We start from the raw sequence: 72,089 nt of genomic DNA, 5'->3' as shown, positions 1-72,089 counted from the left end.
GCTGCCGGTCTGGTGCCTTGCTCAAAGGCACGATAACTGAGTTTTCTGAATGAGCGGACAGTGTTTAGTAGCAAATGCTATTCCAGGGATTTGAATCATTAACTTTCTATTTAAACGTGCTGAAAACAGGCTGTTGTCATCCAAATACGTTTATGCTAATTGGTCAACTCCGCAATTAGTCTGAGGTCGATTCAAATGGTATGAATGGAGTGAGACCGTTCTGGGCTATGAGGCTTTATTAGGGGAGAAGTAATTTGGATATGACTGAAAGCAAACGCTGCCATTAATAGAAAAGAATAATCTGTGACTCTCAGTTAATGAAGCCATTTACGCGACATATGGTTGGTCACTGATAGCCTCACAGTGAGCCGTAGGGAGCCAACGTGACATATGGCTTTAAATAGCTAGCTAGCTAGTTAGCCAGCAAGGTTGTGTTGCGACAGATGGTTTTGTTAAAACGCAAGAGCTGGATGGCTAAAGGAGAGCTGTTTAACTCAACTGTTTGTGGATTTACAGCTAATATTATCTGTCGAGTTTCGGTTTATTTGACTTTTTTGCTCTTTTTGTTTCATCTCTTTCCTCCATGTTTCTTCTTCTGTATTTTATGTTCTCTTGTTACCTCTGTCTTTCCCCCCCTCCCCCCACCAGGAGTGTGAAATACACAAATTACCACATAATGTGGCTCAGGAGGTAGAGCGGGTTGGCAGTTTGATTTCCAACTCCTCCTGTCTGCTTGTCAAAGTGTCCTTGGCCCAGATACTGAACCCCAAATTGTGCCAGCACCTCGCATGGTAGCTTGCCACCATCGTGTGTGTGTGTGTGTGTGTAAATGGTTGAGTGAGCAGCAGAAACACTGTAAAGCTCTTTGGATAAAAGCATGATATAAATGCAGCCGTTTACCATTTTAAACTTGCGATTAAAGACAAACATTTAACTGTAATATCTAGTTTCTTGTTTTCTTTGGCAGCTGCACCGTCAGTCAGTCAGTGTGATTTATTTATGTCTTTTTATATGTCATGTCACATTTTTAATTCATGACCTTGTTTTTGTCAACAGTGCAGCTGCTCTTGTGGTGGATTGTAAATATATAATGATAAAAAAATACCAATCTTTGGTCTTGAATCTATGAAAGACTTTTTCATTAAACCTGTAATAAACCTTCTGTTTCTGTAGGTTAAGTGTTGCAGAAAAAGGTATTAAAACAACCACTGAAACTTACTCAAACTTCTCTGCTGTCACTTCATGCTCTCAGTCTGTTCCAAACAGTCATTGCTTAGCTAGTACATGACTAAATATATTACTTTATATTAATTAACGTGCCCTTCTTATTTTAATTCCCTGATAGAGCAGGAGGACTTGTCTACTTTTTTTTTTAGGTTTTGTCATAATAAATCTTTGGACCTCAGTTGGAAAAAGTTTCAGATCAGCTCAAGGAAAAACTTCTCTTTGGTGTCCAAAAAAGAATCAGCAGAGCAGCAAAATGTTCTTTAATGCCGTCAAAAAAGGAGTTTAGCAGTTTACAGTGCACACAAGGTTCACCAAACTCACTCTGAGTTGTCAGTGCTGCTTTTTTTATACTATTAGTCTTGCATATTGTCCAACTTCTTCATACTGACCAATTACACCATTAGAATCTCTTTACATCACCTGTTGCAGGTTTTAGATGGGCCTGGACATGTCTGGGTATGTTTGATTTTGTCCAGACATGTCCTTTTATTTTTTTTTAAAGTTATTTTTGCCATTTTACACCCTTATTCCTTTCTTGAGGTTATTTTTTTTTAAATAATGAAGTTTAATACAAACACACTTTGTCTCATCAGTGCGATTATCTTTATGTTTTGTGCCCGTACATCAATCACAAGTTTCTGTGAGGCGTACATACAATATGACTGGTATAATGCTTCATACTGGTAATAACTGCATGTTGTTTTCCTTCAGGTAGGTCGTTGTCCTCACCTCACCTCATCCTGGTAATATGCTGCATCATGAGAAACAGTGTTTGTTGGTCCATTAATGTGGCATGATGAAATAAAATCCCCTTTATTCCTTTTATGACTAAAATGAAAAAGCCATAATTGCTCAGTGACATTAACTTTTTGCAGTGGAGAGAAGCGTTTATGCAAAGAAAGCTCATACATTCTTTATTAGCTTGTTTGGGATGTCGTCCCGTGGACAATGTACTCACATAGGTCAGTGTCATCACAGTTTCTATCGTATAAACTTGTTCAGGAGCAGAAAGAAGATGGCAGGAGAGCTGCCTGCTGCATTTTTTATAAAGCGACACTCATGAAATGTTGATTATTATGTGTCAGTGCTTGTCACACCACAGACAGGGAGTGTCGGGGGGGAGGGGTGGAGGGGAGCGCGTTGTCAATAAAGCTTGTAAGTAAAATTTGGCTTCATAACAAATCTCTTTACCTCAGTGACATGATGGGACAGTTTCCTTGTATTGCAGCAGTTTAAGCTTTATGGATCCACCGCAGCTTTCACTTTAATGAAAGGTTTTATAATGTGTCAGACTGAGACTGAAAACATAATCACTGTTATTACGTCTTTTGGAGACGTTTCAGGCTTTGGATACACTCACGTTATTTGTTAGTAGATCAGTTGATTGTTGGTTTGGATCTGCACACGACATTTGTTGACGGTAAACTTTATCCTCTAATGCTGGAGCTGCAGCTTCAGACTGAGCAGAACTCTGCAGCCAAACACGCCTCTCACATCACTCCAGCTTTAACATCCTCACACCGGGTTACCAATTCCATTTTAAAATCATGACTTACACGTCTTACGAGTACATCATCGAGCCTTTGACTTCTTACCGTCCGGATAGGCCTCTCAGATCCTCTGGGTTCAGCATGTTAGCTGTTCCAGAGTCCAGATTAAGGTCAAAAGACGGTGAAGCTGTTCTGGCTCCTCGGCTTTGAAACTGTCTTCAAAGCTGGTGTTCAGTCTGTCTCAACTTTTAAATCCTTAAAACACATTTTTAAAGTCTCATTTTCTTGTCTGACAACTAGACTTATTTGTTTACATCATGCAGCTCTGTTGTGTTATCACCAGAATCTTATTTTAATTATGTTACTTGTTTTTACCTTAAGGATTATTTTATTTCTCAGTGTGTTTATGCTATTTCTGGTGTTTCCATATCTGTGACCGTCTTTTAGGATGTGCTCATAGCCTGAAAAGTGCTATACAAATACAATTATTATTATAAAAAGTTTATTACAGTTATAATTTTGGGACAGTTGGTCAAATTAGCCACCCACTGACGATAATATAATGGTGCTTGACAGTAATAAATAACTACAGATATGATCTGATTGGGTGAGAGTTTGGGTGAGAGGTTTGTGGGAGGACCTTGTACATCGCTGAACCATGTCAGCTTAACGTCGACCAGTGACTCATCACTCAGGGCTGGTTCCTGTGGTCCAGCCAAAAAGTAAGAAAAGCTGATACCATTATGCAACTTGACATATTCAGGATGTGCTGATAATGAGCTTCACAAATAGAGATAGTGAGACATGAACATGAGCTTCATTAATTGGACGGGGATCTCATTATATCATGAATGTACTAAACTCCAATGTCACCATTGTCTCTATAAGTTCCTTCAAGTGTGCAGCGTTTTCATGATTAAGAGTTTGCGTGTGTCAGTGCTGTGATTAAAAGTGGATTAGCTTGTCTTGGTTTGACAGGAAGCAGCATGTCTGCCTGTTCTTAGAAACCTTTTTGCAATTTTTTATTTATTTTAACGTTTTTTTCCCTTCTTCTTCTTTTTAGTCATCCAGTGAATGTCTCCCCGCCAGGAAATAATCCCTCAAATTAACGTCGAGACGTCACGTTCACGTCTTCTAATTTAGGAAGTCGTCAGTGAGTTAAATGTAATTATAAGTGGCACACGTTATAAAACGAGTTTAAGAGGAAAGAAGCTAAACAGCAGTAAATACGAACGAGCTGCTGCAGCTGTAACAAATCACACTGTTCTCCTTTAAACACAAATCAGGCTTTTACATGATAATATGATGTGTGGATATCGTATGTGTGGATACGAGCAGAGCTACAGCGTGTATAATTGACAGCATCGATTATACACGCTGTGTATAATGTGTGTGTCTCTATTGTTTTACCATCTGTTAAAGGATAGTTTTTCCAAGTCTGTCCTGAAACAATAATCAGGAGCCCAAATGAACATTTACACGTTTTTTTTTTTTTTTGCTGTAATCATTCCTCCCGTTCATACTGACCATTAGAAGATCCCTTCATAATGCACTTACAATGGAAGTGATGGGGGATTCCCTTCAATGCATTTGAAGGGAGTAATCCAATGATCAGTATGCAGAATTTGGGCACCTGACTGTTGTTTCAAGGCAGACTTGAAAAACTGTGAACCTGTCCTTTAACCCTCCTGTTGTCCTCGGGTCAAATTTGACCCGTTTTCAAATGTTTTTTATATCACAAATATAGATTTCTTTAATCACATGGATGGTTCCATACCACACACTTTGCATGTAAAAGTAATGATCACTACTTTCATTGAATTTTAGGTGTTTTATTAAAACTTATAGCATCTGTAGACTTTTGTCCTCTCGGGTCAAAATTGACCCGAAGAACAAAAGTTGCATGGTTGATGGGAAGACAACAGTAAGTATCATCAGTTAACAGGACTGATTCTGTTGTTTGTCAGTCAGAGAAAGAGTTTTACACACGTGACATAAACAGTGGCATGCATGTGAAGCTGTGCGTGTTTGTAACATCTGGAAGACAGTAACCGTATCTATTATGCAAATGCACACTCTGTTACATCCATTTTAATGTGTGTAAAAGGTTAATGTCAGGGTTTTTAAAAAAAATATAAACATGAAATATATTTAAATCCTCTGTGTATAAATAGTTCCTCATCCGCTCACTGAGAGGACGGGCGCCAGGAATATCTGGCAGAAATATCGTCACGTGACACATCTCTATCGAAGATTCGCTCATTAGTTGCGGGTGAAGGTGCATGAAGATATCTTCCACATGTGAGGATTTACCACTTGTGACACACACACACACACTGGCAAGCGCACAAATGACAGAGAGTTCAACCAATTATAATTTTAATTACTTTCCTTTTCAGGGTCATCATCATTTAGTAAATCTCATTATGTTCATATCCAGCTGGACGGATTAAAGCGAGTGAGCAGGTATTTTATGTCTGCTGCTAGCTGCTGAATAAACACCCACTTGGAATCACTTGTTTGAAAGCCTTGTTTAATTTCTTTACAGGGCGTTCTGGTCCCTTTTCACTCCTTCATTGGCTTTTTTTTCACAACAGTTGAGTTATTTTTGTGCTGGTCAGCACTGTTCTCTACTGCTGGCTGCACAGAGCAGACAGACTCACTTGTTTTCTCACCATGAGGCTCGACTTCCTCTCACTGAACACCGGGAGGAACCGGCCGGTCGTCGGATCTCGCGTTGAATCACCTGCAGTGACTCACGACCTTGAAACAGCAGGGACGTCCACGCTCGGACATTTGACATCTCAACAAACAAGCAACATTTTACAAAGTCTGTCGTTTGATTTCAAACAGTGTTAATTTTACATTTGTAAAAAGAAACATCATGAGCATCATCAGCATGACTCCGCCACCTCTGAGAAACAACGACAGGCTGTTTAAACACTGCAGCAAAACCAACATGACAGCAAAGAGGAAGAAGAGATGGAGATTAAGGAATAAAGACAAGGAGATGTGAGGAGAGAGGGATGAAGAGGAAAGGGGGTATTAATGAAAGAGGAGTCCAGTTTGGAAGGAAAACGTGCAGCTCACTTGGTGTTCGATGTGTTCGAGTGCCAAACGCTCATCAATTCTCCAACTTGGACTCTCACTTCGACAGCACGGTGACACCGTTCACCGACCAACCTGGAAACGTCCCATATGCCGGATTCCCCCAGCAGCGCATGAACGCTGCATGATAGTTTTGGCTGAAATTAAAAGACAAAACTGTCCAATGGCAAAAATCCCAGGTACTGATGCATCGCCAGAATCAACTGATCAGCTCTCTCCTCTAAAAGTCTCTGCGGAGCTCTTGCTAAAAACAAACAGCAGAAAATTACTTTTCACAGATAACGATGTGTGTTGTGCACCATTTTTCAGACAGAACTCGCAGTGCAAATGTGTCTGAATTTAACAAATGTTCAGCAGTGGAAACCGACTTATTGAAACTTCTAGAGGCCACTTTGTGTTGCAGTTTTAGTCGGACTTCAAATTAAATTATTTCTAAATACGAGGATGTATCGGTCTGCTAGAGGCCCTTGTCGTGCATGTGTACTTGTAAAAAGGTGATTAGAAACATGGTTACCCAAATACTTGGTAAAATAATTAGCCTTCTCCAGGAAAAATCTACCAGTTTCTCTAATCTGCTTGGAGAAATTTATCTTGCACTAACTTGCATCTAAGGTTTGTTGTAAAGCAGAAACCCCTCAGACAATGATCCCCTTTTCATGATATAAGGGTTTATTCCTCTTGTGACCCTGGGAGTTGTGTTCTTGGAGTTTTTTTTGGACTACAATGCTCTAATCAGTGAAACTGGGGCCCTCTTCTGGACCAGTTCTGAGTGAGGAACTTGCAAGCAAGTGCCCAGAGGCAGGGGCCTTAGTGTGCTGAACCCCAGTTGAGAAAGTAACCAACACGTTTAAGTTTTCAAGTCTCCCTTTGATGTCCCACTTACTTTCAGAGAGAGGTAAAATCGGCTGGAAGGTAGACGAGACAAGAGCACATACCTGGAACACACACAGAGCTGTAATCTCACAGGAACAGCATGTTCATGCTTGTCTGCACACCCAGATAAAACACATTCCCCCCCCCCCCCAAAAAAAATAGCAAAAAGAAATTTCAAATTGGCACATTTCCATCAATTGTGATGTTGAACATAACAATATGTCATGTGGTGTTTTTTATGCTGCAGTTTTTATTCTTTAGTTTGGATTTCAGTGGAGCAGAGGTCTGTAATGGAGATGAGAGCAGCGCTTTAGAAAAACAGTTTCTAGGATTTCTGTCAGCTTGTATTTAATCTGTTGTTCATCAGTGTGAAAACTAGTTCACCATTCAGACAAATACCAGAACTGAATACATTAAATACTGTTTAGAAAGTTGTTAACCACATTGGTAATGGAAACACTGTGCAGTTTTTACACAGACACAGTGCAGCTGCTGCAGTACTCACACTATTATTTGCAATATTTGCAACAATGCATATGACAATTTCTGCTATTTACAATATTTGCATTAATGTAGTTTACTTTATGATCTGTTGCTCAGTGGGTATCACTGCTTTCTTTTTGCACAATACTATGCTGTGCAATACTGTACTTTACACATACTGTGTATTGTGCTGTGCAATACTTGAACTTATTTAATTTAACTCTTTTTTTTTGTGAAGGGTGGACTAGCAAAATAAGAATCTCATTGCATGGTGTTTGCTGTGCACATGATAATAAACTTGAGTCTCTGGTTTCTATTTACTCTTACGTCTGGGCTGAGGAAGAGAAAAGGTGAATTATTAGTTGGGTGATGATTTAATTTTGGCTCCAATAAAGGTAATTAGGAGGAAAATTGTTTGATTTATGAAGTGTCAAACTCCAAACCGACAAAATATGTCTGTGTGAGGGCGGTTTAAATGATGATAAATTTACCTGCAAGCTGCTCTTTGCCTCTCCGAGCACAAGTAACTCTAATGGTGGCTTTATGGCTGTGCTGAAGCAAACCAAAGCATACAAGTATTATTCATTAAATTTTATAATTACCGTAACCTGTATTTTCTGCCTCTTCTCTCATAAAGACGGCGATGCTTTTGACAGTGGTGTCAGCGGGGAAGCGGAGGGGCGAAGCAGCACAAACTGCAATGACAGCAGAGAGACAAAACATTTAAATGTGGTTTAAATATTCTTCAGCTGGAATGATAATTGGATGACAGAAATGCGTGTAAACGAATCCCAGTGAAAACCTCGGAGAGGTGGAATCCCACAGTGATGACAAAACAGAACAATCATTTTCTTCCAGCTTGTGCCTCATTTTCACATATGAGTGATTGTCTCCCCAAAAGCTTTTTTTTAAAACCAGAAAAGTTTAGCTGGAGGAACAATATTTTTCTTCTTTTCTGTCCCATTAATTATCTTGCAACCCCTCAACTTGGCTCAATTATTGGTACCTAAAAATAGAAAAAAGCAAAAAAGGCAACTGATAGATTGGTACAGATAGAGAAGTGTGACAGGTTCAATACAAGAACATGAAACATGAAACAGAGATTTATACACAGGAAGGCTAGAAAACATTCATCCAAAATAAGTGCAATGTTAAAAACTAGAAAAATTGAAAAACTTTACCTTAAAGGGCAGGTTCACAATTATTCAAGTGTGTCTTAAAACAACAGTCAGGAGCCCAGATGAACATTGAAACATGTTTTTCTTGCTGTAATCATTCCTCCTGTTCATACTGACCATTAGAAGATCCCTTCATAATACACATGGGGGACAAAATCCACAGTCCTCCTTCTGTGTAAAAATGTATTTAAAAGTTTATCTGAAGCTAATATGAAGCTTCAGCGTCCAAATGAGTCAAATCAAGTAGATATCTTTCAACGTTACAGTCTCTTTAGTGCCAAAGTTGCTCTTTTTGTTACTATACTTCCACCTGCAGCTCAACAGGGAAACACTGTCCGAGGAAACACAAAGAGAGAATCTGATGCTAAAAAGACTGTAAATGTGTCAGATATCCACTTGATATGACTAACTCAGACTGACGAAGCCTCAAATTATCTTCAGATAAACTTTTAAACATTTTTTTTTTCTCCAAACGAGGACTGAGGACATTAATTACTGGGATTTGTGGCGACACAAATCATACAGTTTCTACACTCACCACAGAAGTTAAGCATGGAAAACCAGCCTGAACTGATTGGCCAAAACAAAAACGAAACTTGATCTGTTTCTAATCTCAACACAGCTAACCCACAAACAGTAATGAGTCTTCCGCAGTTTAATTTAATTTCTGATGTTTCTAGTTACTTATCCTCTGGGTGACGGCAGCAGAGGACACTGAAGCCCTTTGTTGTGTTAATTAAATCTCAGCAAAACAACACAGATTACAAAATAGAATAGCTCAAAGCTTCTCAGAGGGAGAAAAGTGTTCCTGAGAAACCCTGTTTACTCTGTTTTTAGTCAGATAGTTTGTACATAATTGGCCAGAAAACATTTCACTGACGTACGGTTGATGATCCGTCAGTGTTATATTGATCTGAAAGATGAATCATCTTGTTGATTTAGTCTTCACCTTCTTTTCTTTAACAGAAACGATCCAAATGTGAAACAATTAATTTGACGATGTTTCAAAATGCTACACATAGCAGCTGTTATTCTTCCTAGTTGGTTAAAGGAATATTCCAACATTTTTGGAACATTTACTAAGCTGAAAATTGTGTGTTTGGGCTCATGTGATATGTGATATAAATTGTTCCTCTTCAGAGGTGTAAAATATGGAAATTCATACAAATATCTGCTCAGCAACACAAGAATCTGTTATCTTTCACACAACTTTCCTTCATTTCTCCTGCTGATTTATGTCTCAGCAGCTGCAGTCCGGTGTGATATGACTAAAGCAGCCAGTTATAATTAAGTAGGCCGTTCTATCATCTGCTTACAAAACAATCTTGTGAAAGGAGTTTAATAGTTTTACCAAAAACCTCCCTTTGATTTTTCATAAATCACTCAGCCGCTGCTCTTTTTGCTAAGCTGACAAAATCAGGATATTTAAGTCATATTTTCTAAGTGTTTAATACTCTTCTAAATCCACTCAGCAGCCAAAAAACACTTCAATTTGTGCTCCATTCCTTTCCAAACATGCACAACGCTGGTCAAAGCTCTTATTTAGCTGCACTTTATACAAATTAATAGAACTGTGGCTCATTTACATTTGTAGTTCCAGTAAATACCCTGCTAAATTAAAAAAAAATAATGTGGCAACACAATAGTCTGCGGCCCTCACTAATTTGCAACAAGCTTAGTAAATATCCCCCCACATTGTCTTTGCAAGCAAGCTAATCACCAACACATTCAAGAATCAGCTGGGCTTTGTTCCAAGTGAGTTAAGCCTGATTTGGACCATTTCCACGATTTTTAAGATCTGAGACAAAAGCCGTCGAATCTAAGCTCATGTCCGTCATGACGGGTCGTTTAGTTTGAGAACAACGTGAGCTCCGCCGTGTGCTTCGAAAGTTTTCGGACGTTTGATCCTAAAAACAAGACGTGCTTGCGGTTGGAGTCTGAGACGGGAGACGAGCCGTGTCGTCCGATGAGAGCGCGACGAGAAACCGGAAGCAGGAAGAGACAGAGGCGGCGGACACATACGCAGTGACTTTTCACATCACAATCACTGACACCACTCACTAATATCTCAACACTATCACCAAAGAAGAACGTGGATTATTCAGCAAAATCTCTCTGTTTCCCTAACCATAAATATACCATAGTTGATATGCAGAGATATTATAGGAAGTAAGAATAAGAATAAAAAAGTTACGTCAGTGTATTGATTTAAACTTTCTATCTTTTCACGGCTGCTTTAGAGCAGCGTCCACACATTTTCCCCAGAAAACTGACTTTCCCCAGTGGAGAGTTAAGATGGTTACCAAGGTGCTGAGTGATGCTCATGACCTTTTCATCCTTTAAAAACAGTCTTCATATATATAATTTCAAAAAGGACACGGGTAAGATAAGCAGCCTTCATTCTTAACAAACATAACACTGACAAATGTGCTGCAGACTCGCTTGCTTGAAACTGATCCGTTGCAATGGTGAAGTGGAGTGTGTGTGTGTGTGTGTGTGTGTGTGTCATCTAGGAAATGAGTTTACATTGATGGATCACACTGCACAGTATCAAACACACTACACACACACACACACACCGACGGAGGCTGCCTGCTTTGAAAGGCTTATTGAATGACAGGCTTCCCATTGCCGGGAGCAGACACACCACACCGCTAGATAAGGAGTGTGTGCTTTTTACATAAGCGTCACTGTATAATGCTATTTCCTCATGTGCATAGAAAGATGAGGAGTGTGTGTGTGTGTGTGTGTTTGTGTCTATGCGTATACTGTATGTGGGTGTTTCTGAAGATGAGAAACAGAAGAACAGGTTGCCACTTTAATCATGTCAGCCACCTGAGAGAAAGAAAGTTACACAAGAAAAACAACAAAAAAAGTTCCAATAACCCTTTGAAAATAAAAAAGTGAACAAGTATATTTGCTCTGGAAGGATGATGATGATCAGCTCATGTGAATTCACTCATGTCATTTAACTTCTGACAGACTTTTTAAGGTTTATGTGGAAACTTTCACTAAGTGATGCATTGTACCACTTCATTCATTGAACAAAACACTCATACACAAATAGTATAGATATAGGAGGGAGGAGGACATTTGTTATGGTTTGTTAATGTTAAAAGTAAAGTTAGGCTTTGTTGTTTTAGAGAAGAGTGAGAAAAAGAGAAGAAAGCATGCAAACGAGATGAGAGCATGAGCGAGAGAAGTAAAACTTTATTTTTTGATTGTTTCATGACGTTCTAATGCAGAAATAAATGTCCATCAAACCCTCGGCAGATAGGTTACCATGGAGACAGACACTCTGAGGAGTTTTCAGTCTCTTTTTCTTCCTCTGCCTTTTCATTCATTGATTACATCTCTAACTCAAACATCAGAATCATACAATAGTGAAGAACAACAGGACGACTTCAGTTGTAAAGCCTGAAACCAGAACAATGGAGACGCTTTAAAGGACGGATTCACAATTTTTCACATCCAAATGAATATTCACACAGTTTGTCTCTTGCTGTAATCATTCCTCCTGTTCATCCTGACTGTTAGAAGATCCAGAGGAAACACAAAGATGGAGTTTGATGCTAAAAAGACTGTTGTGAACTGATCCTTTAATGCCTACGGTGTTGGAATGAGATGTTCAACAATCACATATGGGTGTAATATTCTGTAATGAGCACATCGTTTTTAAAGTGTCTTCACAAAGCTGAGAATAAGGTTTAATTTTCAAAATATGGAAATGTAAAACACATCTCAAGCACGGCTCTTCAGAGACAAGAGACTAAGCAGCTAAACAGGTGGCCCATCATCAGACTTTTCAGTTTTGTATGTTTAAGCATCAGTGATGAGATCAGATCTGACTCACCAGCGGATAAAATAAGTCTTATATCTGCTCTGGGTTTTTACATTCCTGGAGACGCAGCCTGTGTGAAGACGAGGGCTGGTGGGATGGAGCGAGGTGAAGGTGAGATTTCCCTTAATGAAAGGGAGGAAGAGAGGAGATTCATTAAAAGACAGAGGGATGGAGCGGCTGCGGGAGAGGAGGTGGTAGGATGAGGAAGAGAAGAGAAGGGTGCTAATGAAGACAGGGAGGAGAAAATAATTTTCTAATTAACACTCCTCCAGTATGATCCCACCGGAGTTCTCTCTGCAGACATCTTGATACTTCTCTCCATCTCTCCCTCTATCCAAACCTCCATTCATCCCTCCTTCCCTTTGCTTCTTCACTTAATACGACTTTTCTCTTGAACCTTTAACAGTTAAAGTTAGAGGGTTAAAGGTTAACATCTGTCCATCACAGTGATGGAGGAAGTATTCAGATGCTTTACTTAAACCTGCAGCGTGGAACTTTTACATATGAATGAATGAACACCCTCTACATTCAAGCTGTTGCCAAACGAGTTCACACAATGCTGATTAAGTTTATCACCACCAGGTAAATCTCTCTGTATTTCACAGTATAGCAGCGTTTTTAAATCTGGTGTAGAGACTTCCTCCAGCCAAGCGGCTAACTTCTGGTTAGCCGCTTGGCTAATTTAATCGTACAGCTCTTCTAGACTTTCCAAATGTTATCAGACCGAATTGATCAAATTCTGATGGTGAAACGAATCATCTTGCAGGGGTTGAGTGAGTTTTTTTAAGTAATGAGAGCTCAACAGGCTGCAGCGGTGGCAGCGGGTTGGTGGGGAGGAGGGGGGAATATGGAAGACGGAACCGTGTCTTGAAACTATTGAAGTTTGTGTCACAGTTTCAGTTTTGGTTTCAGAGTCATTACACATCTATTATATACACTTAGCTAGTTTAGTCCAGTGGTTCCCAACCTAGGGGTCGGGCCCCTCCAAAGGGTCAGCAGATAAATCTGAGGGGTCGTGAGATGATTAATGAGAGAGGAAAGAAGAAAAAACAAAGTTCTGATACACAAATCTGTTTTCAGTTTTTGGACTTTTTCTCTAATCTTTGATTTTTGCTGAAATATTGGATCATTTGAACATTTATTGAAATGAAAGCATGTGAGAAGTTTAGAGGGAAAAAACACTATTTGATGGAGCTGTTAACAACTCATAGAAATCTGAAATGTGACCCCGACTACACACTGCTTTGCTGGAAACCACTGGTTTCATCTTTAACAATGTGTTGTATTTTAAAAGCTTGTTATATTATCCATTGTGTCAAATCTTCATCTGGAAAGTAACTAAAGCTGTCAAATAAATGCAGTGGAGTAGAAAGTACAATATTTCCCTCTGAAATGTAGTGGAGTGGAAGTATAAAGTAGCATCACATGGAAATACTCAAGTAAAGTACAAGTACCTCAAAATTGTACTTGAGTAAATATACTTAGTTGCTTTCCAGCACTAATCCATCATCACATTTTAAAAGTCTTCTGTTTCCTCCTTCCTTCCTTATTCTGTCCCTAATCCCCCTCGTTTCTTCCTCTCTTCCCTCCTTCCTCCCTCCATCTCCCCCTCCTCCCATTTTTCTTTCTGCCTTTTCATCTGTGTTCACTCCGTCCCCATCGCACCCCCCCTTTGCTCTCTCTCCTGTCTCCCTCTCTTTCTCCTCCAGGAGATGACAGGCTGAAGCAGGTTGTTATTAATCCAGTCTGTTCTCCCTGGGGTTTGTACAAGCAGACTGACATGAGAAGTCTCCAGGAGAAGGCAAACACTCTCTGCACTGACACACCAGGGAGGAGAGGCAGAGAGGAAGGGTGGAGAGGAGGAGTTAAGGAGGGGATAAAGGACCCCGAGTGATACAGGAGGGAAGGAGGTGAAGTAGGGATTAATTAGTGAGCAAGAGAAGGACAGGGTGACAAAGGCAGAGGGAAAGAATATGTGAGGAAGAAATTAAAAACACCAACCTTGGCCAGACAGTAACATTGATATTGGATGATGCTGCCAAAAGGATTTGCTTTCTTAATACCTCTGCATGGTAACTACAGTATGATTAAGGTCAGGGAAAGTTCTAACAAATAAACTAAAGCTATAGTTAGGGTTAATGTCCCTTTACACAGGGTGATTTTGTTCTGTCTGAGACCAAAATTGACAATTGTGAGAGAAACGTGGTGAAATCATTGGTCATCAATCCAAAACGATGTCCTGATGACCGATTTGGAGCTTCGGAGACCGAAGACGGTCTGAAGCAGAACTCATAACTCAAATGTGACAGCTGCTATGACCCATGTCTAGACATCATGACATTTCGTAAGTGCGGTTTTTAAAATAAAGTTTAGGGAGAAAACACACTTGTTCTCCTTAAAACATCTCGCATGTTCAAACATCAGCTGATGATGTGTCTCTGTGCTACGATTCGCCACATGTTCATCTCACAATATGACAGCTTCAAACTGATATCAGACACACAGATTGTGACCAAGATTTTATCATAGATGTCCTGCACAATGTGACATGTAATAAACTTACATCATCATTCTTATTACTCAGTCTAAAGGCGCCTTTAGGTAACTAACACACTTTGTCAGTTGCTTTGCAGTTTGATGGGGAAGTAGAGGTAACTTTGCAAATGGAGTGATTGGTGGTTGGATGGTTACTGTGCATCACACAACCACAACGGCCCTGGTTTAATCCCAGCTAGAGATATTTCTATCATACCCATAACTTTCTACCCCTGTTTCCTGTCTTGCTCTTCACTATCCCCCGTCCAATAACAAAGCTTTTGTGAACGTTGACCACGTTTAACATCCAACAGTATAAAAATAACAAAACCATAAAAAGCCATGAGACATGTCCCCGCTCCTCTATGGATTATACTTAGTTCAATAGATCAATTTAACCATTTTAAGCCGTAATTGAACGTTCCCATGTTCCTTCATGAGTTGAGTATCATGACCCCGAGCGCTGAAGCCATTTTAAATCCTCTCAATACTCAGTACACGTGCATGAATCCAAACAAAAAGATTTCTGTCCTTTGATCATGGAGAAACCATTTATTTCTCATCGCATCATCCCAGTATGACAAAACCATGGAGCTCTGGCAGAGCACAGTATCGGTAAAACTGAGCTCAGCGGAAGGCTTAAGGTATTGAATTCCTCATCTTTCGAAAAAAAAAAAAAAAAACGCAGACCTGTTTTTCCCCTGGTCTAAATAAAACGTCTGCATTTAGACGGCATACCACACAGTTGAAGCTTCTCCAGCTGAAAGGAGTGAGTGTAGCAAATATGGCTTTAAATGTCCTTGTTTTGCTCTGACACCTAAATAAAGGCATCTCCGTTTTGGATGAAAAGAAGCAGAGTACCTTGGTTTTCTTTCAAAATCAATTTAGATCTATTGCCTTCTGAAAACCCTTCAGATGTATATTGCAGTGTGTCAGAGCAGCGGAGTCATTTTACATCTTCACAGAATACATCCTGGCAGTTTCTGCTCTGAATCATAAACCCACTCCTCCTCTCCTCGCTTTCATTCGCTTTCCTGAGGTATTTTGAAAGCTCTTATTTTTCTCTCAAGAGAGACCACTGTCTCACCTGAACTTTGACTTCATTACTACTTGTTGCTCACAGTGTTGATGCCAGAGCTGTAGATTTGAAAGTTGGACTCAATTCACACTTGTATCACAAAAATGAAGACATGAGGCTTGATGTGGACTTGACCGGCGTGGGACTTTACATGACTTGAGTCTGGTAAAATCTAGTAAAATCCCAGAAAAACCAAACAAACCCAAAAATAAATGAACAGCTACAGCAGGTCATACATAGCTACACACCTTAAATATTTAACTATTAGGCCTCTGCACTGAAAAGATTTGATCTTACTTACGTAAAAACACTTTTAACACACCTTTAAAAGGAAATACTCAGTTCAATACTCGACAATCAGAGACCTGAAATGCTTGCAACTGACTTGAAATTTGTCTGCGAAGACTTGATTCGGACTAGCCTCAAGGACCTGTGTCTTAATTTGAAACTTTTCTTAAAATTACATGAGACTTGACTTAGAATCGCCTAAAGATTGCCCGAGCATTGAGACCTGACTTGAGACTGGATGAGACTGGATCCAAGAATTCTTCAGACTTTACTTGGACTTGTCCTCATGAACTTGAGATCCGATTTGAGACTGCTTTTGAAGGCACTTGAAGGTCTCTACCCTCAAAGACTTGACACTGGACTTCAGACTCTTCTTAAAGAGGATGTATTCTGCACCTTTCCAAGAAACCCTCCTTATTTATCTTAGACTGGTCCTTTTTTCAGCCCCTCGGTTCAGCCTCTATCTGAAACAGGCTGTTTTAGCTCCTGTCTCTTTAAGGCCCCGCCTCCTGATGAGCCCACTCTGTTCTGATTGGCCAACTTTAGGAAGCTTCCTCAGGCTCTGCAGGCTATGTGAACAAACAACAGTAGTAGGATTTCATTTCTTTTTCTTATTCTTTACTGGAAATCTAAACATCTCAAATACATCCATACATGTTGGAGCCTGAATCCAAAATATAAAAATGGACAACGTGAACAACCCATGGAGCAACCTTAGCAACAAAAGGCCGCAGAACAATCGTTTGTGACAATCTGATGTCATCATGAGGAGGAAGTAGATCTTTGCAAACAAAGCATTTAGAGCAGGTTGGATCCCTGGGTTTTGACTTAAAGGCTGCATACGTTCACCTAAAGTTTTAGGTTTTGTTTAATGTCCGACATCATGACAGTATAAAAATAACAGAAAATCATAAAAAGCATGACATGACCCCTTTAAATTACTTGACCTGACTGACTTGAATTGCCTTGAGACATGAGGTTTGACCTGAGGCTCGATTTGTCTTGAGACGTGCCCCAAAATACCTAAAAACAGCTCCGGTCTGTGCTAGTTTTGATATCTCAACCACAAATGTCCAGGTTACCATGACATTTGGTATGAGTGTACAGCACATCTGCAAATCTGTACATGGTATTTTCTGTACATGGAATTCTGATGGTTGGATTTTGAAATAAAGTGAATTTTCTGAAGATATTGACAGTTATTTTGGTAGCTCTTCTTGTAGCACCACCATCAGACCAAAGCTACAGTAGATATGTGCATTTCAGCACTTGATTCCAACTGTTTTGACTGGATTAAAAACAATATTTGTCAGGCCTGACCGGCGCTGTAGGAGCTGCTACAGAGTCATCATCTGCATTTATGTAACACAGTGAAGTGTGTGGGCGTGTGTTTTGTTTCTTGGTTTTTCAATTTGTCACTTGTTGTTCTGTTTCTGTGGTTTGAAAATGTCTCACAGTTTTGTTTTGTTTTTTGCTTTGCTCGATAACCAGACAGACACCTAATCTATGAGGTGTCTAAATGCACCAATATCCTTCAGTATCATGTTGGACAAAACATCATTAAATGGAGTTTATTGTGAGACACATGTTTAAACACATGTTCAACCAATGGAAATGCTGCATTTCTGCAACCAGAATAAATATTTGATTCGTCTCTTTTTAAGCTCTTGTCTACTCGTTGAGTTAGACAGTCTCACAGCTATTCGCTCCCATGGCTCCTCTGCCACTGACAAACAAAGGGAAATATATAGGACAGGTTAATGGGGTTCAGGTATGGCTTGTTGCCTTATCAGGCTCCCCCTGTCTTGCTGGACACAGGGGTTTTTGGTGTGAAGAGGAGACAATATGGGAAGAAAAATGAGGGTGAGAGAAAAACAGGCCATAGAGAGAAACAGCAAAATCATAGCTCTGTCAGTCTTTCAGTAACCACTGTTATTCAGTCCATATTTAGCTTTTACTGCAGCCCCTCGCTCACTCGACAATAACTTTATATTTTGTTGGTGGAAAATGGCTCCACATCATCTTCTGCATTCACTTAAAAAGAATTGTCTCCTGAAGTCTTTTGAAAAATCCCAAACAAGAAGCGTTTGAAGCCGAGCGTGAGCCTTAAGGATGTTTCTTTGTACTGTAAATGCGGTAGGAAGGAGGGAAACGGCACAGCAAAGCAGCTCATTTGTAACTTCAAACTTTGCTGTAGAGAGCCAATTTATGTCCTGATATTATTCATAAGAACATTTTAATAAGCTTTTGTAATTTTGTTAGAGGTGCAAATGAGAAAGTCTGGATTCCAAATTGAGAAATCCCAGCGTTTGAACAATGTAACACACAAGAACAATAAACAGATTTTTTTTGTTTGTTAATCAGATTCTTTATCAAATATCACCTGAAGGGCACCTGAAACTGTATATATATCAGTTTATAATCACACACATGCATATCCATCAAAACACACACCCTGAAACAGGTGAAAGTCATACAGGACATTTTTATTAAAAACAAACATTTAAGATCACACTCACAATGGCCTGTTTGGTTGTGTAATAGACCTTTTTGACATCAGACATTTAGATTTGTCGTAGTAGATTCAAGATTCTAAATCCAAAGACTAACATCATTGTCATCCACACAGAGCAACAAGTTACACTATTAGACACTTTGCAGTCTCTCTGCATTGCTGTTAAAGTATATTAAAAGGGAGAAATATAATAACAGTATCAGTTATATACAAAAATACAATAAATGCATAATAATAAAGGTGTACACGTTTGTATGTGCAAAAAAAAAGAGTGAACTGTGCAAACTTGGCGTGATAAAAGTCTTATGGTCACAGCAGCATAATAAAGTAATATAACAGTAATCAGTATTGTTTCGTACAACATTATATACTGTACCTGAGGGTACATGCAAAAAAGTTAAACCTCATATCACCTCAACAACATTGTCTGGTAAAATGCTGCATTTGCCAATTACCTTGTATCATGTATGCTGTATTTAGTTTTAGTTTTGGCATCTAGTAAGTCCTCCGACTCATGGCTCAGTTACTCAAACTGGACTTCCTTTTTCATATTTTATTATTTTTGTTATTTATGCTTTGTTTTTAGTAATTCTGTTTTCAGACTGAAAGCCTGAAAGCTGAAAATACTTCAATTTATCCTTTAAGAAGAGAAGAATGGAAAAAATACACAAACATAGTTAAGGATGGAAAGCAACTCCACAAATAACATGTAAAAACCAAAAACACAGACACACAACACTGTCGATCAGGACAAGTGGAGAGATATATTAAGATGGAGGATGGAATAAGAGAGGGGAGGGGAAAACAACAAATAGAGAAAAAAGAGGAGGAAGAGAAGGACAGAGTTGGGAGGGGGAAGATGAGGAAAAGTGAGGCTGAGTAGGATGGAGAGAGGGAGACAGATAAGAGGTGAAAAAGAGATGTGAGGAATACAGCTTCAGGCCATGTAGGCGGAGAGCAAATGTTAATTTATGGTGTGCTCCGTGCCCAAGTATCTCTCATAAGAGGCAAGCTGGTGCAGATTAGTAGATATTCAGTGACAAAAGGGATATAAGATGTATAAAAGAAAAGTTTCCATTCTAAACAGCAAACTTGTGAAAAATTAGGACACTTTTTAAGACTAAAGAAGCTTTTCATCCTCTTTTGTTTAAGCCCAATTTGTAGGTTTCCCTCCTCTGCTTTTCTTAAAATAGACCTTTTGACATTATTCAGATTTCTTGAATTCATTGTCTGGTTTCCTGTGCTGGTAATGGATTCAGAGGGTTTAATGTCAGAATCACACTGTTTTAAAAACACCTCAATTGCAAAAAGGGCTTTGATAGGTGATGTAGGAGAAAAGCCCTTAAAGAAATAGTTCTACATTTTAGGATATTTGCTTTCTTTCTGAAACTGAGATGGGATCAATATCAGTCTAATGTTTCTGTGTTAATTACAGAGCTGTAGTCAGGATGTCATTAACCTAGCTTAGCATAAAGACTGAAAGCAGAGGGAAACAGCTAGCTTAGCACTGTCCAATGAAAAAAAATAACCATAAAGCTATCAGTCCTTTACGCTCGCTGTGTGTTATCTGATAAAACAGGTCAGATATTTGCTAAATATGTAAGCACAAGCTGAACACAAGCAGCAGATGTGAATGAATGACAGTTTAAAGACATGAAGTCAGAGCACTGCCTTGTTGCTAAAGTGCAGAAGATCAACAGTGCAGGTTGAGAGCAGTTTTGGTTTTGGTCAATTTACAGGTACAATGGTACCAAACACTGTGACAACAAGTGGCACACAGTCACTGCATCTGCCTCTTGTTCACCAAGAAGTAGTTCTAAAAATAAAAATTCAAGTTGTCATTTTTACATTTGTTTGAGTACATGAGTTTTCCCACTGTGACTTGGATGTAAACAAGCTACAGATGATTAGATTTGCAAGTGCAGTTCTCATTTCCTCTGGCTAAAGCTTTCATCTCTTAAAAACTATCAAGACTACATTGAAGACTATAACTGAAATAATACAGAGTGATGCAGAGCAGAGTTTAATGACAGAGAGAGTGTGAGGGAGATGCTTGGACAAGCTGAAACATGGATGAGAGCCTTGGAGAAGACTGGCCTGCCAGGAGGATTCAAAGTCTGAGCTACCAGCATGGAGTCCTCCTGAGACTCCTTTGGCTGCTGCTCATGTATGAAATGCCCTTAATAATGGTCGAGACTTTGGAGAATAGCATTAGTAATCGCTCCTTGAGGGGGTGGCTGTCAATCCCCAAGAGTTTTCCCTCCATCGGCTTGTACAGCTCTGGAAGCAAACTCCAGCTGCTGATAACATCAGTTGTGGAGGAATACAAGGTATCCAAGGCTCGGCAAGTCATTATGTCGAATGTGACAGCAGTGACAAAAAGTTTTGCCAGACAGGCATCGTCATTCAAACCAGCAGAGGTGGTCAAGGTTTTGGCATAGGCGAGACTACACCATGCAGACATTCTAGGAACAGTCAACTAGGGCAGAATGGGCCTGAGCATCATACCTAGGGCAAGATGGAAGGATGCAAATGCTAAGGATCACCGCAGCCTAGTCCAGAAAAAGCTCCAGGTGGTGGAGGAAGAGGGCAGTCAAACCAGGGCAGAGTCCATGAAGCAGCAAGAAAGCTGGACACACCGGGATGGTGTCCAAGGAAGATCTTTGGGGTGGAAAGATGTGTGGAACATGGAGGAGAGTCGAATCAAATTTCTCCTATGCTCCACTTACGATGTCTTACCCACACCAACAAATCTCCATGGGGGTGGGGGTTGGTGGAGAACCCGAGCTGCACACTATGTGGAAGACCAGCAACCCTTGAACACATACTATCAACCTGCCAGACAAGCCATGCTGACGGGAGTTCAGGTGGAGGCATGATCAGATCCTGGCTGAAGTGGCTGCAGACCTGGAGGAAGAGAGAAGGAAGAAGAGCAATAACATCAAAACCAAAGAGCTCTGCTTCATCACGTTTGACAAACCAGGGGAAAGCTCCTTCAGATCATCCACCAACAGCTGCAGACTGGGAGATGAGAGTGGAGATTACCAGCTCAATGCTCAGGCCAGATACAGTTCTATGATCTAGAGCAACCAAAAGAGTGGTGCTCCTTGAGCCGACTGTGCCATGGAAGGAGAGGATGGAGGAGGCCAATGAAAGAAAACTCGGGAAGTACCAAGCACTCATCCTTGAATGCCAACAGTGGGGATGGCAGGCATGGAAGTGGGCTGCAGAGGATTTCCAGGGCACTAACTCTGGAGAGCCTTTTCCATCCTGGGGCTCAGAGGTCCAACCCAAAAGAAGGTTGTGGCTGACAAGCAAGCAGAGTCAGCATCCAAGTGGTTATGGCTGAAGCACCATGAGAGAGTTGAGTGGATGTGGGGCTTGAGGAGCCGAGGAGGATGCCCCAGGATGCTGGAGTTTTCTGTTGAGCCTTCCGGGGGTGTTGTGGGCTCAAACTGATGGAACACCTGAGAAAGGGGATGCCCACCTGACGACCCAGTGAAAGTTTCCAAATGTCTGTCAAAAAGTGGACTCGTGAAGGTGCAATTGCTCGCCATCCATCTCATGCAAAACACAAGGAACCGCTCTGCCAATGAAATGGTAGCGATGCATCGTTTTGATTAATTTTGATTTTTTGGATAGACTACAATTTGTCATACATTTTAATAAATGTTCTGTTACATAAAAATGTCTTTTGCCTTATCTTCTTTTGTGTCAGGTGTTTTAGTGGCTATGCATTTTTAAATGTAAAATAGAGGTGATCCTTTTTAGAGGATGGATCACAAAGATTAGAGACAAATTGTTATTTACAGTATATGGCTGCAATTTGCAGAAGTTTTTATAAACTCTGAAATGAAGAAAACTTCTAAGTAGTTCACAGTAAACTCAATGAAAGTTTGCAGGGCCCACACTACAAAGCTCTGTCAAGACGTGGACTCATGAAGGTGCGATTGCTTGCCATCCATCTCATGCAAAATGCAGGGAACCTCTCTGCCGATGAGATGGTAGCGTTTAATCTATTGTATTGCAGATATAAATAAGAGATTTTGTGGTGTACAAATGACCTTTTCTGAAATCATAATTGTGATATTAAAGTGATTAACCGTCCGTTCTTTTTATCCAGATTTTATCAGCAGCTTAACAACCAACATCGCCTTCCGTCTGCTGTCAGGGGAAATTAAAGAGACAAAAGTTCTGCTTTTGTGTTTCTGACTTTCCCTTTTCAGTTTTAATGACAGATTCAGAGCACGAAAGAGCTGACAGGTTCTGCAGTGAGGAGAGAAACTCCTGCTGAGAGAGGCCACAGGGTATGTGTGTTAGCTGCAAACACACAAATAGATGTAGACACACGACAACATATACTACACACACACACACACATACACACACACACTTGATCTCAGATGTGTCTGTTTCTGACTTGCTTTCTAACTTTTTATCTCTCCGTCTCTTCCTCAGAACTAATTAATCTTTGTCTTCAGATGTGTGCGATAGTGCTGATTCTCGCTGCTCTGCTGATATTAGAAAAACTGCACCTGATTAGCATATTATAAGCAAGCTGCTACCAGACAATCAGCTATAATAGATGTCTACCGCTCTGAAGACGCAGGGATCTGCCTGGGAAAAACTTCTGCAGACTGAGCAGAAATCCTTGACAGGTGTCGGATGTGAGATGGAAGAAAATCGCAACATGAAATATTTTAATTAAAGCAAGAGTGTAAGATTAACAAATCGTATGTTTCTGCTTACAGCAAAACTGTCAGAGGCAAAGATCAGTAGTAAGAAGGAATAAAACAGAAAGAAAGAGAGAGTCATTAAGAGAGAAATAATAGCAGCTAAACAGACAAAAGATAAAAGAGAAATAAAAACAGACAGCATGTGTTCAGGCCCAGAGGAAGCTTTAGCGCTTGCTGGCTCAGAAACTACACGAAACCTCGTGCAGAACAAAAGAGAACAAAAAACCTCGACTTCAGTGACGCAGTGTTGGATCACCATTTTGTAGCTTTCACCATAACTTTACTGATGTCTCATCTGTGAAGATCTTAAAACTCAAATAACTGATTTTTTGGCCACTTGGGGATGGCAGGAACAAGCTGTGAACACTGACATATCATCACCTTTTAAAACAACATCATGTTAGTAGGGTTGTTGTGTTGTCATGCACACAGGAGCATGTTTTCGCTGAGGGGTGCTGCACAGTAGATATGTGCACACATGAGTTTGTATGTGCATGTGCTTACACACTGTGCTTCCATTCATTTGCAATAACCAAAGTTACAACTCACTTTCACTCCCTGTTGACAACCGAAGTGACCGCCATAAACAACAATGGGATATCTACACCACACTTAAATATCAAAAGCAGATTAGCATCCTCCATTTATCAGCATAGGCACATACACTGTACATACATCCCTGTTATGTTTAGCTCCTTAGTGGAACAGTGTTGCAGTTCAGATGATGTATAGGGGTGGATGGAGGCATTAACCCAACGGTGGGCTTTGCCACAAGAGACCGCTGTTCATTTCCTGTTTCCAACCCCAAGTTGGGACAGTTTTTTAGAAAGCATAACTACGATTGTCCCCTAACCTTAACCCTGTGGTTATTATTGTAGCCATGACTATGAAGGTGGCCCACACCACATGTTTCTCTAACCTTAACAAAGTGATCATTTTAACCCAAACCATGATCTTTCTCTCAACCTAACCAAGTGGTTTTGTGCTTAAACCTAACCAGACCATAACCACAGCATTGTCACATCATAAAACATTATTTTTTAACAGTGATGTGTAACGGTTCTGGAAAGCACAGACAAGAGACGTTGTCTTGTTGATTACTACCAATAGGGGCACCAGATTAGAAAACACTCCTGTGTGTTGTTCTGGAGTCACATGGTCAAACCACGTATGTGGTCATTTTATTTGGAGGACCTGTTGAAAACCAAACTAATAGAAGGAGTTTTGACACTGAAGCAGTGTAGAGTTTGTCTTTCTGTTCTCTGCTGTGCTGTGTTAAGATTTGGGTTTGTGTTGAAATCACAGATGAACAGCCTCATGCATTGCTGTTCTCTGATTCACCGACTTGTTATGGAAGCAACCCAGATGGCAAAAATTGCTGTGGCCCAGATCTGGCTCACACCTGGCACTTTCGGCACTTTCATCCGGCCCACATACCGTGAGGAATGATGGCACTTGGGCCATCATTCCTGTTTCCCAGATCTGGGTCACAAACAAGCCGTAAGTCAACCAAGAACAAACCAGATTAACCAGAACCGGCCCACATCCAGAATACACATACCTGAGAGCCCTAACCCTAACCCTAACCTGCGTCTTTACCAAGAAAGGCCCACATTTGATTTGGGATATTTGGGCCATATTTGCTATTTTACCTGTGGGCCATTTCAGGCTCGCATCCATTTGGTCTGGGCCAGAAGAAGGCCAGTAGTACTGCATCATTGCCTGAAGTGACCCATTTCTGCATACTATCTGGGAGACAATCTGTGTGTTAATCTCAGAAGCTATGGAAAAAGGAGCGTTAAGATATAGAGGGAGACATGCGAGGAGAGAGAAGACCAGTAAGGACAAGAAAAAAAAGAGAGACACTCTTTAAATACAGTGGTTCATTTTTAATTGCACTCAAGGCTCACAGACATCAATAAATACTAAATCTAAGCACCAAGGACACAATGATAGACAAAAATAAAAAGACTAAGAATCAAAGAAAAGAGTCGAGAGCCACTTAGAGATGCAGAAATTATCATTTTGTTATCTGTTTTTCATACCAATAATAACATTGCTTACCATCCAAGGACAAACAGACCTCTACGGAAGCCCTGAGGGGATGAAGTGGAGAAAAAAAAGCAAAGTAAACTTTGCTTTTTTGAAAGTTAATAGAATCATGCAATTTTTGTATTTGCACAAAAGTGGATGTTGCCCCTTCAGACCATCACCCTGACAAGGACAGTGCAGGATTGTGATTAACACTGACTGGCTGAATGTTATCTCTAGAACACCTCCTGAAGCATAATGTTTTAATGATGACAGCTTGGAAATCAATGCAGTTATGACCCAGAGCATATTATTCCACCGAGGCTGAATTAAATGAATGAATATTCTAAAAGAAAAAGATAACATTTTCTCTCTTCTACATCTGGATTTGCATCAAGAAAGTGAAGTAGTTAGTATCAAAAATATACAAAAAGTTAAAATTGATCTAAATTACAATGTTAAACCTGCATTAACTGATGTTTTGTCCAATAGTTTTCAGCAGAAACGAGCAGTGATCACTTGACATATCATCAGTTTTTAAGTTTATATGTTGAAATTGTCAGCAAACAGTTGCTTATTTCCACATCCAGCAGTTATGGAGCAACATTATCATTCATTTGGAGTCGAGTTTCTGTTTACCTGGTGAATCTAAGTCCAATATTCACTCTCTTTTAGCTCTGTAGTTGCTCTCTACCAACTCCTGAGAGAAATATCTGGCTCTTTAGCTGCTAAATGCTCCACTATGTTCACCAGCTAGTCTACAGCTAACTGTGTCTGTTTGCCATTTGGTGCTGAGCAGGTAGTGTACAGTGGCTTTGTACAGCTTTTTCTCATAAAACAGCTGCCTGCTGCGGCCAAAAACAACGCTGTGAGAGCACTGAGAGTGAACCAAAACAGTAAAGTTGCAGCTGGACAACTAAACAATAAGCTGAAACTCACTATAAAGCTCGAGCCACAATCAACACATAACACACTGACGACTCAGACATTGCTATGATCAAAAATATTGATTATAACCACCTTCAGAAATCCTTTAACAAAAGGAATCACTCGTTTTCACCCATCGGCAAACTTTTCACCAAATCTTCCAACACTTGTAGTTTGTTGTGATATCCTGCTAACAAACAGGCAGGACTGAAAGTATGTCCTTCTTTCAGTCAGACACTTGTGTAAAGGAGCGTGATCAGCAACATAAACAGTGATTTCAGCTTATAATGTTCATGCTGTACACTTAATGTATGACCCAAACCCTTAATTTAGTGGTTTCAGTTGCCTTCATTCACCTGTTTTGGACAGACTGACAAGGGATCTAATGTATAGCATCATTTAGATATGATTAGTTTTATTTTAACATCAGATTATTAGGTGTTGTGTCTCAGGTGAGATTTTAATTAATTGAAAGCCAACCATGCACAGCTTGCAACAAATATGACTCTTGTATTATTTCTGCATTTGATTACATCACTGTAAACATAACCGATCATTGAGTTTTATTATCTTGGACTCCAGATTTGCTTGAGTGTTTGCTGGCTGTGTTGACTCTCAAAGTATGAAGTATCAAAACATTTGCATGTACTGGTTGTAATTACCACCAGGGAACTCATATTTATCTGAAATCCACATGACATGAACGTGACATGAATCAACTCTTTTTCTCTGCAGCCAGACCGTCAGTGGACCGGGATCAGTAAGCTGCAGTGTTTACAGGATGGAGCAGCTTCACACTTTGTCATGGCTAAACAATAAATCGTCCCCTTGTGTGCAGCATTCAACGAAGCTCAAAAACAAGAGGCATCAGCTTCGACGAGTCTCCCTTACCGTCTCTGGAACCGGTTCACATGGCAGCAGAACAAAGTGAAAGCAGCAGGAGGATGAAAATGATTTCCCCATGAAAAGAAATAGCGACCTTTTGTTTATTATACATACAAAAGTTGGTTATTCAGCACATAAATGAACAAGCCAAGCTGTAGATGTCTGTCATGGGGACTCACATTTGTGCTCATCTGACAAACTGTTAGGAGACGTGGTTAAAAAAAAAACAAAACTGTAACACATCACAGGGCAACCTGGTGAGACTGACGTGTTGGGAGCGACTTCAGTCAGTTTGAATTTGAAAGCTGGTTTATTGTGTTTATGCAGAGAGCAGGCGTCTGTAGTGAGTTAGTTAGCTGTGTCCAGAACATACAGGTGCCAATGAGGACTTACAAGACACTAGGGGTGGCATGGTACACAAAATTCATGTTTTGGTAGGTATCTCATGTCACATCCTGCCTGGACTTTGTCTGTTATTTTTGGACTCTTTGTGTATTTTGATCTCTTGAGTTTTCAGTGTTGCATTTATTTTTGTTTTGTTTTTTTTCTGTTTCCCTTGTGTGTTTCCTCCTGTGTTTATGTGCACCTCCTCTCACCCTGGTTAGCCCAGCCCTGCTCCTATAGTCTAGTGTCTTCCCCAGTTTATCTGCTCCCAGTCTGCCCGTGTGTTGTGTCACCTGTTGTATGTTTGCTTTAGTTCCTGTTTTATTTTGAAATATTTTCTCCTTGTGTCTTGTCACCTTTACTTCCTGTGTTTGATTGCCTCATGTGTTTCACCTGTGTCTCGTTTCCCTCACCTGTGTCTAGTTTGCGATCACCCTGTGTATTTATAGTCCAGCTTTCAGTTTGGTCTTTGTCAAGTCGTCTGCTTTTGCACTGTGTTTGTTCCTGTGGTCGTGGTCGTGGTCGTGGTCGTGGTCGTGGTCGTGGTCGTGGTCGTGGTCGTGGTCGTGGTCGTGGTCGTGGTCGTGGTCGTGGTCGTGGTCGATCTCCTTCTCATTGTCTCCTGTGACTTTTTTTGATTTATTTCATTAAATATTTCTGCATCCGATCCTGCCTTCATCTGCGTTTGGGTCCACCTGCCCCACTCAGCTTCGTGACATCTCAGTTTTGGGCTCATAGTTTGGGACGATTTTGGTATAGCAGGAAAAAAAAAAGGCAATAACATTTTGGTCCTTTTTTATTTAAAAAAATGTAAACATGCAACAATGGCTCATTGTCCAAATCACTATTACTGAAACAGTTTAATTGTGCTGCAGTGGAAAACAGAGGAAAGCAACCTTACTTGTAAGGAGTCAGGACACCTGCTGACAGCTGTTTCATGATGATTTATTGTCTCTCAGAACTGTTTCATAAGACGTCCTGTCCAACCATGTCAGAAATCAAATGTGTTTATAGTCGCTCCGAATAGCTTCACTCAAAGGTGGAGCATTACAGTATTGTGCAACTGTCTTAATTATTTTTATTTGTTTCTATATTTCTGTCTTTTCTATTTTCTGTTAAAATGTGTAATCTTCTACGCTGTTTCTTTTAATCCTTTGCTGCTGTTAGGAAGCCCACAATCACCAACATGTTGGAATGTATTTACAGTAACAACAGTTTAGTTCAGGAGCTGATTTTCTTATTTCCTCTTATTATCCTCTTATTCCCTCTGGTGATATCATCTTGTTTATATCTATCATTCTGTAGAAAAGGCTGGATGTTCTTTTGCCCAGCTGTCTCCTCACACCTCTCCTCTGATTCAGAAGAACTGGTCCAAAATGTGTTTCCGACCAGGTGGGAATCCTTTCCAGTTAACCAGGATGCTTCTCACATTGAGCCATCAGAGTTTATATAAAGTGTTGCTTGTTGTTTGCCATCTGACAAATATCTGTTAATAAACACAGATATTCTTCTACAGCCTACTACTGGGTTTCTTTCTAGTGGTCCATTTGTCAGTATCATCTCGCCTCCCCCTGTTTGACTTGTCAAATCTTTTTATGTGTCACACTTTTAATGCTGTAAACTGAGCTGTTTGTTGTTTCTGGATGCAGCTCACTTGCTGCTGTTTCAGCAAATCCGTGATACATTTTGCCTCCCTGCTGTTCATCCTGCTCGCTCATTATCCTCTACATTGAGCCCTGGCAGGATACCCAGGAGGTTACCTGTGGCTGTTAGGTTTACTTAAAAGGGACGCTGCACACTAAAAAGTTAAAGCTAATTTCATCTGGTGCCTCTGGCCAGATGTTAATAACACCCTAAAAATTAAATAATTCATTTCTTACAAAGTTAAGAATTGAGCAAGGACACTTTAATAAATATCCTTCTGAAAATCACATGAATGTGCAAAATTAAATATAAATGGGCACTGTGAGATCAGACTTTACAGTATTTTACTGTATTTTTGAAAAACAGTACGCTACTGTTAGAATTTGGCTGTATTTTTACAGCAGTTTATTACAGTGCACAGAAATGAGTGCTGAGTAACAAAACCGGAGTCAAAATAAATAAAACTCTGAGTCCTTGGATGACAATTTGGCAAAAAACCCAGCTCATCTGCTCTGAAGACATGTTGAATGATGACTTTCAGGAAGTGATTTTCCTCTTTCCAAATTGGATATATATCACTGGAGTGGAGGTTAAGTGGGTATTATGGTACACATTGTGTTCAGTGTTGCATGAGATGTGTATGTGTGGTGTGTGTGCATGTGTGTGTGTGTGTAGCTGAGAGGTACTGAGGAGGTGAAACAAAGAGCTGTCTTATCACCATGAAACACTCCTCTGCCTCTCCTTCCCTTCCCTCTCTGTGTTTCTCTCTCACACACACACACACACACACACAACATGATACTCGTACACATTCACACTCAAACCCGAACAGACTGTGGATGCAAATAACCTGGACACACAGCGCACACACATGCAGGTGTAGACACTGAAAAGAAAAAAACAAACATGTGAGATCACATGTATGCACACACACAGTGTCTCAGAAACACACAAATACGCACAAATAAACACTTACAGACTATTGTGGGAGTGTAAAAATGTGTCTGATTAGTTAATAATTGCTTTCCCCTGAAGTAGAAGTAAAAATAGCTCCAGTAAACAGCAGTGTTTGTGAATGTGTGTGTGTGTGTGTTTTTCTGTATGTGTATTCAGTTCAGAAAGTAAGTATTTGGACAGTTATACATGTTTTGTTCTTCAGGCTACTACATTAAAGTTATTTTTCTCTCCACACTTTTTCCTCTTCATCCATCATTTTGACAGAGTTTGATTTTTGGTTTATCAGTCCACATAACTCTACTGGTTTCTTTGTGTATGTTTTTTGTGAACTGCAGCCTGCCTTTCCGTCTTTGAGGCTTACCAGGGGGTTTTGCATCTGGTGGTCTACTCTCGATTGTTGATAACATGTACGCCTAAATCCTGGAGAACATTCTGGACTTGCTGTGCAGTCAGAAAGGGATTTTTCTTCACCATGTAAATGATTTTCCACTCATCCACGAGACCATTTTCTAGTTTTCCTGTATAGCACCTACTTTTTTACAGTGTATGATTGTATGATTTTGGTGACTGTTGATTTTGGCAAACCAGCTACCTGGACAGACATCACCTCAATCTAACTGGCAACTTTCAATCAACTCTGAGCCATGTGTTGAAACAACACACAGCTGCCCAACAAACATTTAATAGCCAAGTGTCCAATTACTTATGAACCCCTAAACTTTGGGCACTGTGTGTTAAAATGACTCTATCTACCACACAGTCTGTCTATAATGATGTAAACCTGCTCAAATTAAAGCTGAGACTTGGCACTTCAATGCAGTATCTACTTTTTTATTTCAAATTGAATGTGTTGGAGCACAGAGCCTGAAGAACAAAACGTGTAACTGCCCAAATACTTACTGTACTGTGTGTGTGAAAAGATCCATGTGTAAATTTGTGCACACGCTTTATCAACCGTGTTCTCGGATTCATAATTCATGCCCACAGATTCGTAAACCGTGCCCACGGCTTTCTAAACCTTGCCTTCAGATTTGCAATCCATGCGCTCAAACGACTTTTTTCTTCAGACAAGGACCTTCATGCATGGAGCATTTTGATGGCGACCGCATCCGCCAAGTAAGTCCAATTTATCTAGATTCAAGGGCAGATTTAATGCTATGTCATTTTGTGCACCGGACGTTTCATAGCTTTCATTGTGTAACATTTATTGTGCTTTTCACTCCAGAACCAACCTTTAAGTTTTAGGCTAGCGGAGAAGCAGCTAACATTAGCTTCCCAGGCTTACTTGTGAGCCAAACTTTCATAAGAGATTTACATTTGTGGTGCGACTGCTTAAGGTCCCATAAGGTAGATTTAATGCTGAATTGCGTTGCGCATTGGACGTTTCACAGCTTTCATTGTGTATTTCGCACCTCATTTGGATATGTGCTCATCTAAGTCTTTGTGAAAAGTCTACATTTATAGTAGAAGTGAGTTAACTGGACCCTCTTCAGTCATATATATAAGGATTCAGCCCGTTCTCACTCCCAACTTGTCACATATCGAAGCTTGGTCAGGACCCCGTCACTTTTTAACGCACTGGGTACCCCTTTAGCGTCATTTTTCAATGTGCAGGGTAGTTCGATAGACTTCTGTTGAGCTCCCACAACGTCTGAAATAGACGCCATGAGACTGATGACGTCTATATAAGGTGACAAATTTCAGCCTGGTCGCCAGAATAAAACGTTGGTATTGTACGTTTCTGCAAACCACAGATCCGTTGAATATGTATATTTCAACACCTGTAATATGGAGCATATTAACATTTCAACAATACGTATCATATCAATATTTCTGAAGTGACGTACTTCACATGACATCAATATAAGCTGACTTTCTCATTAGATTAGGAAGTGGAGGCATTGGTGGATGGCTTGCAATGTTGTTGGCAGAAAGTTGTAAACAGTACAAAGCACGGTTTGAGACCACCTTGCCATTTTTATTTCCAAACCACGATCTCTCCCTAACCCTAACCAAGTGGTTTTTGTGCCTTAACCTAACCAGACCTTAACCTAACCAGACCTTAACCTAACCAGACCTTAACCACCGTGTTGTCACACCATAAAGTAATAATAATGATGCTTAAGGGGTACCTAGTGCATCAAAAAGTGACGCTATGGGATCCCGACCAAGCTTTGGTATGTGTGGAGTTGGGAGTGAGAACGTGTTGAAGGATTAGAGGTGTTTTGTCATGCATTAATGGTTTATTAAGATCTAGTTTGGTCTTGGTGTTCACAAATGTGTGTATTACCAGCAGTGTGTTTGTGCATGTAGACTACAAAGTGAAGAAATGTTCTAAATAATATAATAAATGTCATGTGTCCCTGTTTGACAGGTGTGGGACCTCTGATGAATAAACTCATCCTATGACTGCACCAGCATAACCTGGAAACAGCCAGAGAGAAGAAGAGAGTAGAGTCCATCATTTAGACAGTGACACATTTAGGTTGTTTTGGCTCTGGTATATTTGATTAGAAATGAAACAATGACTGAAACGAATGTGCTGATTTGGTTTTAAGTAGGTTTATTGTGTTGACATCCATACTGGGTGAACAGTGAAGCAACTGTACCCCCCTTTTTTAAGGTAGTCTGCCAATTTTTGGACAATGCCAAAGGAGGACAATCCTAAATATACAGCAAATGCAGCCAGTTTTTTATGACCCAGCAGTGGGATGTTCTTGACTGTCATTGTCATTCACCCGACCTGAGTCCAGCTGAGCAGGTGTGTCACCAGCCGAAAATCAGACCGAAGGCAAAAGTTCAGGCAAAAGTGCAGTTCAGGTCTGGTGTTGAATCGCCAGGAGAGATATAAGTGTCCTCTGGGATCACAGACTTCAGACAGTCAATGACAGTGAAAACAGTTTGACACCAAATATTATATATCATAACTAAAGTTTGTTTTAATTGGTCAAATGATCTTTTGGTCCACTAAAATTAGAGGACTTTAGTTACAAATAAAAATAGTGAATTACAGTAAATCGGCTCCACTGTAATTATGTTTTACAGCAATTGCTTTACTATAATTGTTTCTCAGTAACATAAATATTAATATTTTGGTGTATTACTGCATATTTAAACACAGGTTAACTGAATTTAACAGTACTACAAGTCTTTTCAGAATATTTGGCTATAAAGTGAATTAAATTTCATAAAAGAATTCGTCTGAGTACAATTAATAAAACAGGTATTTATTGTTAAAAGACTTGTATGAATTCAGTCCATTCATCCAAGTATGTAATCTATATAATGTTGGGGAAAGTCCTCGTATGTTTCGAATGCAGACAGTACAACCCTCACACAACAGGGCCAGCTCTTTCTTCTTCTTCTTTCCTCACCACTTGCTCTCTCTCTCTTGTGATTACAAGTTGATTAATGAACGTCACCATGACTGTCATCATCTTCATCCACAATGGGATCCATCTTGTGGTAGCTGAGCTGTAAAGAAATAGAGGTACAATGTGAGGGGGGATGGCTAGGGCCAACTTAAGCTGAAGTGACAAGTGTCCAAATACATAAATGCAGTAGGAGGAATAACGGCATGAAGTTCCGGCGCTGGTAACTGTAATAGCTGTATTTTAAAACAGCTGTGGCCGGTTTCACTGACAGACCTTAGTTTAAACCATGAGTTGGCTTTAATGTGGACTCGATAAACTAGGACATTTAACTTTTATGAATGTGACTTAAATTTGGCTTAGTTAGTTGGAGACTATGGAGTCCTGGAATAACATAAGTGAGCCTGAATGAGAACACCTGTTAAGCCTCATTAGGTTAAGTATGAGCACCTGCTGTTGGTCTAATGGCACTCATTAAAAACCCAGAATGGAAAAGAAAACACCATTACTGGTGGTGAATCTTGAGACAAAACGACGGCAGAGGTTAAAAGAATTTATTGAAAAAAAACTTTAGTGAATATGGAAAAAACGCTACTAAAACAAATTGTGGCAACCCATCCAGTTATTGAAAGTAAAAACCATCCTACTGCTACTGAGCAAAAGAAAAAGAGTAGTTGGGCTGCAATTTGCAGTGAATTCAATGCAAATGTAACCACAAGAACAGTACAACAACTTCAGGCTTCATTATTATCAGTATTTCACATTGCTCATATTCATATTTTTGTGACATCACTTATATTGAATGATATCTGCCTTTATAGACTCTGGAAGAACCTTAAAGTGACTTTAAAAAAGAGAGAATGCAGATATCAGGTGAGAGCTATTTAATACTGGTGGTGGACCGACAAAAATATACAAGACTGATGAATTGAGTGACTTGCTGTCTGGAATAATAGAGCACCTGCAACCTCTGGATGGTATACCAGATGATGACCATTTGGACAGTTCAGATGAAGAACTGAGCTCAAAAGGTAAATATAGAAAGAAGAAAGTAAATTTTTACTTCCTTCAGTAAATATATTCCTCTGTGTGTTTCAATCTTTATTCTTCTTTCTTTCTGAGGACCATATGAGTTTATTTTCCTTCTAACAGTGTTCTTTTTCCAGAGGAAAGAAGTCTGAACAGGTTGGAAGAGCCAGTGCACAGTGAGTGTGTACTGTCCACATCTGCTGTAGCATCCCTGACACCACCGTTCAGCAGAGAACAAAAAAAGATGACCATGCATGAAAAGTTAGCCAGAGAATTTCATGAGCATAAAATGAAATATCTGAAGAAAGAACATGAAATGAAAATGAGAATTCTACAGGTTGAATTGGATATGAAGTTAGAAGAAAGAGAGCTTTGAGAGAGCCAAAAAAGATATAGTAATGAGACAATTGTGATGACCAGCCATGGTGAACAATATATTTAAAAAAATAAATGTTTTATCATTTGGATATTCATGAGTGTGAGTATTTTAATCATCACAAACTACATTTAAACCAGCCTTGGTTTAGTCACTCATTTAACCCTCCTGTTGTCCTCCCGGGTCAATTTTGACAACAGGAGGGTTAATTTTATTGCACACCATTTTAATTTTGTGCAGAACAAACATTATCAAAGCAATAGAAATATAAAACCTATATTTAAATGCATCCCATTTAGTTGAAGTACTGCAATGTGAAAGCAATTGTGTTTGCGAGTCCTCATTGGTCATCGCCTGCCTCAGCCATGGGAACATCTGCTTGATCCTGATCTTAAATTGGAGGATCAGGACAACAATGCTGCTTCAGCACAGCTGTAGCAACGGTTATCTTGCAGCATCTTCTTAGCTTGTATTGTGTAAACACTGGAATCGATTTTTTTTTCATACTCCAAACATACACTCGACCATCCCTCTAGTACAGATATGAGCTCTGTTGTATCTTTGCTGCTCAGCTGTTGTGTGATTTATGAAAGGAGTAAATAAAAATGTATTCTAACCATGTTCACTGATACCAAGTAGTAGTCCACTACGTTGACCTCTCTGATACTGAACACACAATGAAGAGTTGAGAAAAATCCTTGAATTGTGAGATAAACTTTCCTAACTGTGTTCGAAAACTCTCAACTAGCAGTACATACGCCCTGAACCATGAATCCTGTACTCCTCAGCATCATGAGTTGATTGACACTTGATAGGAACATGACATCCATCTACACAGCCAATCACTCCTGGGAAGTAATCATATAATAGAATTGCCCTTTATAGTTGGCTTGGCCAGCAACATCAGGAAACTTGATGTAAAGACTCAGTTCACAAAATGTCCCTGCAGACTTTGTGAACTATTCTACTTGCTCCACTGGCACCACACAAATAACCAGTTTCACAATGTTTGATTCCAGTTGCCAAAAACCTCAAAGTGATCAGAACTTGGAGAGAATTGGGTAAAGACCTTCCTCTTTGAGACAGAGAGGAAAGTCTCGGTTCAAGCAAAGATATTATCTCCAATATATTTTCTAGTGCATCATTTAAATACTCCAAATAGTCCATACTCCCTCACAAACAGTACTAAGCAGAAGTTGTGCAAGTGTCTGTGCAAGTCACTTTGGGTTAAGACAGCTCGACCTTGAAGCACTAATATAACTAAATATTTGAGTTCTAGCAATCAGAGTAGTAGTGGTACTCTAGTTGTAGTAGTATGATTGATTGATATGAGTGACTGCATTTAGTCATTGTTACCAGTCTGCAAATTTTCACACTTTTTTCATTATCACAAAATAGTTTCTGGCACTGTATAGCGTGTATAAGCCCTACGACTCTAAAATTCTACTGTTTCCACCTGTACAACAATACAGCTACACCAAATGTATCGTTTATGGCATGCACATGAAGAGAGCTGCTCGCCTCCTCCTCAGTGAGTGACTGTCTGGACTGAGAGAGAAATGGAGAGTTTGAAGAGAAAGAAATGCTCGTGTAAATTTCAGACGTCCTGGAAAGAAGAATTCCTGTTTCTTACAGAGAGTTTTAAAGGAAAGGGGCATGCATTTTGTAAAATCTGCCATATTGATTTTTCCATACTGATGCAAATCACCATTGAGAGGCTTAGAAACATACAAAGGCGATGACAGTGCGCCAGGGCCAGCAAAGCATTCGTAGGCCTGCTTGGTAAAAGGAGACCTGATGCAGTAGTATATGCAGAGACTGAGATGGCGAAAGATAACATCACCTTCACCTTCAGTGATGAAATACAGAATTTCCTTAGGATGTAAGAATTGACAGGTTTAGAGCTATTATTGGAAGAGATGGAAGGTTCAAGTATCTTGCTCGACTGACAAAGGCACTTGTGTGCGTACCACACAGCAGTGCATCATCAGAGAGGGTGTTCAGCACGGTCAGAAAGATAGTGACAGAGAATAGAATGAGGATGGACAACTCTAACCTTTGCTCACTCCTTCCCTGCAAATTGAATTTCACAGGTCTGGCCCACACCTATTCTCCCTCAAGGACAGTGCTACAGGCTGCAAGGCACTGCACTGTTAACTACGATACGCATTTGCACAGACTCTCTGAAGGGAAGGGGCAAAAAATGAAAAAAGGGCACGTCCTCCACATGCACCAACATGGGGGCCCACTGGGCTGGGGTGAATATTAGTTTACACCAGAGGGGCAAATTATTCTGTATTCTTCTGTATTTTCATTCTTTAAAAGTCACCAAAATGCAAAGAACCAGAGTCTCTAAAACCCAAATCTTTCTGGGAGAAAACCCAGACCCTCCACTTTGGTTTAAATCATCCCTACTTTGGAGTTCTCATGGTTCGCTACAGAACTTGAAGAAATCAGCAAGTAGGAAGTTTTGTTGCAGTTATGTTGAAGAGTGGTCTTGACAATTTAAAGCACCAGTAGCTGCAGTGTGCAGGCTAACGGCTAGCAGTAAACTAGCTGAGTGAGTCAGTGGTAGTATGGCTGCTGTCAGCAGTGTTGCCAACATTGTCGCTAGATGTAGTGATTTTTTCAGACCCCTTTTTAGTGACTTTTTTTTTCAAAAAAGCAGCTATCGACATATCTACCGACTTTTTGGACAGACCTTAACTCCTTGAAGGAAGTCACCAGTAATTCTCAGTAAATGAGAGGTAATGAGGCTGTTTAGTGGGCGGGACAGAGCAGCAGCATGTTCAGTGGACCAATCATCAGCCAGACAGAGTTGTGAATGAGCTGTGAATGTGTGTACCTAATGACCAATCACTGATCCCCATTGCTTTTATTCTAAATGATTTAACTTTACTAAGTTTGATTTTGTTGTCAAAATAGACAGTGAACAATAGTGACTTTATCTCTCTATTCACGATACTTCAGTTAGAGTTGATACAACAGCCTGCACAAAACAGTTTTTTTAATATTAGAGGTAGATTTAAAATAAGTAGCTAATGATATACAGTAGCTAGTTACAGTCAGTTTAGTTTAATTTAACTTAATTTTCTTTAGATTTTTAAAAAATCTTGTATGTATGTATTTACATCATGATGTCATAGATATCAAAATTAGCACGTGACGTCATCTAGCAACATCTAGTGACTTTTCCTGCAGGCTTTAGCTACTTTCCGCTAAATATAGTTGTCAACACTGGCTGTCAGGGCCGACAGTGGTGTGCTGATTGACACAGAGGTGGGTGGGTTTTATTAACTGTGAATGTAGCTGTACATTTATATTATGAGCCACATTTTATGATAAAATAAATTATGCAGTCCTTCGAGCAAAGCAGAGTTCCTCAATTTTGTGTAGATACTGCTGAATGTAGTGACGTGAATTTGGAATGAGCAACAATTTATGCCATGGAGCAGTAAAGGTGTCTCTGAGCTTTTCAACCAGCTATGGAGGATGAAGCAGGACACTGTTTGAATAAGACTCCTTTATTTCTCAAGGGAGAGCAAAGGACATGCTGTAGCAGAGAAAAAGTATGGATTTAATTTAAGTTTGGTTTAAAATGTTGATGATTGTGTAGGTTTGTCAGGTTAAAGGCAAATAAACCTGTTGAATTTTATATGTGCTGTAGTTTGAATTTGTACAGAGCAAAAACAAGTGCAAAGATAGCTGTAGACCTGTTCTGATGATAGAGTGTTGAGGACTATCAATGTGTGTTTGTGTGTTTTTATGGCAAGACAGTTAAAAAGGGTTTTGGACAACCATTCATCTCTAGCATGAACAACAGTTATAAACCAGTAACATTAGCTTTACAAGTGTGTTTCATTTGAGAAATAACATGTTTTTTTGGGTGTTCTTGAATGTGTGTCATCAGTGTTGTTATTTTCACTAAAATGCTAATTGCTGTTTATTTTCACTGACTTGTGACATTGTGCTTTAGAATAAGATTTCACAGCTTTAACAGAGCATCACAAGGTGATGTTAGGGCCAGAAATTAAACAAGCATTGTAGCTAGTTCTGATTCATGAAATCCTGAGGTTGGTCTAATTGATATCATGGCATTGTTCATACAAAAGGTCTATCCATATTTCTGTAGGAATTTGGACAATATTCCTGATGTACTATATTCTCAAAGTTAATTTTATTGTAGAGGAACAATACCTCTCTTCTCTATGTATATCTTTATGAAAACAAATTGCTTGTGTATCATTCATAAATTTCAATATTTACCTAACAAGTTCTGTCAAAAATAAACCACATGAATGTAGAGCAATGTTGAATAAATCTGCATGGTTGGGCTGACAGTACCCAAAAATGCATCAAAACACCCAACTGTTAATAAATAATCATTAAAAGTAGCCAGACCTGTACCAAAGTTTTGGCATGTATTGAATGATCTATTATTGTCATGTTTTAATGTAATGTGCTGTGTAATTGTGCTGCCTGCGGATGGAATGAAAGTTGATGTAAACTTCACACTGTTTCTAAGCCATGGGTTGACCAACAGTGCCACATCATCTCACATGTGTATCCCATGACGGCGAAAGCTTCACATCCAAAGTCCAGCTCCTTCTTACTCTAGACTACTACCAACGTAGCCCCGTTGAAATGTACTCGTCCCTGTCCACATGACCATGTGGCCTAAAGGACAAGGCGTCTGACTTCGGATCAGAAGATTGAGGGTTCGAATCCCTTCGTGGTTGGATGCCCCCACTTCTGTCAGATTTGTGTATGTGTCTGTTGAGTAAAAAAAATCCCAATGAGAGGCTGTGAACATGGACATCAAGCAATGCAACATTGCTGACTATGGGTCAAAACTACTAATGGTCACAGAGATGCAGGAGGTTACAAAAGGTGTGTGATAAAAGCTTTGGGAAGTTAGAGGAAATATGTGTTTTCTGTGATTAACATTGTGCCTGATGGTGTACCTGTAAGAATTGGGCACCCTTGCTCTGCTTATTATGGGCGCACTCAGCAAGAGTAACGCTCTGGAGGAATCCTGGTTTACGTCAGTTCCTTTGAATCAAGGCATTGTGTGTTTCCTGCCATGAAGATTTGGATGTACGTCATTGACTTTACAATGCTGTGACATTGACTTTCAGGGAAAAGACCCATTTTACACCAAAGAATAAACAGGAATGGAGAATGCGGGCGTCGATCCTGCTGCCTCTCGCATGCTAAGCAAGTGCTCTACCATTTGAGCTAATTCCCCTCTTAAAGACAATTACAAGAGAGGTGCCAACAGGTCGCAAAATACTCGAAAGCGATTGCTTCCCTGTCATTGTATAAGGGACGTGGTTGTAAGAGGACTCTCAACAGCAGGCCAGTTAGCTCAGCTGGTTAGAGCATGGTGCTAATAACGCCAAGGTCACAGGTTCGATCCCTGTACTGGCCAGGAACTGCTGTCGTAAAGGGACAAGTCCTTGTGCCGCCTGCGGATGCAATGAAAGTCGACGTAAACTTCCCACTGTTTCTAACCCATGGGTTGACCAACAGTGCCACATCATCTCACAGGTGTATCCCATGACATGTCCAAAGTCCAGCTCCTTCTTACTCTACTACCAACGTAGCCCCATTGCAATGCACACGTCCCTTTCCATGTGACCACGTGGCCTAAAGGACAAGGCGTCTGACTTCGGATCAGAAGATTGAGGGTTTGAATCCCTTCGTGGTTGGACGCCCCCACTTCTGTCGGATTCGAGTATCTGTCTGTTGAGTGAGGACAATCCCAATGAGAGGCTGTGAACATGGACATCAAGCAATGCAACGTGGCTGACTATGGGTAAAAAAACTACTAGTGGTCACAGAGATGCAGGAGATTACGCAAGGTGTGTGGTAAAAGCTTTGGGAACTTAAAGGAAATATGTGTTTTCTATGATCAACATTTGTGTCAGAGGGTGTACCTGTAAGAACTGGGCACACTCAGCAGGAATCCTGGTTTATGTCAGTTCCTTCGAATCAAGGCATTGTGCGTTTCCTGCCATGGAGATTTGGATGCACAGCGTTGACTTTACAATGCTGCGACGACGCTGCGGCATTGACTTTCAGGGAAAAGACCGATTTTACACCAAAGAAGAAACGGGAATGGAGAATGCGGGCGTCGATCCCGCTGCCTCTCACATGCAAAGCGAGCGCTCTACCATTTGAGCTAATTCCCCTCTGGAGGTGCCACCTGGGGAAGTATTCACCAGGTGCTGAAGATTTCCAATGAAGTTAGTGACTGGTTTTCCCCATTGACATACTGTATGTCTTGTGCAGTTTTTTCTGGAGAAATTCTTGGCCACGCTCATGGGCTCAGAGGATTAAAGTGTGGAGTTAGATTCACCAACTGTGAGTATTCAAAGTTTTAAAGGAGATGATTATGAAAAGGCAAAAGCTGCCTGAGAACAGAAGGTAAATGTCCTCCAGAAGGTCAGGCATAGTTATGTTCCTCATCAAGAAAGTATCGTGGTGACACAACACAATATCCTTTTGTAATGGCGTGACTGCGGGACATCAGCCTCCAAACAAAAAGCAGTGGATGCTGACTGGCTCGACAGAAAAGAAGGTAATGGAGAATGCGGGCATTGATCCCGCTACCTCTCGCATGCTAAGCGAGCGCTCTACCATTTGAGCTAATTCCCCTCTTAAAGACAATTACAAGAGAGGTGCCAACAAGTCGCAAAATACTCGAAAGCGATTGCTTCCCTGTCATTGTATGACGGACGTAGTTGTAAGAGGACTCTCAGCAGAAGGCCAGTTAGCTCAGCTGGTTAGAGCGTGGTGCTAATAACGCCAAGGTCACAGGTTCGATCCCTGTACTGGCCAGGCACTGTTGTTGTAAAGGGAGAAGTCCTTGTGCCATCCGCGGACGGAATGAAAGTTGACGTAAACTTCTCACTGTTTCTAACCCATGGGTTGACCAACAGTGCCACATCATCTTACATGTGTATCCCATGAAGGTGAAAACTTCACATCCAAAGTCCAGCTCCTTCTTACTCTAGACTACTACCAATGTAGCCCCATTGCAATGCACACGTCCCTTTCCACGTGACCACGTGGCCTAAAGGACAAGGCGTCTGACTTCGGATCAGAAGATTGAGGGTTCCGGATTTGTGTATGTGTCTGTTGAGTAAAGAAAATCCCAATGAGAGGCTGTGAACATGGACATCAAGCAATGCGACGTTGCTGACTATGGGTCAAAACTACTAGTGGTCACAGAGATGCAGAAGATTACAAAAGGTGCGTGGTAAAAGCTTTGGGAACTTAGAGGAAATATGTGTTTTCTGTGATCAACATTTGTGTCAGAGGGGGTACCTGTAAGAACTGGGCACCCTTGCTCTGCTTATTATGGGCACACTCAGCAGGAATCCTGGTTTATGTCAGTTGCTTTGAATCAAGGCATTGTGTGTTTCCTGCCATGAAGATTTGGATGTACGGCGTTGACTTTACAATGCTGCGACAACGACTTTCAGGGAAAAGACCCATTTTACACCAAAGAATAAACAGGAATGGAGAATGCGGGCATCGATCCCGCTGCCTCTCACATGCAAAGCGAGCGCTCTACCATTTGAGCTAATTCCCCTCTGGGGGTGCCAACTGGGGAAGTGTTCACCAGGTGCTGACGATTTCCAATGAAGTTAGTGACTGGTTTTCCCCACTGACATGCTGTGTGTCTCGTGCAGTTTTTTCTGGAGAAATTCTTGGCCACGCCCGTGGGCTCAGAGGATTAAAGTGTGGAGTTAGATTCACCAACTGTGAGTATTCAAAGTTTTCAAGGAGATGATTATGAAAAGGCAAAAGGTAAATGTCCTCCAGAAGGTCAGGCATAGTTATGTTCCTCATCAAGAAAGTATCGTGGTGACACGACACAATATCCTTTTGTAATGATGTGATTGCGGGACATCAGCCTCCAAACAAAAAGTAGTGGATGCTGACTGGCTCGACAGAAAAGAAGGTAATGGAGAATGCGGGCATTGATCCCACTACCTCTCACATGCTAAGCGAGCGCTCTACCATTTGAGCTAATTCCCCTCTTAAAGACAATTACGAGAGAGGTGCCAACAGGTCGCAAAATACTCGAAAGCAATTGCTTCCCTGTCATTGTATGACGGACGTAGTTGTAAGAGGACTCTCAGCAGAAGGCCAGTTAGCTCAGCTGGTTAGAGCGTGGTGCTAATAACACCAAGGTCACAGGTTCGATCCCTGTACTGGCCAGGCACTGTTGTTGTAAAGGGAGAAGTCCTTGTGCCATCTGCGGACGGAATGAAAGTTGACGTAAACTTCTCACTGTTTCTAACCCATGGGTTGACCAACAGTGCCACATCATCTTACATGTGTATCCCATGAAGGTGAAAGCTTCACGTCCAATGTCCAGCTCCTTCTTACTCTAGACTACTACCAACATAGCCCCATTGCAATGCACACGTCCCTTTCCACGTGACCACGTGGCCTAAAGGACAAGGTGTCTGACTTCGGATCAGAAGATTGAGGGTTCGAATCCCTTCGTGGTTGGACGCCCCCACTTCTGTCAGACTTGAGTATGTGTCTGTTGAGTGAGGACAATCCCAATGAGAGGCTGTGAACATGGACATCAAGCAATGCAACGTGGCTGACTATGGGTAAAAAAACTACTAGTGGTCACAGAGATGAAGGAGATTACGCAAGGTGTGTGGTGAAAGCTTTGGGAACTTAGAGGAAATATGTGTTTTCTGTGATCAACATTTGTGTCAGAGGGTGTACCTGTAAGAACTGGGCACCCTTGCTCTGCTTATTATGGGCACACTCAGCAGGAATCCTGGTTTATGTCAGTTCCTTCGAATCAAGGCATTGTGCGTTTCCTGCCATGGAGATTTGGATGCACAGCATTGACTTTACAATGCTGCGATGAAGCTGCGGCATTGACTTTCAGGGAAAAGACCCATTTTACACCAAAGAAGAAACAGGAATGGAGAATGCGGGCGTCGATCCCGCTACCTCTCGCATGCTAAGCAAGCGCTCTACCATCTGAGCTAATTCCCCTCTTAAAGACAATTATGAGAGAGGTGCCAACAAGTCGCAAAATACTCGAAAGCAATTGCTTCCCTGTCATTGTATGACGGATGTGGTTGTAAGAGGACTCTCAGCAGTAGGCCAGTTAGCTCAGCTGGTTATTCCCCTCTTTAAACATGGCCACAGACACTTTATCTATGCATATGGTCAAATTGCCCATACACATTTAAAACTATGAATGCACTTCAAAGTCACTTATGTAGATCACATTTTGATCAGACATCTCAAAGATCAGTAGAATGCACAACATTTAGCTTCCATCATGTAGTGACAGCCTCACTGAGAGATTTTTTTACTCATGTTAACAGCCATCTAAAAAGACATGAGACCATCTGTTGTATGTTTGATAATTGTTCCTTTCCAACAAATATTTATGGAACATATAAATCTCACAAGAAAAGAACAGAAAGTACAAGACATATACACTGAATGATTTCAAAGCCTGAATTGTGAAAGATGACACAGCAGATTCACTATAATTCTACTTTGGGAGATACATGTTTGACAGAGAGTAATGAGTTACTTAATGATGCTGAACTTGAAGATGGTGCACTGGTTCCAAAACCAGAAGACTTGCTAAAAGTTATAGAACAGAAATTCCATGCACCAAGCTCTGCTATTGATGAGCTGAATAAGCTAATGAATGAGCTAAATGAGTTGCAGTATTTGATTAGTTCCGTCCTGGTGCCTGTACCTAACAACAATTTGCTGACCAATTGCTCATCAAAGAGTTAGACTTTGCACTTTCTTCATCTCTGTCAAAAGCTTTAGGAAAGGATGGACCATTAGCCACTGCTTTTAAGTGGCAGCAATATTACAAAGATCATTTCAATGTTGTTGATCCAGTTCAGTATATACTTGATGCAAAGGATAAAAGAAGTTTTCAATGTGTTCCTTTGCTGAGGTGTTTACATCAGCTACTTAATCAAAAGAATGTGCTCAGCAAGTTTGTTGAAAAGAGAAGGCAGCAACAGATAGATTGACCACCTGCAGTATAGATTTTTTGAAGATGGCCAGTACTTCAAGAATAATGATTTGCTGTCAGGGGAGGAATTGAGAATCTCTGTCTGTATTTTAGACATTTTCTTCTTATCCATCTTATAATACAAGTTAATCAGAAATGCTTCTTATGTCTTGTTTGAGGGATATTTTCTAATAAACCCCTTCAGTTAATATGAAACATTTCTTTCTAAAATGCTGTAAAGCAGTGTCAGCTAAACACCTAAAATGTACCAAAGAGCAGGGGAAGTGTTTCTCAAGTGCATACCGTATTTTCTCAAATAGTGGCCGGGGCCTTTATTTACCTCAACTGCAGAGGAAGCGGGCTTATATTAGAGAGAGGCCTTTATTTCTAATTCCCTCTGTTTGATAAGTATATTTGCTCATATTTTAGTACAAAGCCTCTTTGTTTTCTGATCTGCTTCCGTTTGCTCTGTTAAATTTTTGTTACTGCATTACAGGTAATCCACTAACTCTGATGTGCGGAACAATAATTGTGGCGCTTGAGTTCCACCTGGAACGTTTTGGCAGTGCAGCACTTAGCTGTAGCATGTTAGCATGCTCATGCGCGTCTCCATCCACATCCACATCTTACATCCAGGTAACTACTACTTATGCTTAACTGGTATGCACATTATATAACTGGCACCAGGAGTTTATCCACCCTTGTTTTTTCCTTGGCTGGCCTTTATTTGTTCGTGTCGACCATGCCCCTAGTGGGAGACCTGACTTTTAATTGACTACCGGCCACTATTAGAGGAAATACAGTACATATGAGCCTTGTGTGTTCAGGAGGATGCTCTGTATCCCTGTTTCCAGGCTGCTGTATTATCTTTTAATTCTCAGAGTGTTAACGCTGCTTTCAAGCTTTTTATCTATTGTCTCCTTTGTTCTTTATCTGTGTTGTTGCACTTTTTTACTTTCTCATTACTGGATCTTGTTCTCGTTAGCTCTGCATACCACTTTATGTGAAACAGACATACACACACTCACCCGCCTTCCGTCCTCCAAGGTTCATAATAAAAACCTTATCAAGGCTTTTTTAGTTTTTAAAGTTTTTTGTTCCTATTCAGGCAGCCCTCAGAGATTCCTGTGAACCAAGAGAACCCAGTTACACAAGGACCTGAAGTTAAAAAGAAAAATAAAATCAAACAAGCTGCGCAGAAAAAAATCGGCTCAAAATGGAAATCTGAGGATAAACATGTAACTACTGGGACGATATGACACCAAAAACTTTTTACATTTCAACACAGTTTTTGGATGAGTGATGAGGGATGAATGGGAAACACTGAAAACAAAATAAAGGTAATACAGTGGAAACTGCTTATAGTGATCACTGTCCGGCTCAAATTGATCACTATACTCAACCGATTTAAACATTTTTTTTCCTTATTTCTCATGCAGATTACCATCTAATTGACTTTTGTACATTTATTACATGAATATGAAGTAATGAAACAGACAGCATCGCTATTTACTGAATTTTACTGACTGTTTGAAAATACTGTACAAGTCTCCAACTTCCGTTGCGCCAAACCGGACAGTGATCTGGTTTCTTGTCAAACTCTGATTATAAGTCTTGATATTTTAAAAGTTGCCTCACTGAATATTGGAAATAAATGCTGTTTTTTAATGACTTTTAAGTCTTTTAACTGATCTACAACTCAGCATTACTTGCTGGGCCAGATCCCGGCAGTTTGAGCCACTGACAGCCGCCGTGTGGATGCGGCTGGCGGAGGTGACAGCTAGTGGAGCTAGCGGCTAAGTAAGGATAATTTATTGCCAGTGGGTCATTATTACAAAATGAACCCCAACAGGGTGATAAAGGAGTCCGGTTGTGCTCATGCTTATGGTTTTATTATGATGGAGTACAAAAAAATCAGAAACATAAATATTTTTTGATGATGCAATTTCCAAATCAACAAATTTGATCCTGAATAAGAATATCCACTCACACTGATCCAAATTCATTTCCAGATTCAAAGAAACACTCCACTGCAGCAGCGGAGGACAGTCACCTCTAGGACTGTGATGATAACTGCATTACTGCAATACTGCAGTCATGTGATGCCTACTGTGAGGTTGAGCTCATTATTGTCATCACCGCATTTAAAAAAAAAAAAGTCAACCACAACTGTTATATACGGTAGTCTAATGTGCTTGCACATATACTGTGTGATATACGGTAATACAGTGGCGACGTAGGAGGCTACGTGATATGTTGGAGACTCTGTGTGTCCCGGCTTGCTCCGGGCACCAAGCCGCAAGACCTCTGCATTGCCCCACAAGAACGACCACCTAGGGGGATGCTGAAAGCAGTGCTTGAGGAAGTAGAAGCGCAGCAAGCGAGCCGACATCCAAGCTAGGCTAAAGGCTAACCCTAGTCGACTATCTCTCCTGTCAATCTTCCTCTCCAACGTCCGCTCCATTGACAATAAACTTGACTACCCAACACTGCCTCTGACCTCCTGGAGAGAAATGATAAACTACTGTGCTGTCATCTTCACTGAGATGTGGCTGCACGATAGTATCCCCGACTCCACTATCCAGCTAGCCAGGCTAACTGCTCTCCAGTCAGACAGGACCTACTCATTATTTGAATAGCTGCTTTTATTTGAGTATATTATATACTATATATATATATATATATTATATAAAGCTTTGTGGACAGTATCATATATTAGCACCAGTCCACACTCTGTGCTTGCTGCATGTTTTCCAGCTACCTTGAGTTTTTGGGGCCTGAAATAATCAGGACATCAAAGGTCAAAGCTGCTGAGAGAAAGAATGACAACAAATGCACACACACACACACACACACACACACACACACACACACACACACACACTGTCAGCATGTAATGATAGATTTCTGGCTGATTAACGGAGATGTTATCGAGGCTCAAATGACCATCCATGACCTTGTAAACCTTGTTTCTCACAAGAACTGCTTTCTTTCACCTACATAACTTATCCAAAATACACTTCATTTCATCGAGTTAAGATGCTAAAACCCTTCTACAAGCTTTTACAACATCCAGAATCAACTAGTGCAATTGAGGATGACCTCAACACAGAAGAGAAGTTTGTGTGAGTTTGAGTGAGTGTATGACTGACAGATGTTTCTAATAATTAGAAAATATTAGAAACAGCTCTCAGTATAACGCCACAGCCCTAAAAAAACTGATCATAAAGTTACACACTTCTCTAATATATCAATTATTTATTAAAGGGTTGTTGTCAGTTTGTGCAGCTCATGAACATTTTCATTCAGTAATTTCATCAAATAAATCCTTCCCAAATGAGATCCCTTCACACCAAACAACCTTTTTTTTCCCAGCCTCCTTATCACTGTTCATGTAGCGTTTTGAGAGTGATGATTATGCTTTTTGATTTCTTGGGCTGAGTGACAACAGGCATGCTTGTAGATCCACCTTGAAACGCAGCAGATGGGTGTTGTGTTTTTAGGATTTAGTACAATTCTTATTTATTTTACTCTACATTTGTATGAAATTTCCCCTTGATCCTCATACCTATGTCTGTGTTTTTAGTTGATTGTATTTCTCAGTCTCTGTAAAGCACTTTGGTCAACTTTTGTTGTTTTTAAATGTGCCCTATAAATAAATTGACTTGACTAGGTCTCCGGTTCTTTGACCTTAACAGTTGGAGATAACAAAACAAGGTGAGAAGCAGATAGAGACTATAGGAAGGACGAGAAAAGCTTGACTGTGAAGGAGAGAGGAATAATAAAAAGAAAGGGAGGAGGAAAGAGGAATATAGATTGTGATTCCAGTGATTTATGAGGGAGAACTCAGGAGCGACAGTTTTTTTTCAGCGGGCCCATTCAGCCGAACCCCAGAAACCCAATTATGTCTGAAAAGCCTTTAATGCCTCCTATTACACCGCGGGCGACGCTGTCATTCAACTCATTTCTCCAACTCATTGTGAATATCTGTAACACCGAACGACTATCAATGTCCTTACAAAGCAGAAATGTTCAGTCATCCCTCTGTTCTGGAGACTCAGACAGGCGAGGGTTTGATGAATGAGTGGCAATTATACAGTTATTCTAAGTCTGGAGCTACTCAAGAGTGGAGAAAAGAATGACAGTCAGCTATCTGTCAGACATGGCTGGTGTGCACACGGCTGTCTGGACTGTTGGTTCTGAGCTTGAACAGGGGCAGGACCCACCAAACAGGTCGTAAAATGATTTATGGAATGTGAAAAATCTGTTTCGAACACTGGTTTCTAATATAAGATGAGCACTCAATATTTTTGAAGGGGCAGAGTTTCACAATATTAATGTTCACACCAAACCAAGTTGTTACCAGTAATTATCTGCTTTGGCTTCTATGTTTATGATAAAAACCACCTCCCTGTCAGTAACTATCTACAACTATAACTGAATGACACTTATTAACACCATATTGTATTTAGTAGCAATATTGAACCAGAACATTTTAGCGAAAAGGCTTTAAACTCAGGGCTAATGTTAGCTGGTTAGCTAGCAGCACTGTTGATTATTTAAGTAAAAAAAACTCAAAAACATGTAGCTGCTGTTTTACTGACACTATTTAGCTCTTGACTCTTTTTAAAAAATCTCCTTATGTCCATCACCTGTTTTGTAGGTCGCATTTCAATGCTGCTGATTTGATTTGACAGTAACAATAATTTAGCTGCTAATTATAGCAAAGGACAAAAAGCTAACGCTAATATTAATGACTTGTGGGTTATAGTTAAAACCACTGATGCTAAAGTCACTTTAAATAGTGACATTTTGAAGCTGTAAGCAATTTACAAATTCATTCAATTTTTATGTTGCATGTCGTGAGCTGAGATCGGTTATTCATATCTCACACTGCAGTTAACAATTCTATGCGACTTCCAGCTGCAGCTGAGCGGCTCTACGAACTCCACTGTTACTACGTAGAGTTTTCTAGCTGGAAGGAACCAAGTAGCCTAAACAGAGAGGGGGGTCTGTGTGTAGCAAACCAATTAAAAAATAAAGAAAAGACACATTTGTTTGTTATTAAGTCTAATTAAAAACACAATGATTCACACTGCTCCACTGGGTGCCATGTTCCTTCATCACCATGACGACACACACTGTAGTTTATTTTGACTCAATCCGACACACACACACTGTCCTGCTGCCAGAAATACTGATTAGAGCAACAAATGCGGATTCATTCACCACTGAAAATAGTCCCCAACAAAGACACTGAGTAACATTTACTAAAAACTACAATATGCAGCTGTTTTAGGAAATTTTCTAAGAAAGAAAACAATATATTTGTGAGTTTTTTTTTTATTTTTAAAGATTTATCTTCTGTAGGAATCAATTGGTTTGGATCTGAGTGGCGCAGACAGGGTAGAGAAGTCAGAACATAGTGAGAGACGGACTAACATGTTGGTTCCGGTCCTTTCATGTATTGTGAAATATTTGACTGTACATTTACAGTAACTCACTGGCTACTAGTTGCATTACTTTCACAGTAAATTACTGTATCATTTTAACAGTAAATTATTGTGAAATGACAGCTGTATACTGTGACCTCACAGTATACAGCCATTATGCCATCATATTACTGAGTTAGCAGTATGGTCCTTTAGAATTACTGTATTTAACTGTATCTTCACAGTTAATGTCCATCCAATTACCATAATTTAGCAGTATGCTGCTGTAGAATTACAGTGCATATTATCAATGATAATATGCAAACATGATCAATTTTACACATTTATTTTGCAGTTTAATATAAACTTTGCAGGACAGTACAACCACTGCATGTTTCTTTTAACCTTTTTACATTTTCATCTTTTTGTGTCACCTCATTTTCAGGACTTACATTACCAACACAAAGCATAAAAGTTTACATATCTCAAGTCATATCTTCTGGGCCCAGTAGCAATTATAATAACTGGAAGCAGTAATGACGTAGCCACATGCTAAAGGAGAGATCTGGAGGAAAGAAACTAGTTGTGAGTGCACACATGGCTTAATTGCTGAACTTGAGTCCAGTTAAAAACTCTTCAGACATTGTTGCTCTGAGACAACTCTGTGGTGAGTGTGAAGTCTCTGGAGTGGTTTCAGATACATATGGAGGATTGTGGTGCCCGGTATTGCTCCAAATTACCCCAGATCACCTTTCTTGAATGTTCCTGAGCTCATCACATCCCTTCATAAGGGAATAGCTGAAAGTAGAGAGAGAGTGCCATGCACTTAACTAAAGGAGGAAGCTTTAACAAGGACTCCCAGTTTCAAAACCAACAACATTGCAAACCAGATTCAGGGACTGGAGCAAAGTTCAGAAAACCAATTTTGCCATCAGCTGCAGCACTCTACACAGGAAGTCCAAATTCTCCACAGTCTGTTCTATGACAGTATAAGTCATACATCAGAGCTGTGTACAGAGAATACATTCAACATGTGAAGGGAATGTCAGACAGCAACGTTCCTCCTGTGTGGAAGAAAATAAAAATCAGTCTGTTCATGGTTGTGTTTCCAGACACACGTTGAGCTGTCGCAGTCGACGGGACTAAATACAGACGGTATAATTGTGAGTCTCACCATATTAATGACAGTGTGTTCACACTGATTGACAGGAAACCTAGCAAGACTTGACCTCACATTCTTTAGAGTTGAAGGCTGATAAACAGCACACACTTTGCCTCTCACCTGCTCACCTACACACACACACACACACCTTTGTATGTGTGTATCTTTGTATATATGACATAAAAGTTTCAAAGCTTCAGTCTGAAGTGAAATTAATCAAGTGTGGAAACATATCTGAGGCCAGCCAAACTGAAATCTGGACATTATCTTCCACTGGAGATATTTTTGGTGTGTTCTGTGTGTGCATGTATGTGTGTATAAAGCTAAAGCACTATCACATATGATATCACATATTTCAGGGTGGCCGTGGGTCCTTAAGAAGTCCTAAAATGTTGTAAATACCAAAGTGACTGGTGCTCAGCTGCTAAAGTTGATTCTTTTGTGAGTCTTTGTGAGCTGATTGTTTTAGAACAGTTTAAAAACTCTATGCTTCAACACATTGTTATTTATGTAATGAGCAGAGGCCCTCCACCGCACGTAAAGCAGCTGACTTGGCTGATGATTTTGTGTTGATGCATAAAAGTAGTTTTTTCAGAGATGCGCACTTAGGGTCAAAAATGACCCATGTACGCGAGTGTGATTTAAATAAAAATAAAGACATAATAATAATAATTTTGTTAACATAATTATTTTAGCAGTGATTTGGACCAAACAATAATACATTTAATGTTTGAAATATGTTTCTTTGTCACACATAACATACACATATAAATGATAACCTATAACACTGATATGGAGCTGTAGTATAACTGTAGTGTAACTGTAATGAACTCTAGTGAACTGTAAAAACCTGATGAAATAAAATCACATGGGTACTGCGCAAATTGCCATCTCAGTGCTTACATGCCTCACATATGACAACTACATGTCTGTGCTCCTTGCACACAGGCCTGGTGCACTGGGAACAGCAGCTGCTGACTTTTCTGTCTTTGGCACCTGAGCAGATCTTGCACCTCTTCCTTTTAGCTTGGCTCTCCTGTCTGATGTCCTCCTGTGGCTGCGTGGTGTCTGTGTTTAGTTTTTCTTTTACCCCACATCTTCCCATGCCTCTGTAGTATGCTTTTAGAGGTGGGGTATGCCCTCTATGCGCCCCTTCATATGTGGTATGACAATCTCTTTGCCCAGCTCCTTGATGAAAAGCCACTATGCATTGGTCACACAAAGCATGTAATCAAGGTGTTGTGCAGTGAAGTGGTGTGGCTACATTCAGCACATTGTACCAGAGCACCATGGGCCTCCTCTGTGATGATCAGGAGCAAAATCAGGATATGGTGTGAGTGTGGGAAAAAGCACAAATGTAGCCATTTTTGAGGCTGCAGAGCGAGAGGTCAGTAAGGAGAGGAGGTTTGCTGTGATAACAAATAATGTCAACTAATAATAACATAATAACATAACTGTATGTTTTGAGAAGAAATAAGTTAACATTTTGCTATGATGATTGTTTCTTACAGTAGTTTATTGCAGGGGTCCCCGGGGACCCGAGTTGGTAGTTAACCATAATTTTCAAATATTATGTACAGTTATCTTTCACAAGATATCAAATATTTTCTTTGGTAAAACAATTGTAAAATACAGCAGCAGCCGTGTTGAAATGTGTGGCAGGTGAGTAGTTGTCCGCAGTAAATATGTTCCTAAGTGCAAAAATTTCCAAATATCAAAGGTTCCTATCAAATTCCATAGTAAATACATATGGGTCATTTTTGACCCATGTGTGTAAAATTGATGTAGAAATACAAAACCTGTGTTTGTTCATGAAGTAAGAAAGAAAAAAGAAAAATAATGATTTGTGGAAATCAAAAAGATATTTAATTAAAACCTGGAAGATTAATTGATTTATTTCATTTGTTCACATTTATTCAAAGATATATCAAAAGAAATACTCACCCTATGAAATAACATAGGGAATGAATATGGGTCATTTTTGACCCATGTTGTGAATTAGAAGGGATAGCGATACAAAAATGATTTTATTCAAAAAGTAAGAGAGGAAAAATGAAAAATAAAGATTTGTGATGATCAAAAACAAGTTAATTGAGGAATACCTGGAATACTGAATGAGGAAATTAATTTATTGCAAAGATATAGAAAATAAAAGCTCAGTTGGGTCACTTTTGACCCATGTTGTGTATCAAAGGGTTAATACACACATTTGGACAATGTTCTTAAACTCACTCAATTATCATTTTACCTAACTGTTCATGTTGAACTGACATCGATGTGTTTACTTTGAAAGAGTATATTTTTGTTTTTGGTGTGTATTTGTATTGCAAATTTGGTCTTAAATTTCATTTAAAGTGGTATTAAAAAGGTCTTAAACTTAACTTGTTTTATACGTGTAAACACCCTGGATTTGGGCATTTTAGAGTTTCCAGTTTGCTTGAACATCATGTCAGGTTTATGGGGTGTGGGAGGAAACCAAAAAACTCAGAGCAATCCCACGCAGACCAAACAGCAACACCTTCTCAGAGGCCAGAGTGCTAACCCCTGCGCCACTGTGTTGTCGTGAAATGCTGCACTCAGACGTTTACCACTCCGAGCTGAGACGTGCTGCTGTATTGAGGAAGATATTTTCATTTTCTTGTTGTCATGGGTCGAGGGAGGGTGATGATTTGGTTTACAAGATCAGGGAAGTCTTAGATGTCAACTGGTGGGAGACCATCATCCACTTACTGCCTCACACAAAGATGTGGCTTTAGAAATAGTCAGTTTCAGTCATGAACTCGAGCCACTCCTCATGCTGCACAAAGTGTTTTGAAAACCTGTGACACCAGTTCTGTCTTTCACCTGTCCTCCCTCTCTCCATCTCAGTTTTCCTCCTCTCTTCCTCCCGTCTCTCTGCAGAGCTACCATATTTCACTTTATTTTATTCTTCAGTCTGGCCACTGTTCTGCGTCTGATCTATAATGGATCAAACAATCTGGAGAAGAAGAAGAAAAAAAAAACCCATTCAGCATGTGGAACAAAGCACACACCCAAGCAACTCACTGCTCATGCGTTTTCATGCTTGTACCTCTCAGCAGGGGAGCGTTATGCAAGTCGGTTTGTATGCGTGTTGCTTATGTTCTGGGAATATCAGTCTTTTCACACAGTCACATTGTGTTGTGTGCGCCTGGGAAAGTTATTCAGATGCCCTGTTGTAAGTGTTATTATGTGAACGTGTTAATGTGCGTATTAGTTATTCTTTATGTGTTACAGTCTGCACAAGTTTTCACTGGGTTGATTAATGATGTGTGGGTGAACTTTATGTGTGTACAGGTGTTTTATAGGTGTGCTACTGTGTAGTTAAGTTTGAAACATTTAACTTCCATTCATTGTATAATAGATTAACCTGCATTTGTTGTTCTCTTCGAGAAGTTAAGACATTTCTCCAATAAGCATCAGCAATGTTTGATAGCAGCATGAAATATACAATTAGTGCTTCCTTGCACACTCTGTGATTGTGTGTGTGTGTGTGTGTGTGTGTGTGTGTGTGTGTGTGTGTGTGTATGTGTGTGTGTGTGTGAAATGAGAGCCAACTTCTGTTAATCTGTTTTTAACTAGTGTTTAAAATATTTAACATGTTGCTCTTCATCTAAATTCTACTGATAATTAAGAACTTGCATGAAAACTAGAAAAAAGATGATAACTGTTTTTCTGTAATTAGTACTGGTTATTATTTACGGCGCTGAGTTTCTTGTTATAAAGAAGAAACAAGAAAGCCTTCTTGTTTTAATATGATCTTTTGTTATCACAAGATCCTTTTCACGTATAACAACATAGTTTCATTTTATGATGTCATATTTTTCTTGTTATTACTAAATTATTCCGTTCTAATGCTGTCACAGCCCGGCTCTAGACTGTGGCTAAAAAGGCTAGTCACATGGGTATTCAATAAAGTAAATTTATTTAAAACAAACTACTTCAAACAAACCAAAATAAAAAAATTGTGGGGTGAGTGACTGGAAAGTCAGTAATGTAAGGAGTGGATGAGTGAGTGTGTGATGTATGGCTGTTTTACAGACAGCCATGAAGATTATGGGAGTCTGTCAACATCCCAGTCTTCAGGATATTTTTCAGCAAACCATAATCAGACAGGCACAAAAAATCATCTGAGACCCAACTCATGTTCTTCACCCTGAATATCAGCTCCTCCCCTCAGGCAGATGGTTCAGAGTTCCCTTAGACAGGCACAAACACTCCTTTGTCCCCCTGCTCATTAAAGCCCTCAACACCATGTAGGCTGTACATGTATATGTGTATGTTTATGTGTAAACATACATATGCCATAGCTGTACTACTTCTTCTTCTTGTTCAACACAGTATTTATTTATATATTTATTGTAATATGTCTGCACTTTTGTGATGGTGATGCAGAAGGGCACGTGCAATTGATGGATGAATGTATTTGTCGTCTTTACTGTTGTTTTTTACTGTGTTTTTTTTATACTGCAGACACTGTGAAGTCCAAAGCAAATTTCCCACTGGGACAATAAAGTCTATCCTATCTTATCCTTTTGTGGTGGAACAAAGGAAAAAGAACTAAACAACTCAGGAGCGTGTGGGGGAGAGAGGAGACTCTGGACCGGCTGCTTCTCCAGCTTTATACATGGGGCACACAGGTGTGTGCCATGATGCTAATCAGTCTGCCTGCATGCCCCCCCCACCCCCCTGCAGAAAGAACACAGCAGCAACAAGCAAAGCTTCTTATCTTCTTTCTTATAATAACAACATACCACTTTATCTTATCTGGCAAAACATTCTTGTTATTTCACAAAATGAACATTGAAACAAACTTTTCTTGTTATAACATAAGTGGTGAAAACAAGAAACTTCTGTAAGTTATTAAACAATAAAAAATATGAAAACTATACTGGTTACTCCATTATGTTTATACATACAATATATATACAATATATATATATACAATATAAACATCCGCAGTCAGGTCCAGTATGTGATCAGGAAGGAGAGTCACTTTCTTGTTATAACAAGAAACGATTTTTACACTGTCAACATTTTTACACTTGATTCACTACAATAAAAACACATAAAAACAAAATGTTTATAATTGTTGATTATAAACCTTTTTATCTATTATTTTCTCGTCAGATTTTTCTTCGTTATATACTTGTAACTGGCTGCAACAGTTTTCCTAAATTAATCCAATCTGAAGTGATATGAAGCTGTGGAAGAAGTCTGGTTTCTGTTTACTGCAGCTAAAACTGGCTACATGTCCTTCTTCTCAGAAGCAATATTGGACGACAAGGTCAGTGTGCTGTCAGTCATTTTTTTTATTACCTTTTCATAACATTGTCTTTTGGGTCAATAAACCATTGACTGGTCATGAGATTGTGACTGACAGCATTACATCGTGTTGTTTATTGGACAAAGAAATGTCTCCATGGCAGAAAATTTCAAACGGGACACTTGATACATGTTTTTGTCTTTTTGGTCTCACATTTGGCAGCACAAAGCATCACGCAGGAAGTACCTGTACAAACAGATGTATTCTTAAGAGACACATACAAGTGACTGAGGAACATTTGTGGCATTCATCAATTTTCTCATACTTAGAATGAATTGACAGTTCGGAGCTGTCGTACGAGTCATGAACAGACAGGCTGACTTTTTTGGAACACTTGTTTGACTTATAATTATAATGTCTTAATCTGCATCACTTTGGAGTTTTAATATGATACTAGGGTTGAGCGACTCTCCCTACTTCAACCCATAACCATTTCACACTTAAAATACCAACTTCCAGTTAGGCCCTGCCTATTTCTGATGTAACGAATATGGATACAGATAATTTAGTTGTTGAAACAGATACAGATAACGGTGTACTCGCTCACCCCAACCCTAACCCTAACCCAGAATTAACAAGTTAGGCCTAATCAAAACAAATTTGATGCAAAATTAATTTTCTGTTTACCATATTATCATCATTGAGGCTTCCAATTTACTGACATACTTATTAAGATTTTTATTAGCATATTCTGTTGCAGCAACTTCTACATTTTACTAGTTTCTCAGAAACCTCTCTCACTCCAGCAGCCTCCTCTGTGTCTCTCTGCAGCTCTCTGTCCACTATCATGTGTTGCAGCTGACAGTGTAACATCACCAGTAATATGCTCTCCTCTAATATCGCTGAGACCGTCACATGACTGCCTCTCATATTAGTCATGGATATAGGCACCTGAGAAATGGAGCAAGTGGAGCAAATGCATCCCCCATTATTCAATTAGGAGGAGCAAAGTTATGGTTTTGCTAGCCCACTTTTTGTCTTTTTAAAAATAAACGTATCAGGAATTATATTTAAGCAACCTATATCAATCACCTTACCATTTTCAGCAACTGACAAAAACATGTAATTAAAAATCAGACGTTTTTGGGACCACCCTTTGAGTTGGTTCAGTCGACGGCGTCGCTGATCGATCGGAGCAGACTGACAGCGCAGTGAGAGACAGACAGAGTGGAGGCTTTTCCTCACAGCGTGAAAGTGTCTGACTTAACAAACAGTCAGATGTTCAGTGGTGGAAAGTGACTTATTTAGACTTCTGCAGACTATTTTGCTTTAGTTTAAGTTTTAGTCAAGACTTTGGATGCAATTATTGCTCCATGTAATGATTTCTGCTTTCATCCAGCCGCTCTGCGCTGTGCTTTCATTATGATTATGATTATTCTCTCATTTTCTCATACAAGCTAAATGAGAGCTGCATGTTTACTCTGAGGGGAAGTAAGGTCTAGTCCTCAACTGAAATGGCCCTCTAAGTCTCCAGGAGCAAAAGTCACCTTTTGAGTTTTGCATTAAAATAGTGATTTGAGATAAAGTAGATTAAAATAATCTGCTTCCGAAGTTATGATTATTCATTCCTGTATAACTTTACAACGACATCAGCTAGTAGTGCTACTGAGAATAACTCACACTAGAACCTGTATGTAAAATAAACATGTGGGATTGGAATTAGATTGTGAGGCCATTTCATTCATAAAATTTGTTGCAATTGTTTGACTTTGAAGATGCCTTGTGAGTACTGAGAATAGCAACCCACAGGTTTAATTATCATCATATTGTGATGTGTTATGAGACTATTTCATTTACATAAATTGTTTGTCCTTGTTTAACCTTGAAGATGGCCTAGTAGCCTGCAACCTACTACCATTTTAGGCTACACAATGTTTTTATTAATTTATAATTATAATTATGAAATAGTCATTCTTCTAATAATCATTTCCTGTCCTGATCCATCCAGTTATTTACTGTTCTTGGTGCATTCTTGGTTTTCATAGCATCCTCAATCTAACTAATCTAGACTAGTGCAGGTGACTGTTTTTTGATGTAATCTGAGAGGTTAGGTGGTGTAGAAATGCAGGAATTTTTATTTTAAATTACAATTTTTTCTTTCCCCGCCAATTATGTATCTTTCCAAGTTGGCTCCCCCATTTTAAAACATAACCAGGTGCCCATGGTCACGGAGCACTTTGCTTTACAAAGATGTTTTTTAGCATCTAACTTCATGTCAAAGCATTCCTCTCTGTTCCTCTCACAGTACAGTGCTGCTCTGATGGATTCATCATTTCTAATAGTTTCAGGTCTCCTACTACTGACACCACTAAATTGGTGTCTGTCTTCTTATTTCTAACAGCAGGACTGGAAGCTCAGCTGTGTTTTTACTCTTTGGTAACATTTCTGTGAATGAAACTTGCCCACAAACGGAGCAGAACATGGAGCCTTCAGGCTGGTTCATACTATCCGTCTGCAATGGTCCGCGTGACGTAAATTTCATCATCCACCCATGTCAGACATCTGTGCACAGCCCAAAAATGGAGACTGCACGCTGTACGCAATGCAAGCGCATCAACCGCACATGCTAGAAAAGCAAACAGGAATGTCTCATCTACAGTATGTATGTACTGTATTCCTGTTCTCATTAAACTGTCGCTTTTCTCTTTTTCGACTTTTTCTTGTTGTTCAGCAACATACAGGAACTCCTCAGCTGCATTCAGGCTGAAAACAATCCTGTGCATAACAACACAAGGGGCTGTGTTGGTGTAAGCGAGACAATGAAATACGATCCAGCAAGTCTGGTTGGAGTAACACAATATTGCGTTTAAAGGCTGATCAGAAAAACACTGCACAGCGGTTTGTAACACTCACAGACTGGATTTTACAACTCTGGAAAGTTATCACGCTGCAACCTTGTTTACTAGTGCACACATATGGCCAATCCACAGCTGTCCACACTAACACACTAACCATGAACTGGCCTTTACATGGCAATTTCAGGGGTGTGGATTATGCTAATGAGCACATCTCATGAATGCACACCTGCTCATGAACAGGTAACATCCATCAGGCTGAAATTTACAACAAGTTCAGGCAGTTAAGAGAGTTTGTTGACTCCAGCTTGGAACACTCATACGAGCAAACCTCACAGAAAAAACCCTTGCGTGGGGCCGATTTATCGGATATTTTAACGCCTGCAATTCTAACCTGATCATTCTCATGTGAAATAATAAGAGTTAATTTATCCGTTCCCATCTGTTTGGTGGTCTTTCTATTCCTGACACCCACTGTCAAGTCTAAAATTGCTAAATCCCTGAATATTCACACATGCTGTTTATATGTGTGTGTGTGTGTGTGTTTGCATACAGTGTTGAGACCGGAGGCTCTGGGATACAGCGATTAAATCCTGGCTTGTTCTGTTTGGCCCTGCGGTCATATCCGCTGAATTTCTCAAATCTGTATTGGTGTGAATGGAGATGATTACACACAGTGAGGGAATGCGTTTCTCTCTCTGCAGTGTGTGTGTTCATTGCATGAGCGTGTTAAGGTCTCGGCTCTGTGCATGGGTCATGTGTGTGTACATGCACTCGAGCCTGTGTGTATGTTTTGAGTGTGTGTATATGTGCGTACAGTGAGGTTGTGCTCCCAGGGGGTGTAAGCCTTCTAAAGATAAGCTATCTACAGCACCCAGACACTGTAACACAGCAGCGATAGACACTGGTTATCACTGCAACAGTAGACCCCAGGCAGGGAGAGAAAGATGCAGAAAAAAGAGAGTAAGGGGGAAAACAAAGAGAGAAAGGACAGTGGAAAGGCCCTCGGGAGCGAAGGATGAGAGAGATGGACGGCAGGAGGCAGGAAGTAGTGTTAAAGGGAGAAAAAGAAGAGTGAAAGAGCAAGAGAGGAGGGCAGGGTGGTAATATTGAAAACCGGAGAAGGAGAGGGTGGAAAATGCGTAACAATTCAATTTTAGAAATCCTCTTATTCAACTACTAAAAGGCACAACGATTCAGCTCTGACATGTCATTCACTAAACTCAAAAACAAGAAGACAACAGTGGACAGGAAGCCTTGTTTGACCTGTTGTGTCATTTTTCTTGGGAGTCTTGATTTGCAACATGAGATCATTTTCTCTTGCATTCATTTTGACACTTTTCACTAATCAAAACAAACAGCTATGACCCATGCAGGAGTAGAGATGTGCCGGTACAGTTATCGTAGGTAAAAATATCACAGTAAACAGTATTATCATAGTAATCATGTTTCCTGAAATCCCACTATTAGTGCTAATCTGTAGTTAATTTACTTCACACTATGATCCCATTTGGATTTAACTCACCGAACAGTGTATAGTCTACTGCAGTTTTGTTAGACTCAGCATAAGAAATAACATCAAAAATGGTTAAATACTGTTCAAAGTTGAAGACAACTGCTGGAAATCACTTTGAGTGCAGCTGAGTGTGTGTGTGTGTGTGTGTGTGTGTGTGTGTGTGTCTGTGTGTGTGTGTGTGTGTGTGTGTGTGTGTGTCTGTGTGTGTGTGTGTGTGTGTTGTATGCACACATTCATTTTGGAAATTCCTGAATTTTTCCTGATGAAATTGGTCAATTGATTTCTAGAGTGCAAAAAATGAATGATGAATATTATCTGCTGGGTGTTAACAGTTAAATTATTTTTTAAAAAGCAGAGAAATTTGTAAATGAACACGGAAATAATGAAAGTTACACTGGGCTCTGTGTTCATGGTTTCCTCTGAAAACGATGATAATCACGGTAATGAAAATAGTTGTTGGTGGTTTTGATACTGAAAGCAAGTTTCACTGCGGTACATATTAGAAATGGCACATCTCTATGTAGCAACAATTTGGAGCAACAATCATTTGTGAAACGTATGCTGATGACATTTGTGATCTGTAATTGAGCAGTGCTCACAAACCCCCTGGTGCAACTGAAGGTCAGCAGCAGTATGCAGCTTGTACAGGGACCTCCAACCACATTTTGGGGACTTACCTGGTCCAAAAACCACCTTGACAATTTCATCCCGGCCAGAGAGAGTAAGTGACCGACATTAATGTCAAAATTAATGCTTTTTTATCTTTGTCAAACATCCCGAGAGAAAATAAAAGAGAGAAAAATGACGTGTAAAGGGAAAGAAGTAAGGTTATACTTAAGAAAGGAGGAAAAGGAGGGAGAGAGAGAGGAAAACAGGGAAGCCGTGCGGTTTTTAGAAATGAGAATAGTAACATTAAAGAAAAGAAGAAGGGGAAGAGAAGGACATATGGGGAGATTTGACTGAGAGAGAGGAGAAGAGAGGGTGACATGAAGAAAGAGGGCACAGAGAGGAGGGTGATGAAAAAAGGAGGAGAGCCGAGGAAATGAAGGGAGAAGAGACGAAGAGGGACTTTTGGGAATTGAAATGTTAAAAGATGAGAAGGGGAGAGACGGTGATGTAAGAAGACGAGAGAGAGAGAGAGAGGGAGAGAGGATGAGGAGCTGAGAGGACGGGCAGACAAGGGAGCGATGAAGAGAAAGTGATGGAGGAGGGTGGTAAAAGAGACGGAGAGGTGAAAAGCGGGTGAAGCGAGAGAAAAAAGAGGAAATTAAATAAGAAAGGAGGAGAGAGAGAGAAGAGGAAGAGGGGAGAGCGGTGAAAAAAGGAGGAAGAGGAGTCATGAGAATATGTTGCTGATGAAAGAGGAGACGTTTTTGTTTATTTCATTTAATCCAAAGATTTTTCATCATCTCTGTAGATAATCAGAGTGAGAGCTCTGCTGTATGATTTTGTAATCTAAATTATGTCATGACCTAATATCCCGTCTCTACATCCACGATGCACTTGATGAAAATATAATTGATGATGCACTTAAATCTGATAGCAAAGCCGACTCTCTTCCACTGACGCAAATAAAACAGATTTTAAAAAACAAAAGCAGGGATTTTGCACATTTTACCATGTTAACTACAGATTGTTTATTATACAGCCACTATCAAGTTCTTAGATTGAGTCCACGCTAACCCGGCTAAATTCATAAACGCATCTATTCGTCTTTGTTTTGTCCTTCCGTCCAGACTAAAACAGCGTTTTTCTCCCCTGAAAACTGAGCTTTTCCAAAATGGCCTCCAGAGCGTGTAAATGTGAAGCATCGATGTGTGTGTTTGGGGGAAATTGAGCTTTGTAGAAACACTGTCACATCAGTGACAGAACAGATGGTGGCAGTAGCGCAGCCTTTCATTGGAAGAGGAAGAAGAAGAAACACAAGGACAATAACAAGGAAGGAGGGCTTCATGCAAATGTTCTCTTTGTCTACTTTGACAGCTTGTTTAGAGTTAAATGTAGCGCTCTACCACCGTTCTCTCACTGAAACTGTTGTAATCTGCTTGCATTAAATTATATGTCGCGAAGCTGCCACAGAAACAGTAATAGTAAACCGTTTCTTCTTCGCTGGTTTTCTGTGGCTGACTTGCTCGTCTGCCCTCCGCACATGCCCATTAGGAAGAGAATGACCTGTTTTGGTGTTGAAATGTGAACGGAAGTATTTGCAGAAATGAGCTGAAACTCTTGCTGTGGACGCATGTCGTTTTGCATTAAAACTTTTAAAATTTAGCCGATTTAAGACACAGGAAGTATAGCGTTTTTTTTTCCCAATATGTAGGTATAGATGGAATACAAGGTGCGAAGCATTCAAAGCTCCACAAAAAACAGAATTCCTAGCTTTTTTTCATTCTCTCTCCACAGCCAATGGGCAGAGGGTATAAGGGGTCGATGGTTACAGGCTGCTTTTATTTGTTGTGTTACTTCTGTAATGTAAAACCATGGGACAGAGATGTTGTCAGAGCTTTTGATGGACATGGAGTTTGTTCTTTTTGTGAGTGCATTCAACCCCTTTTGTGTTTTGTACCCTGATCAAACTACATGAGAAAAAACAATTAAAAAGTTGGAAACAGAAAGGATTATTTGAAACATTTACATCATGTATGCAAGCAAGAGAAATAATGACAAAAACATGCTGAATTTGATGGCGAACCTGCAAACCAGTGTGACAAAGTCCCTAATATTTTATAATCCACTTCATCCGTTTCCACCATGTCTTCCCCTCATGAACACTGGTCATCTCTGGTTTGTATCCAGCTGTAAGATCATTTAGGTCCCAGCACATACTCTCCCCCCTCCCCTCCACTCTGACCTGTATATCTCTCTTCCTGTTGCTCTCTCTCTCTCTCTCTCTCTCTCTCTCTCTCTCTCTCTCTGTCCTGATTTCATTTCTCATCCCTGCAGTACTTCCTTCCTTACACCTTCCCCAATTATCCTGTCACATTTCCCACCTGGTGTGTGTGTGTGTGTGCGTGCACGCACGTGAGCGCATGCGTCACAGGTTCTTCTGACATCTCTATCCTTACAGATAATTGGATGTTGGGTCATGACATCAAACAGCTGCCAGGGGAGGACATGCGGAGAGAAAGAGAGAGAGATGAAGGGAGGTACAGAATAATTTTGAATTTCATGCACTTTAATGCAGGAACTCACAACAAGACACTGGAAAAATAACTAAAAACACCTCAAACACTCCCACACACACTCACCAGCAGAAACAACAAAAATGAAAACACCCACTAAGAGAGAGGACACACACACGCACACACACACACACACACACACACACACACACACATATATCCATGTATAGGAGAGGGAAAATAGGCTGGACCACTGAGACAGTGAATAAAAAAACAGAGATTGAGATGAGGAGGGAAAAAAGTGTGAGAGCAGAAGCAGGCTGAAGAATTTTAACGACATAATAATAATAAATTTTATGAAATGCACCTCAAGGTTCTTGCTGCTGAAAACATTTGAGGCACTTCAAAGGATGCAAATAAGCAATAAAATGCAATAAAAGGGAGTAAAAAGTAAAATATTTCACTGAGATCCAATAAAATAGGCACATAACATTCTCCATAAAACTTCTCCTTAAACCCAAAGTGCAGAACTTTTACATATAAATGATACATTCAAGCTCTTCAAACGAGTTCACACAAAGCTGATTCAGCTTATCACCGCCACCGCCAGATAAATCCGTATTTCTCAGTATACAGAGGTTTTAACCTGGTTGTCGGATGAATGCGTACTGCGCAGCCTCTATGTGCGCTAGAAGTTAAAAGACTGTTGCAATAGTCAAGACAAGGAAAAAACAAGAGCATGAATTCGTTTCTGCATCGTCAAGTGCCACACCATGGTCAACAAAGTGTACGATGTAGAGCGTTTTCTCCTGAAATTCTCTGATTCCTGTTTTGTTAATGCTGTGAAATACATCTAAATGCTTTTGTGCACAGCATCATGAGGTTCAATATAAGCCGCGAGATCTAGGAGAAGCCTCAACACTCTGCATGAAGTCAACTATAAGTGTCTAGAAAATCAAATTTTTACTAAGAAAGAACTAGAGAAGGTTCGAGAGATAGAGATCTTATGTTCACGACGTGACACAGAGCAGACGCTGTCAGGTTATTTGTCTACACAAAGATGAAAGCTCCTGAACTTATTCTCCTTGATGCCGATGAAGATGTCCCACAGATCTATTTTGAATGTGAATTGCTCCAACAGCGCTGACTGTAACATCATCTGGTCCTGTGAGAGAAGCAGACATGTTGTTTCTCAGAGAGGCAGAGTGGGAGTGAAAAGGAACATTAGCCCTGCTTAGAAAAAAAAAAGGTGAAGGAAGCAAACACAGACTGTATGCATAACAACAATAACGTGGCACATAATGCAGCATGGCAGTCTCACACTAAGCTCCTGCATTCTTTATACGTGGAAACCACTGACTCATGAAAATACGTATCTGTTCACACATGCCTGCTTTACAGAAATGTCCAAACCGTTTTCCACTGGACGCTGCCTTTGACTCAGCTGTTTTAATCTTGTGCTCTATACAACGCTGAGTTTATGTGATGCAGTAAAGGGCCGCATGGCATGTATGACGCCATGAAAACACTTTTTTCTATGTAATCATAAATCACAAACTTCCAGCCATCATACTTTAACTACCATATTGGGCTGTTTTTTTTGGAAAAAAAGACTTTTTAAAGATAGGGCATACTTTCACACTTTGAGATACTTTTAATCCAAGAGAGTCTTCATCCTTGAAGCATTTTTCTTGTAAAAGTGAAATCCATCAGAGCAGAATATAAATTGCACATTTGTGTATCTTTATCAGTCAAACACTCACACTCTCCCTACTCTCAGGCTCTTAGAAGCAGTCAAAATCATTTTTTCTCCAGCGGGTTAACATTTTTCAGACTGTCTGTTTAAGCTCCTCATCATCTTAGACTGTGGTCAAGTCATTCCGTTTCTGTAGTGAAGACATCGGAAGACGCTTTGGACTTGTTTTCACTTTCCTCTGCGGCAGAAAAATATGTTACTGCCGACCTTCAGAAACTTCTGCAGATTAAACTGAACTCACCAAACACTGACTCACTACAGAAAGCTGAAGTCCAACTGGTTTTGTTCCAGATGCTAATAAGTATAAATCCAGACTCTCAACATAATCTTTCTGAACAGTTTGTCATGTGGCTCGCTTCATATGTTCTATGAAAAACAATCCTGTATATTTTTGTTTGTTCAATATTTATGTTTCCCATAAGTTCTAGACGATGTTTGTGGGCTAAATGGTACAACTCGACAGAGGAGACGAGTCCATGAGTGAATGGTGGGGACATATATGGAAATTTAACTTGAGGAACTTGCTTAATTTTTTCAAAAAGGCCATGAAAGAAACGCTGAATAAGAGATTGTGTTGAGCTACAGAAGATAGTGGAATGGAGGCTAACTGGAAGTCATTACTCTATAAACAGACTGGAAGAAACTTGCTAGCCTAGCAACATTAAGGCTACAAACAACCCATCATGCAACACTCTCTGTAGGAGACTGCTCTCTCCATTAGAAAAGAATATCTGATCTTCTGAACATGCAGTTGTCTCATCCTTAAATATAAGTTGACCTCCGCTTTTTCAAACATAATTTTCAGAATAAAATGTCTCATATGCGGGGTAATATGGTATTTCTTTTGTTTGACGTCTCTTGCGTGTGCTACAGGCCTTTATTAATGCATTTCAAATGACGCCTTCTATTGCCTTGAAGATACAAATATAGAGAAAGAGACAAAGGAAAATTGAGCCAGCATGGTACATAAGAGGCTGAGTGCTGCGGTCCACATTGTGCTGCTCCAACACGTCCTCGTGAACCCCCACAGTAATGGAGCCTGGACACCAGCAGCGCTGGGCCAACACAGACATGGTTTTCCCATTAGTTCACTAACCAGCAGACATGTTAACTTGGCGTGGACACAGACCGTGGGGCAAAGCTTAATGCATTACATGAGACACATTCCTGTAAAGGCCGGTGGTTTTTCACAGTGGTTCACTCTGGGCCAGATTCTAGACACAAATAGACATACTTCAGGCCACTGATCCACAGATTCAGTCCCAGAGATGCAACATGAGCTGCTGCAAGCTGTTTAATGTTGAATTATTGAAACAGAGCTCTTTGTCTTGTTATGCACGGCATGATACCCTTTACAGACTTTTTTTCATAGCTGTGATGCAACACTGTCCCTCCAAACTTTAAAAAGTGAAGGGCTTTTTTTGTAAATGTCGAGAGAATCCTCAGATTGCAGGCACAGGGAGAATCAAGATTGTTCTTTGATGATAGTGATGCTTTTGGCTCTTCAACCCTTTAGGTAGTGTCTGTCACTGGGAGGATTGTTGAAGGAACCCTTAAATATGTTGGCAAAGAAAACCAAACAGATTGGAGATCAAAACTGTGAGGACGGAAGCAAATGGTGAACACAGATTTAAACATTTGACTACATGTACACTGCAGTTTAAAATGTCATGTAAATATGTAAATGCTGCTGTACGTCACATGTTTCATGGCTGGAATGTAATGCACAAGCAAGAAGAAAAGGAAAAAGGGTTTTGGTCAGACTGAAACTAAAGAAAAGCATCTTTGTTTTGTGCCGGCCAGGGAAAAACAACCATAGCTCACTTCGTGTGTAATGCATGTGTCACGGGGCTTTATGGACATTTTTACTCGCAGGGCTCAGAGAATGTTAGTAGGGGGGGGTTGTTGTTGCTTCTCTTCTTTTTCCTTACAGGTCTCGGCAGACGAGCAGAGGAGTGAGATTAGGTGTGCGGGCTGGCTAGAGGTGATTACGTTGCATCTGAGGAGAGGCGGGTGAAGGAAAAAAACAGGCAAGCAGCCAAGCGGCGACAACAGGGTCGGCAGAGCGGCCGGAGACGAGGAGAAAGAGCGTTCTGAACACGAGAAAGAGACGGTCTGCTCTATGTGGTGGCTTGGAGCGAGTGAGCTGATCTCAAGTGCACTGATTCTGTTTTCCCAGCTGACTGACATCAGAGGACTGGCCTCACAAAGAGCCCTGCTTCTGACGGAGCGGAGTGAACGCCTGGACTGCCACGTAGATTTGCATCGCCATCATACAACTGGGGAGAGACTGGAGGGGGGGTTGCATTATTCAAGGGTGTTGCTTTTTCTATGGACTTCCTTTTAATCGTTTGTGTTTGTTTGAGCGCTAAGCAGGCAGTGCAAAATTAGGCCTTAATTAATTGCTCCTTGCTGAAATAGCCATGAAGTGGGCTGAAATGTGTTAATGATCTTAATGAGGTTGATTATTGTTCGAGGTGTTTTTCAGCGTGCTCCCAGGCTGGAGGTGATATTAGTGTGTTTTGATGCAGCGTACTTTTAATTGTGCGATTACGATCTTGCCTACCATTTGATGCCGAGCAGAGTAGACATTGTAGAAAGAGCAGTTACAGAGCCGTAGCCAATTTGTCAAAATCTAGTGCTTTGTATTTGAGTAATTAAAACTGTAATAAGGTGATTTATCTTCCTACCTGTGTTTCTGTGTGTGAATGTGGGGATTTTGGTACCAGTGCACACACAAAGTGGTGACACATGCGACATGTTTTCTGCACATTCACCATTTACTTATGGTGTTCTTAAGCTTCAGTGCTTTGGGTTTTCTCTCTGCCACCATTAATAAGGACTAACAGAAGGTGCATTTTGGCACCTCTAAGAGTTTACCACATTTTGATAGAAGTGAGCTGGAAGAAACTTGGTCAGCACTCAAAAACAGTGTCCAAGCCCACTTCACTTCTGGATATTTTCCCCCCCTACCATATTAATTCTCCCATTACCTAATAATATATTAAATAAATGCATTAATACTCTCCATGAGGAGGCTTATTGCAAGCTGTCAAACCTGCTGTTTTTCCAATCTTCTTACATCTTACTGTGGATTTAAACTTTTTAATATGTGGTGATGTTAAAACCTGTTCATTTAAAAGGAATGAGAGCTAAAGCAGTGGCTGTAGCTAAACCCCATGGAGCACTTTCTTTATTTCACAGACACATTGAACTAAGATAAAGTAGTGTTGCCACTGTTGTGTGAATAAAAGCAATGAGACGAACCTGAATTAACTGAACCTGAACACAACACTGACATAACATGAACTTTTTTGATATGTTGAACTGAGAGATTAGATATGTAGTCATCTGTAATCAGGTACCTTTCATTCTTTTTTAACAGCATTTTTACTTAATTAAAGTTTGAATGCGTTTTTCTTGTTGAGCTGTGTGTATTTGGATTAAAGTCTAAGGATATGTGGTATTCGGTGGTGGTATTCAAGCTTTTTGTGAGTTTGGATATTGCTCCTGTCGACATATAATTTCCAGACCAACTGAACAGACTGCATGATTTTTCCACTATGTTCACCAGTGAGTCCACAACTGTGTCTGTTAGCTTGTAACTGGTGCTGAGCTGGTTGTGTAAAGTGGCTTTTTAAGAGCTTCTTCTCTGACAACGGCTGCCTGCTGCGCCTGAAAATGACGCTATGAGAGCGCCGAGAGTGAATCAAAAGAGTAAGGTTGCAGCCAGACAACTAAACAACAATTTTGAAAAGTACCAATAATTTTAACGTGCTCGAGGGTTTTATGGCTTTTACTCAACAGATATTAATATGTGTGTACTGACTCTATTCAAAGTAGTGAACATGAATAAGAAACAGCAGGAGAGAACAAGAATAAAACTTACCACAAGCTGAAACATAAAAAGCAATAACCTCAGTGGTGAATGCTTTAGAGGGATTATCAGCAGTCTTTGACCAATAAGATTGCTTCACGCAGACAACTTGATGTGTAAATCAGTTTAACATTGTGAAGAGAAACCATGTGGTTTCAAATGGGGTTTTGAACAGAACATGAATGAACTAACAACACTGTGGTCTTAAATGTTTTTAGGTACTAAAAGGTATAAATGTAGTGTGTTGAGGTGAGTTATTAATTGTGCCAAGAGGCCTGGTGGTGTGAGGCTTCGCAGTCAAACAAGTCTTTCCATTAACCTAAAAATGGATCATAGATATATTAAATCCCGTGCACAGTGGTAGGGTTGATTACCTGGTTGAGCTTGATGGGAAGGGAGATTGTTACTTTCCCCTTGTACCAAGAGCTGACCACAGAGAGGCTTTTAACCAGGAGAAAAACATCCTCTTCTTTCTTTGTCCCAGTCTTCTCAGCTGTTGTAGCTAGAATTCATTTCTCTAACATCATGCATGAAGCTTCAAAGAAAGAAGTAGCACTCATGCTGTTCTTATGGGAGAATATTAGGATTAACATGTTGTTCGGTGCAGTTTATGTGCTCATCATTTTGCTAGTTGAATAATTACTGTGACAAAAATTGAACTTTAAAAACATAGTTGATCCTTTTTCAAATCGTAATGCGAGCGCACCTCCCACACACTTAATCGTTAAAATATTTATATTGAATGTAGCGGCAAATGTTCTAATGCCCAAAGTGTTTTTGAACGAGCCCTAAAGAGCAGCTCAAGTAGGTCTTGTTACAGGCTAAACTCTAAACTACATTAGAGATACAATATTCATTTTAAGTTCATTAAAATATCATTGTTTGCCAATAGTAAAACACCTACTGTTTAAACTACAGTGCAATAAAGGTAATATGAAATAAAAGAAACACTACAGAGTAAAAGAAAATATCTCAATAAAAAGTTGTTAGGCAACATCAATGACAGCTATAATAATATTATAATTCTGTTGACTATAGCAATGAAAAATGTTTTTATGGTCATATTTAGGCAACTCAAAGCTCTCAGATAAACATGATTAAGGTTTAAGAAATATTGCGACCATAGTAAGTACATGATGGTTAAAGCCACATTATTTTTATTTATTTATTTTTTTGGACACTTCATGCCTTCATTTGATCGAACCAGTAGAGAAATGACAGGAGGAGAGAAGAGAGATGCATCAAATGTCCCCAGCTGGACTTGAACCGATGATGTTCCACTCGGACCAGAAATAGTCAACGTCTTTAATCCCTGAGCCAAAGGGGGGCGCCCTAGGTGAGGTGCATTATTTACATTTAGTCAACTAGGATGCAAGAAAATATCAAAACAAGCTGTCAGTGACACATCCAGTACAACATCCTGACTTATAAAGTTGATATAGCAAATGCGTTAACACATCCAGCTTATCCTGATATTTTTCTGCTGCCGTGTAACTTCCTGTGTTCACGACTAGTGATCCCACATGGGACTGATATATCCAGCCTACATTTGCCACTGGGGGATGACAGTATTTTTGTCTGATATGACATGAGCATGACTCTATCACTCGACATAAAAGTGACACTTGAAATGCAGAACTTCCTGTATGAAAATCATGGAATAGCAGCTACACGGTTGCCCTACCGAAGACCAGACACGTTTTTTTACTTCCCCGGGGAAGATAGAAAAATGTAAAAACTGGAGGAAAGAAACTTATCAAAGGCGCTCTGCGCCTCCTCACTAAAGGCTAATCTCCCCACTGTGCAGCTCTGCACTCCCATCCCTGCAGAGTACAGCAGTAATCACTCACCTCCTGAACAGAAACCAGATCCTGATGTGTCATACCTTAACCTTCTTCAACAAAGAGCCCTTTAGAGAACAGCCTTCCTCTGGTAGTTTAAGACCCTCATCAGTCACTCCCTGTGTGGTCTGGCCTTAACTTCCCAGTCCCAGTGCTGTACAGTAAGTCTCTTTAACTCCCCGTGGTCTAATGTCCTATTCTCTCTGAGCCTTGTGCAGTAACGCTCAAACACATTTACGAGTCTAATTTCGACTTTCA

General features: G+C 40.1%; 3 long non-coding RNA genes and 6 other non-coding genes across 9 annotated transcripts; 8 read left to right on the top strand and 1 right to left on the bottom strand.

Annotated features, from left to right (window-relative positions):
- The first annotated feature begins 3,659 nt into the window (after positions 1-3,659).
- On the top strand, positions 3,660-7,540 carry LOC122984221. Its single transcript, XR_006403849.1, has 3 exons — positions 3,660-3,870; positions 4,892-5,018; positions 5,117-7,540. It is a non-coding gene; the product is annotated as an uncharacterized LOC122984221 (long non-coding RNA).
- Positions 7,541-33,997: 26,457 nt separating this feature from the next.
- Positions 33,998-35,047, top strand: LOC122984106. Its single transcript, XR_006403835.1, has 4 exons — positions 33,998-34,094; positions 34,373-34,424; positions 34,508-34,582; positions 34,718-35,047. It is a non-coding gene; the product is annotated as an uncharacterized LOC122984106 (long non-coding RNA).
- A 4,575-nt stretch (positions 35,048-39,622) lies between these two features.
- Positions 39,623-39,695, top strand: trnar-ucg. The gene has a single exon. It is a non-coding gene; the product is annotated as a tRNA-Arg (tRNA).
- A 618-nt stretch (positions 39,696-40,313) lies between these two features.
- Positions 40,314-40,387, top strand: trnai-aau. Its single transcript has one exon. It is a non-coding gene; the product is annotated as a tRNA-Ile (tRNA).
- A 1,156-nt stretch (positions 40,388-41,543) lies between these two features.
- Positions 41,544-41,616, bottom strand: trnaa-agc. The gene has a single exon. It is a non-coding gene; the product is annotated as a tRNA-Ala (tRNA).
- Positions 41,617-41,725: 109 nt separating this feature from the next.
- Positions 41,726-41,799, top strand: trnai-aau. Its single transcript has one exon. It is a non-coding gene; the product is annotated as a tRNA-Ile (tRNA).
- Positions 41,800-43,114: 1,315 nt separating this feature from the next.
- Positions 43,115-43,188, top strand: trnai-aau. Its single transcript has one exon. It is a non-coding gene; the product is annotated as a tRNA-Ile (tRNA).
- A 224-nt stretch (positions 43,189-43,412) lies between these two features.
- trnar-ucg lies at positions 43,413-43,485 on the top strand. The gene has a single exon. It is a non-coding gene; the product is annotated as a tRNA-Arg (tRNA).
- An 18,168-nt stretch (positions 43,486-61,653) lies between these two features.
- On the top strand, positions 61,654-69,562 carry LOC122983423. The gene is made up of 3 exons (XR_006403686.1): positions 61,654-61,956; positions 64,303-64,381; positions 68,047-69,562. It is a non-coding gene; the product is annotated as an uncharacterized LOC122983423 (long non-coding RNA).
- Positions 69,563-72,089: the final 2,527 nt, after the last annotated feature.

This window comes from Thunnus albacares, chromosome 6, assembly GCF_914725855.1.
Source record: "Thunnus albacares chromosome 6, fThuAlb1.1, whole genome shotgun sequence".
In the NCBI taxonomy this organism is placed as follows: domain Eukaryota; kingdom Metazoa; phylum Chordata; class Actinopteri; order Scombriformes; family Scombridae; genus Thunnus; species Thunnus albacares.
This window is presented reverse-complemented; position numbering and strand designations above follow the sequence as displayed.